The following is a 72,089-nucleotide window of genomic DNA, read 5'->3' as shown; positions in this document are numbered from 1 at the left end:
TCTCAATCCCTCCATGGATTCTTGCTAGTTTTTGAGGGAAAAGAGAGAGGAGATCTAGATCCACATTTCTACCAATCACTTTCTCCTCTATGTGAGGAGAACCCCTTGGATCTAGATCTTGGAGTTCTTGGTGTTATCTTTCTTGTTCTTCCCCTCATTTTCCTCCCTAGAATTAGTTGCTTCGGTGGGATTTGAGAGAGAAGGACTTGGGCACTCCGTGTGCCCTGGCCATTGCATTTGGTGCATCGGTTTGAGTTCTCCACGTGATATGTGGAAGTTACAAGTTGAGAAGCTTATTACTCTTGGGTGCTTGGTACCCTTGAGCTTGTTCCTCTTGGATGCTTGAGCGCCCTAGACGGTTGTTGGTGTTCGGAGCTCAATCATTATGGTGCAAAGCTCCGGGCAAGCGTCGGGGTCTCCAATTAGGTTGTGGAGATCGCCCCGAGCAATTTGACGGGTACCGGTGATAGCCCCAAGGGTTGCCAAAGTGTACGGGTTCGGTGACCGCCCCCAAGGGTTGCCATTTGGAAACAACGAAACACGCAGGTGTTTGGTCGCATCGGGCAGCAAAGGACACCTCAACTCTTGGTGGGCCAAATCATGGATGAGCTGAAGGAGTGGAAGAGTCGCATCGGGCAGCAAAGGACACCTCAACTCTTGGTGGGCCAAATCATGGATGAGCTGAAGGAGTGGAAGACCACGGGAGTTGGACGCTTAGAACCTTTCGTGAGAGAGTAGTATAGTTTGTACCGTGTGGTGTGGGTGTCGCTAGCTGGGTGTTCGCATCCGTGTCTAGTCTCTTGTAAATATGTTGCTCTCTTCTATAAAAATATGGTACGGCTTTGGCGTATACTCTAAAAAAAAGAGATCCCAACGACATTAAAAATATGCACATGTCTCGACGGTATTGTAAACTTCATCTCGCCACTCAAGGAAACACATGGCATGATAAAAATGAAAGAAAAAAGCATTGTAGTAAATGAATATTAACTGGGACAAAGGAGATGTAGAGAATTATTTTTATTTTACACACTACAAACACAAGATTTTTTTTGGCATATTCAATTATTCCTCAACTCAAAGTACAAGAATAATATTCTTCCAATGTGCATCAATCATGATTTAGAATAGTTTTACTGACACCAAATCCTATTCATCTAAGTTTTACTGAAACAAATAGTGGCTAGTCATTAAAGAGGAAATATGTATTGCTACGAAATTTATCTCTGATATATGCATCTTTTTTACATCGTAGCTCGTGGCGAGAGGCCTTATTTGATGCTCTGTGCATCAAACGGTCGACCAAACGCTCCAGCCAAAAAACTAAAACAATCAACCAAATGCAGCAGCGTTCGCTCTGGGCCGGCCCACTTTGGTGCTATTCTAACAATATCATTTCTTGTTTCTGGCTCTTCGATTTCTAATCAGGTGTCCTTTATAAAATACCGGTTGTTAGATTGACAGACTTTTTTATTAGAATATTTTTGCAAGATCTTAACATATTCATAATTTTTTAAATATTCACAAACTTATTTTTTAGGCATGATTTTTTTGTTCATGAGTTTTAAAAAGTCTGATTTTTAAAATAATATTCATCAGTTTTTAAAATTCCAAAATTTTAAAATGTTTATGAATTTAGAAAAAATAAATATTAAATTTAAAAGGTAAATGAAAGGAAAAAGAAGACATAAATACAAAATAAAAATGAGAAATGATAAAGGAGAAAAACCAGAAGAAAGCCACTCAACCAGTACTGTTTCCTCAACTTGGGCCAGACCAGCCCTGATCTTGCTTGAGCGTTTGCTCCACAATTATTCACACGAAGCGACATATAGGAAACTACAATCATTGTGGGACCTCCTATCTATCGCATTATGCGGCAGGCTAGCGGGGGCTTCGCATAGATCAGTCTTCGCCTGGGCCGGCCCAAGCAGGAGCAGCCAGTGGTGTAAAAAACACCACAAAAAAGAATTGATTCCGCCAGGATTCAAACTCACGATTCGGCACTAGTAGAGATAGCTACCTAACCACTGTAGCTGATTAGCGCTAGTGTTGAACATGCAGCGCGAAAACTTTTAGAACTAACTAGAACAGCTGATCCAAATATTTTCCCTTTTTTCTCAAACATTTAAGGAAAATTGCAAAAAAAAAAAATCAAAAACAAGAAGAAGTTTTAAAAATTGCACAACTTTTGTATTTGTAACCAAATTTCAAAATGTAGATAATGTATGACTTTTTGAACAAAATTTAAAAAATGGGAACATTTTTTCAATTCAAAATATTTTGACGATCACGAAATTTTTTGAATTTTCGAAAAATTTAAAGAAGGGTATTGTGTTAGAATTTATTAACAAATGTTGGAAAAAGGAACATTTTTTGACAATATGAACATTTTCGAAAAAGGGAAGATTTTTTGCATATGTGAACAAAATTTGAAACTCTAAACAAAGTTTATAAAAAGTGAATATTACGAACATTTATTGAATTTGTGAACAAAATTTGAAAACAGGAACATCTTTTGATCTTATGAACATATTTTGAAATGCGAACATTTTCTCAGATATGTGAACATTTTTTAAAAAACAAGAATTTTCTCAATTTCTAAAGAAAATTTGAAACATGAACATTTTTTGAAAGGTGAACATTTTATCAAAGATGCAAACATTTTTTGAAAAATCACAATTTATTTGGAATATGAACAATTTTTTATTTTTTTTGAACTTTTGAGCATTTTTTTTTCAAATTTTGAACTAATTTTGAAATTCTGAAATAGAAAAATAGAAAGGAAAAGCGAGTAGAAAATGAATTGCAAAAGAAATAGAAAGAAAGAAAATAGATAAGAAACAAGAAAAAGGAAAGTAAAACATAAAATGAAAAAGGAAGAAAAGAAAAAGAAAAAATCACAAATAAAAAACCAAAAACCATAGAAAGCCAGTTTAGAAATCTTCTAGAAGCTTGCCAAATCCGATCAGGAACCTTCTAGGAGGATCCCAAAACCGGAACTGTAGCAAGTGTGTTACCTCGTAATTGGACTGGGCCACCTTGGTCGCTAATCGCTAGCTTTGTGCGAATCAGCGACAATTTGTCGCAGAGGGGGCAAATATAATTTTCCAATCAGTGTGGCAATAATAAAATTAGACAAAACTTTTTACGAACCTACATGTCATATATTTGGTACAATCACCAAGTCCACTAAAATCCCAGAGTCAACTATAGTACTCCCTCTGTAACTTAATACTACCTCTGTCTGGAATTAACTGTCGCTGAATGAGTGTATCTAGACGCGTTTTAATGTGTAGACTCACTCATTTCAGTGATAATTAATTACTTCCCGACGTAGGGAGTATAAGACCTTTTTTGATACTATTATGCACTCTAAAAGGACCCTCTTAAAAGTTACAGAGAAAGTACCATATAAAGCTATAAACATCCAAAACCCTAAACTCTACTTCTGTCTCTCTTCTCTTGTTGTCTCTACCCCCAACAAGTTGCCCATATCTCCTAGCTCGGCCTATCCTCTCTCTTTTGACCACAGTGTTGGATTCGACGGACCATCATTGTAGATTCCATACATCTCCCGGAGCACGAGGTTAGGGTTTCCCAACTGGCGTTCACGAGGACTGTGGCTTATGACACTAGTCCTTAGGGGCACGTGTATGAAGACTTTCCGGCTTTCATCGACAAGGTCATGCCCGCTTCGATAGGTGAGCGGTGACAATGGCTCGTCATCGGTTCGTTCAGGTGGCGGTAGTGGTCGTTCGGAGGTCCAGAGACCTGCAATTTTTGTTATGTTGTGGATGCTTTGTACTTCTACTGAACTTTTATAATGGACCGGGACCGTTTTGAAAAAAAAAGTAGCCATGCCCAGTCCCAACAGCCACATACGAGATCAATTCCGTCGGCCAGTGATTAGCAACACATATTTAAACGCTTTTGCTTTAAAGGATTTCATCTTCTCCTTTTGTTTTCAATATATTTCTGGATAACTTTGTTGGTAAGGCAGGCAAACAAGCATGCATGGCTTGGCTAGCTTGAGCTGAACGAGCGGTGGTACCCTCGTGCCTCCACGCTTTCAGTGAATTGGATATGTGCGTAAAACTTGCAATGGGAACCATCAAAGTGGAGGGAGTTTGGGATGGTCGTGGCGACAATGTTGGGAGGAAGACGCGCAGTGGGCATCTAGAGTTAGGTAAGGTTAGAGAAAAAAAATAGACTCATTAATAAAGCCAGTAAATAAAGTACACCCAATATAATATGTATTAAATCTCACCAGCATATCACAAAAGAGATGTCACGTCTGCTGTTTTCACTTTATCATCCCCCACAATGATGATGTCTAAATAAACAGAAATAGGATCTTGGGCTAACCTTTGAGAGGCAAGGATTTAGTTTGGTACTGCCTAGTCTAACTGCTATGTATACATGTATGTAAGCATCTTTGTAAACTTTATACATTGAGTTAAAGCAATTACTTCTATAAAAAATGTTGGAGTATCCGCCTTCCTAGTGGCTTCGTGGGCTGAGAGCGCCTCTGAGCCATCCATTTCCGGCTGCCGTGCTGCAAGAGCCTTTCACGGGCGCTCTGGGCCGTCCAATCTAACCGGATGGCTCGGATCAAGGCAACTCGCCTCCACAGTGTCCGCAGGCAGTGCGCCGAGCTGGTCGGGTCGCGATAGACTGTGCATGTGTCGCGTTCGCGTGTACTGGCTTGTACGTGGGGCCGCCCTATGGCTTCCTCGTGGGGCGAGCATCGCGCCCGCGGGACCCGGCTGGCCCGTTGGGCCAGTCAGTCATGTTTGGTTGGCAGTGCACCGCATCCGGTTGTGCCGGCTCGCGCGTTGAGTCCTGCGTCGCTCCCGTGTGAGCAGCGACTTGGACGACAACCTAGACTGTCTCCAACTCCTGCAAACATCCATTCAAAAATACCATTAATCAAGAAAAAAAACCACGCCCCACAAACACGTATGAGCTGGCAAGGCCAATCAACCCGCTGGTGCCCGCTCTCACGCCCAACAATCTTTATCTGAAATTCAACAACCAATTAGATCGTCAATTAGTGAAGGTGTACGTTCTAGTTTCTGCCGTGGAATCCTTCAAACAAGTTTGTTGCAGTAAGAATTGTCGAAGCCACTTCCACAATCAGAATGCCACTTGATGCCATACCTAGACAAATTTAATCTTCCAACACCACCATTGACGTCGGAAAAAAAATCTCGTTGTCGAACAAAGGGACGAAGATTATTTATTGTAGACGATGCCATCACCAATGAAGAAGACGACTACCAAAACCCTAAATCAATCTAATGAAAACACTACTATTATTAAGAACATCACTCCTAGATCGGGTTTCCCATCCCTCCCGACACCGGCAAGGCCGGACGAAGGAGGGGGGACTGATACATGGTGGAGGCGGAGGTGGCTAGGTCTTTTTCAAAAGGAAGTGGCTGCGGCCCATATTATACTATTATTATTGCACATCAATCAGTAGAGCAATTATTATATTAGTTGAGTTCCTTGACAATATGTAAGGGCACATTGTAAAGTTTACAATCATAAAACCGTTGAAGAGAATCACACACATATATAAAGCTATATATAGAAAAAGTATTACATGGATCTTCTTTCTTGCATTTATTTATAGGGTTTTTATTATTTATGCCACCGGTTGTATCCCACTACTCAGTTTTGCCACTAGGACATTCAAGCGCTCAAAATGCCATAGCTTCGTTAGACACATGCTCAAAAATGCCACTGGACATCATTATTGTGACCTCAAATATCATTTGCCATGTTATAATGACATAAATACCTATGAACCAACATGCCGGCTCTCCCTCTATCTCACTACAGTAAAGTGTGGGGCCTACTTGATCCTAACAGCGTTTTTATTTTCCTGTAAAATTATTCGCTTGGTTACTCCTGGCAAGTGGGGACACACTTATTATTGTGAGATAGAGAGAACCGACATGTGGGTCTAGGCTTATTTTTGTCATGTAACATGGTCAACAAATTTGACATGAAAATAACAATGTTTAATGGCATTTTTGAGCAAACATTTAACGGAACAATGACATTTTTGAGATATCTAATGGCATGTTTGAGCAAGCATCTCATGGATCGATGACATTTTTGAGTAGTTGTAACTTCTAATGGCAAAACTGAGCAAGCTAGCTTGTAGACCGTTGGTAGTGCGCCGCCTCATGAACATGTTGGTAGTGCGCCGCCTCATATCATGTTTGTTTTGTGTGAACTCAATTGGCATCATGCTCTCAGGCATTTCATCGAACACCTCATGTGCATAGGAAGGGAGAAGAAAGTAGCACACACCTTCCATCTTCTGTGAGGAAAAAACTGAGAAGAGGGCGGGCATGGCGGGGGTATATACTCCCTCCGGTCCTTTTTAGTCCGCACATTAGCTTTGACTGAAGTCAAAGTTTGCTAAGTTTGACCAAATTTATATTAGAAAATATTAACATCTATAACATCTAATAAATATAATATGAAAATATATTTTGAGATGGATCTAATAATAAATGTGTTGTTATGTGAATGTTAATAATTTTTTGTATAAACTTGGTCAAAGTTGGATGAGATTGACTTCAGACAAATCTAATATGCAGAGTAAAAAGGACCGGAGGGAGTATATGCAAATTTGTAGTCCCAGTTGGTGTCTAAAACCGGGACTGAAGACAGACCTTCAGTCCCGGTTGGAGACACCAACCGGGACTAAAGGGGTTGCGCCCCTCCCATTCGAGTCGGGACTGGTGCCTGCTGAGCCTCGTCCGCCGTTCTAGCCGTTCGAATCTGGACTAATGCTCACATTAGTCCCGGTTCGTAACACGACCGAGACTATTGCTCCGATCCTACTAGAACCAAAGCCCTGTTTTCTACTAGTGTAAGCATATCCTACCAATCCCCATATTCATTCTCAAGTCTCCAAATCCACTTGCACAAAATACTAATGTTCTTGTCATCCAAAATTCCAAATTAGTAATCCCCAACTACTCTTGGTCTCTAGTTTGGCATACATCAAGCCATTTAACAAAATAATACATCCTAACCCCCTCTTTACCTTGCCAAAGCACACGAGCACACAAGAAATCGATTCTTTTGCCCACTCCCTCCGGTATGCAGAAAAAATAATAAGTAAATGACTAGTGACGTTACTCAAACATTGATGTTGATCTTGTTCTCCCTGTTTTCTCTTTCCATGATAACCAAGAACCACCCACTACTTCATCCCCAATGGAACATCTCCTTCGTTTGCCCTCATGATGCGAGGACATGTCAGTGCCTTTCTACTACTATCCCAACCTACATGGCGTATTAGGACAAAAAATGCAGTAAAAATTAAGATCTCGACTATACTAAATAACGCTGAAAACCTGCAAACTAAGCCAGAAATAAGTGCCGAAAACAAAGCAAACATGAAGATACATAATTTAATCGAACTTGATAGATGAAATTCATGTTATAACTTGTATAATATCCTGAGCTACCACAAATAGCTTGTACAGTATCCTGAGCTGCCACACCGCCAACCCACTCCTCAATGCATGAGAGTCAACCCTTCCCCTCAAATCAAATGTGCCCCGTTCAAACTCCAATGCTCACCGTCTGAATATTTCGATGCCGAGACACATGAAAACACCAAGTGTATAGATGACAATAAGAGAATCAGGGACAAATCCTACATCTAGGATACAAAAATCAAGAAAGAAGTACCTTTTACTTTGTCTAAATGACGGTAATGTTCGTTGGGTTGCATCAGGACCATAAAAGTTAGATCACTGTTAATATTTTTAGATAGGAGATGTATAATCTTAAAAGGTACAAATAATAAATTAGCCTTAATAAAAACTATAGTAAATACATCTGCATCATATATGTAAGATTAAAGTGCTTAGACAAGACATGCATATGCGGGAGATGAGGTATTGCGTAGAAGTAACAATGTCAAAGGTGGACAACGACTTAGAACGACAACCTAGTTTGCGTCCTCCAACTCTTGCAAGCATCCATACACAAATACTATTAATCAAGAAAAAAAACCATGCACCATGGACAAGTATGAGCTGGCAAGGCCAATAAACCCGCTGGTTACCACTCTCGCGCTAAACAATCTTTATCTGAAATTCAAGAACCAATTAGCTCGTCAATTATTGAAGGAGTCCTTTTTGAATTATTTTTTACAGATGGTGTACGTTCTAGTTCTGCCGACGAATCCTTCAAACACCTTTGTTGCAGTAAGAAGTGTCGAAACCACTTCCACAACCAGGATGCCACTTGATAGTCGTATGCAAACAAGCATGCATGGCTAGCTTGAGCTGAACCAGCGGTGGATTGGATATGCTGCTGCCTCCACTCCTCCACGCGTTGAGTGAATTGGATATGTGCGTTCAACTTGCAATGAGAACCATCAAAGCAGAGGAGGTTTGGGATGGTCGTGGCGACAATGTTGGAAGGAAGACGCGTAGTGGGCATCTAGAGTTAGGTAAGGTTAGAGAAGAGAAAAAAAATATGCATCAATAAAGCCATTAAATGGTCCCGAAAAAAGGCATTAAATGGAGTAATATGTATTAAATCTCATCAGCATATCATAAAAGAGATGGCACCACTACAAAAAAGACACATCTGTGACATTTTGGGCCGAACAATTTTTTTTTCTGTCATACATATGACACTTCTATGACGATAATTGTAACAAAACCCGGTATCATCATAGATGTGGTGGGCTCCTACTTCTATGACAAAAAATCATGACAGAAAATGGGCTTTTCGTCCTGGGCGGGCCGGAGACGCAGCTGCATGACATTCTTTGGGCCGTCCATGACGGAAAAAACCGTAGTAGAAGCGAGGGGAGGAAAATTTTGGAGAGTTCCCGGTTACGGTGGGAGGTCGGGGGCCGAGCGATGCGCGTTTCTCTCGTACACGTACGCGTGTGTGTGCGAGACGTTGGCTCTAACTGAACCCGAGCGAGGCGTTGGGCTCTAACTGAACCCGAGCGATTGCACTGCAGACTACGCGTTACTGAATCCGAGCGATCGATCGACGGCTGTTAACTGAACCCGATCGAGTGATTCCTTCGCTACTGCTGCTAACTGAAGCCGATCGATTGGATGAACAGTGAGCGTTGCGCGCGGGGGGGGGGGGGGGGGGGTGGATGAACAGTGAGCGGTGGCGTTGCCTTTGGATGAACATGACCCCGTGGTGTGGAGGGCTGGCTGAACAGTAGACGGTGGAGGGGTACCCGTGGAGGGGTGGATGAACAGGACTCCGTGGTGTGGAGGGCAGGATGAACAGTAGATGGTGGAGGGGTGCCCGTGGAGGGGTGGTTGAACAGGACCCCGTGATGTGGAGGGTTGGATGAACAGTAGACGGTGGAGGGGTGGTTGAACAGTAGCCGGTGGAGTAGCACGCGGTGGAGCCTGGATGAACAGGAGCCCGTGGAGACTGGAGGAGGTCGACGGTGGATGAACAGTAGCTCGTGGAGGCTGGAGGGGGTCGACGGTGGAGATGAACAGTATCCCGTGGAATCCCGTTTTGTGGTACGCCACACCCCTCCCGATGAACAGGACCCCCGTTTCGACCGTAGCGCTTCAACACAAGTCCGTTTCCTCCGTTTTGCGGTACGCCACACCCCTCCCGATCAACAGTACCCCCATTTCGACCGTAGGAGGTCCGTTTCCTCCGTTTTGCGGTACGCCAGGCCTCGTTTCCATCGCCTCTTCCGTCCAAGCCCTCCCGATGAACACGACCGCGCATTCCGTTCCGACCCATGAACACGACGATGACGCTGTTTCTTCGTTCCGACCCAGCCATGTACACGAGCCCTCGCCGTACGTATGCGCGAGTAGGCGTTCGAGACCCCGCCCGTATGTACACATACGTGGCCGTATTTTCTTTCCTGCATCCTGGCCGCCTCTACTATGACACGTGCGCGCCTCTACATCCACCAGTATATATGTACGTACACGTTCGCGACCAGAATGACAACGCTACGTACGCTTCGACCAGGTGGGTCCCGACTGTCAGGCACTTCCTTGCCTGCGAAGATGTAGCTGGTGGCTCCCAGCAGTCAGGGGGGCGAATCGTTTTTTTTGCCCGGACACACTTCCTTGCGTGCGAAGGTGTAGCTAGTGGGTCCCAGCACTCAGGGGGAAAACGTTTTTTCGCGAAATACGGTGGCCCGTCCGGTGGGTCCCTGCTGTCAGGTGGAGGAATCATTATTTTCCGTGTAATAAGGAGGCAGTTCCTTGCTGCCGCCGTAGACCCAGCTGTTAGCCTCTCCACGTACAGTCCACGTCCGATGGAAGTCGTTCCTTGACCACGTTGACCACGCCGCGCCGAGAGCACCAGGGCGGTGGACGACGGCGAGGCCTAGGAAGGGGACGATGCGGAGCCGGTGAAGACACGACAGTGGATACCCACGCGGAGAGGAGTATGAAGGTTCACTCGTTCGGCTGCGGTGTGAGGCTGCCGTCGCCGCAGGGCCTGGCCAGCGGTGGGAATAGTAGGGGGCGGTGAGGCCTTCGCGGCAGCACAACCGGCCACGGGAGGCAGGAGCAGGCGACACGACCAGCGCTGCTTTGGGCGGCTGGAGCAAGAAGACCAGAGGTTGAAGAAGCACTACGGCCGTTGGATGGACATCGTACGGTCACTGGAGCTAGAATCGTTCATATTGACTAAGTTGACAAAGCCCTTCGTCCCCGTCAACTTAGTAGGCCCACAAGTCAGCCTCCCACCAAGGTGGGTCCCAGCTAGTCGGGGGAGTATTTATTTTTTTGTGCATAATAAGGAGGCACTTTCGGTGGGTCCGAGCTGATAGCGGGGGGAACGTTTCGACTGTACGAGGCCTCGCCGTCGCCGGAGAATAACAGCAGGTGTGGGTGAGTAGAGGGATGGCTAGGCCAGCGATGGGAGTACAGTGGGGCGGTGAGGCCTGCGCGGCAGCAGAGCCGGCCGCGTTGAGGAGGGAGCAGGCAGTCCCGCTGGCGCCTGTTTGAGCGGCTGGAGCAGGAAGAGCAGAGATAGAGGAAGCACGACGGCCGCTGGATGGCCATCCAACAGTCACTGCTTGTGCGTCAACCTTTTTTTAGGAAAGCCTCAAATATGTGGGAAACAGCATACAACCCATCTGCCATTATTTCTAATAATTTACAGTCCATTTTCTAATTATTAAGGTTTTTTTGGAGCCCATATTCTTTTTGTTAGCATTACAGCCCATATTGTGGCCACGGTTAAAAAACTATACGAAATTTTGCATATTTCGGTGCGGTCCGAACTATTTTTAATCCTGAAATTTCGACTCACATTCAAACTGATTTAAAAAATAAATGTATATCAATATAAAATCCAACAAATTCTCAATGCATAAAAATTAATGTAATTTCAAATCTCGAAATGAAAAAAAAGATATTTGAAACTAATTGCCGGTTTGATGTGTTTAAAAAATGTATAACCCATTTCTCATTACTGATGGGCCATTTTCTCGGCCAGCCGAATGAAAGCTCTCCTCCTCGTCTTGAAAGATTTGCAGCCCAATAGGCCTGACAAAGCGACTTACTTGGTAAATCACAAAAAAACTGGGCTGTGGCCGTGGACCCAGCTGTCAGCCTCTCCACGTACAGTACTCTTCCGATGGAATGTTGTTGACCATGTTGACCACGCCGCGCCGAGAGCACCAAGGCTGTGGACGACGGCGAGGCCTAGGAAGAGGACGGCGTGGAGCCGGGGAAGATGCGGCAGTGGATGCCCACGCGGAGAGGAGTACGAGGGTTCACTGGTTTGGTTGCGGTGTGAGGCTGCCATCGCCGCAGGGCCTGGCTAGCGGTGGGAGTAGTAGGGGCGATGAGGCCTCATCGGCAACACAATCGGCCACTGGAGGCAGGAGCAGGCGGTCTCCCCGGCATTGCTTTGGGCGGCTGGTGCAAGAAGAGCAGCGATTGAAGAAGCAGCAGGACCATTCGATTCAAATCCAACGGTTACTGCTGCTAGAATCGTTTGTTGACTAAGTTGACAAGCCCTGCGTACGCGTCAACTTAGTAGGCCCACAGGTTAGCCTCCCAACCGGTGCGCCCCAGATGTCAGTGGGAGGAATCATTTTTTCACGTAATAAGGAGGCAGTTGATTGTGTGCGGCCAGGCCAGCGGAGGAAGTAGGGTGGGCCGGGGAAGCCTGCGTGGCATCACAGCGGGCCACAAGAGGAGGGAGCAGGCAGTCCCTCCGGTGCTAGTTTAGGCGGCTGGAGCAGGAAGATCAGAGATTAAAGAAGCACGTCGGCCGTTGGATGGACATCCAACACTAACTGCTGCTAGAATAGTGTGTTCACTGACAAAGCCTTTCGTAAACAAGTCAGCCTCGAAATCCATGGCGTGTACAGCCCATTTGCTATTATTTTTATATTTTTTACTCATTTTCTAATTCATATGGAATTTATTGCAGCCCATTTTCCATTTTTAGAATTGCGAGCCATTTTCTGGTCAGTACCAGGGTCAAAAAATTAACTAAATATGTGGGAATTTTTGAAAATTCGCAAATTTTTGCTGAGGAACGAAATATTCTTAATCCAAAAATTAATAGCCATAGTAAAACAAATTTAAAAATAAATTAGTACTATGTCATGTTAAATCTAATGAAATACATATAAGATATCAGTGAAGAACAAAAACAAAAAAAGAAACTTATATCCCATTTGCTATAATTTTTTTGGAATTTTCAACCCTTTTGATATTACTTTTAACAGACATTGACCATATTATTAAGCCAGGCCGGAATGCATCCCTCCTCGTCTTGAAAGATTTGCAGCCCAGTAATTCGGGGAAAACAAGTAGGCCTAGCTTGGGTATTCTTCAAAAAGAAATACTGGGCTAGCTATTTTCCCAAAGAACTGGTGCATGAGCATTTAGTTTTATTTATTTATTTACTTATTTATGTTTAGGGGACCATGAGCATGTACCTGGGCCGGATTCATGTGAGAGCCTCCCTTCCAGTTAATTATGGGCTTCTCTATTGGGCCTTCATCAGTGGGCTGCATGTTATCAACAAGTGGAAAATGTGTTCCGAGTTTCAAAAAAAATGTGTTCCGTACGATAAATAGTATGCGCTACGTATGGTACGGGGCACTAAAGGATCGAACCGTGCAACGACTTCCAAAATATTGTGTTTGTCGTTCTAACAACACATTTATTCAACCAACAGACAAAATATACTACTGATTGTACATTGAAAACAGCAACGGCAGCAACCAGGGCTGGGGGTGCAACAGAAGCAGTAAGCAGGCCAGAAGAATGAAGACGCAGCTCTCTCTTTCAAACCAAACATCAGCCATCATTACAAAAGGGCTACCAAAAAAGAACAAGTGTATGCATCAAACTAAATAAAGTTCCTACTACACCAAGTGTACGCATCTAACTAACTAGCTCAGTTAGACGTTACTATTTATTAAGCTGTGGAGATTGGCTGACGGCTTGAACCAGATGGGTGCCTGACAGGGGAAACTCCAGCCAGCAGGTCAAAGTCTGATACTTGCGACCCTCTCTCCTACTTTGGGCTGCAGAGTGTGGCGGCACATATCAGGGTATGGTGCATGCAGAGACGCATGGTACGCTGTGTACACACAGTTTTGCCTGATGAACGAAACCGCACTACCATCATGATCCTTGCCATCGGTTATCTCCTGGTTAATCGGATAATTCAGTCCGACAAACATAGAGCGTGTACCAAGGCTACTTACCAGCCTCCAGTCAAAAATTCCTGAAGGCCCAGAGAAGCTGGGATCCTGCTCAAAGACCTTGCACTGACTATGATTGTATTCCGCGAAACAACACGTCCGGTACGTGCGAACGATCATCAATCTTTCACCGTCGTCTGATCGAGCCAGGAACCACCTGCAACTGCCATGCCGCTTTTTTTTGAAAGGTTCTGAGATTAGGAAGGGTAGGGACACCAGGCGGCCTACAACATCATATCAAGTTGCAGTCAAATAAAAAAAGGGCTCTTGGTTTAGTTAATCTTTTTTTTGAAAGCTTGGGACAGTGGGGGCAGCCCCCATTGACTTTTGTATTACTATTCAAGACACAAGATTACATAGAATAGAGATTACATGGGGGCAGAAGGAGTTAAGATATCCCTATACATCAATGGTACAAGGCTATGCTGCTATAACTGATCAACTACCTGATCAACAAAAGGCACCAAGGCCTGTTTGATTCTGTGTCTCATCATACCGAAATCCAGTTTGAATCTCTGGGTCCATCCCTCGACGGTCGGCGCCATATTTCTGAACAGTTTATTATTGCGTTCTTTCCAGATGCTCCATGAGGCTATAATAAAGACTTCCATGAACATTGGTCTCCCCCACGTGGTTTTAGCTGCATGCAAAAGTTGCACCTAGTTGCCATGCAGAGGCCATGTGATCCCCAGCTTTCCCCAATATGCGCTACTAAAGTCACAGTGAAAGAACAAGTGTTCCATCGTTTCTTCGGGTGGGCGATCACACAGCAAGCAGGCATAGTTGTCATCTCTCAACTTCATATGTTTCCTCTTGAGCAAACCTCGAGTGTTCAGCCTATCCGCAAGGAGCAGCCATACAAAAACCTTCCACTTGTTGGTGCACTTTGATTTCCAGATCCATTTGAATGCCTCATCCGCTTCCATGTCCCGAAAACAATGAATAGAATTTGCTGGAGTTGAACTCCTCCGATCCCCAAATCAGGCGCCAGGCATCGTGCACCTCCGCGAGCTCCATTGAGGCCGGGGGGGCTTGAAGATCATCCAGCTCTTCTCTAGCTTGGACCGAGAGTGGGAGATGGAAGTTTTGGCCGAGCGTAGGCGACGTCAGGAGCACTTTGATAGATACATCCTCATGCCTGGTGAAGGAGAATAGTCGGGGGTGGCTATCAGCCAGAATGTCACCGTGCCAGGCATCTTTCCAGAACAAAGATGAGCTCCCATTCCCCACCTCAACCGAGGTAATTGCCCTGTAGGTTGGCGCCAGATTCATGACGTCCTTCCACCAGAACGATCCACACGGACCAGAAGCATGCGGGACCAGGCCTTCATAGTACGTGTTCCACATGAGATCAACCCATGGGATGTCCATGCGGTTATAGAACTTGTGTAGCTGTTTGAGCAGCAGGCCCTGATTTTGGATCTTTAGGTCGAGCACCCCGAGCCCACCCTTGTTCTTGGGCCTGCAAACTAGTTCCCAGGCTGCTAGAGAGACGGACTTCAGACCATCATCCGTGTTCTTTGCCCAAAGACAGTAACGCCGAAGTTTATCCAAATGCTCAAGTATTTTCGGGGGGATCCTGATGGAGCACATCGCATAGATTGCCAGGGAGGTGACCACCGAGTTCACTAGTGTAAGCTTCGAGCCAAGGTCAAGCAGAGAGGCTGCCGTAGAGAGTTTGCGCTCAACCGACGACACCAGCGGCATGAGGTCTGTGACAGTCGGCCTGGCTGTTCCCATGGGCAACCCTAGGTAAGAAAACGGCATGGATCCAACGGCGCAGCCAAAGACCTGCGCTAAGCGCGCGGTGGTGGCCGCTGCGGTGTTGACTGTAATGAGAGTTGATTTCTGAAAGTTTATGTGCAGCCCCACCGACGACGCATAATCTTGCAGGATGGACTTGATGGTTTTGGCTTGGATTTCCTCAGCAGGCAACACAAGGATTGTGTTGTCGGCGTACTGTATCACCGGATAATTCTCATCCCGAGTTGGGATTGGCAGATGGAGATTACCCACTCTATAAGAGTCATTGATGGCAGCTTGCAGCAGATCTGCAGCTAGCACAAAAATAAGTGGAGAGAGCGGGTCTCCTTGGCGCACCCCACGCAAGCAAAAAAATTGTCTGCCCGGCGTCCCGTTGAGTAAAACAGAGGATTTAGCCGTCCCGAATAAACATTTGATCCACCCAAGCCATCGATCGTCAAAACCCATGCACTTCATAATTTCCATCATCGGATCTTGTTCAATCGTGTCGAACGCTTTAGCGAAATCCAGTTTTAAGATCGCAATCTCACGCCCCGAGGCTTGACACTGATGAACGAATTCGTACGCCCACGCAACACAGTCTTGAATCGAGCGGCCTTTCAAAAAGCCATACTGATTTCTATGTACAATTTTGAGAACAACTCGTTGCAAACGGTTAGCGAGGAGCTTGGTCAGGATTTTAAGGCAGCAGTTCAGCAAGGTGATTGGTCGATAGTCGTTAGTAGTTTCTGGCGACTGAATTTTAGGGATGAGAGTTATAAAACCTGTATTCAGGCTCTCAAGGTCCAGTGTACCTGCATGAAACTCCGAGCACAGTCGATAGAAATCACCTCTAATGATGTGCCAGCACGATTTGATGAAGCTACCACTGAAACCGTCCGGGCCTGGAGCATGATCGGCCGGCATCTCTTTGATCACCTCGTCAATTTCCTTATGGGTGAAAGGGACAAATAGAGCTTGGAGGCCATCTACCTTCTTGATGATCCGAGCCAAATCAAATTTCATGTGGGTCTGGTGGGAGCACCCAAGTCTTTCCTTAAATGCCTGGAAAAGCACAGCCTCCTTGCCTACGTGATCATGTATGACTGAATCGTCCGACAGTTTGAGAGATGCAATGCTGTTTCTACGGCACCGTTCAGTGGCGGCCCTGTGAAAAAATTTCGTGTTACCGTCTCCAAATTTGAAATTTCGGACTGTGCAACGCTTCATCCAGTAAGCTTTCTTGCAGTCCAACAAGTGGAGAAGATGTTGTCTTAGGATCACTCTGAAATTGGTCTCAGGAGTGGACAATCACCTTTTCTCCTCTAAGCCATCAATCTCTAGGAGGGTTTTCTTGCAATTATCAATGAGCATCGAGAGTCTGGAGTTTTGCTTGCTCCACTGCTTGAGGTCGTACCGAAGTGTTTTGAGTTTCTTGCATAGCACTGCAGCTGCATTTGGGGCATAGCAACATTTGCCCCATGATCGTTTGACAACATCAAAAAACCCCGGTAGCTTGATCCAAAAGTCTTCAAAGCGGAAAAGTTTCGACTTGGGTATTTTGGATTGGATGCTGACATAGCAGGGCACGTGTTCGGACGTGGGTTTACCCAAGGGCATAACGACAGTGTTTGGATATTTCGTGGCCCAATTCACAGAGGTAAAATTCCAGTCAAGTTGTTCTAGCAACGGATCTATTTGCATATTACTCCAGGTGAAAGAACGGCCCTTGATCGGCAACTCAACTAATGACTGCCTTCTGATGAACTCATTAAAGAGTAACATATCGTTGGCATCACCCCCTCCCCTGTTTCGGTTATCTGGCGCACGGATAAAATTAAAATCACCGAGAATGAGCCAATCTTCACAGTTGGGGATATCAAGGTCAAACAGCCAGTTGGTGAAAATCGTCCGAGTCGGATCTACACATGGTCCATATATATTAACTAACGTCCATGAATCGTTAGATTGCGTCGAGGTGAGCCTAACGCCGAGCACAAAAGTTTTAGAGAAAATAGGAGTAGCAGTGAAAACCGAACTCATCCAGATAGTAATAAGACCACCTAAATTCCCAACAGAGGGCACAAATTCAAACATATCAAATTTTTTCGGACAGAACTTCTTAACAAAAGAAGCATCAAAAGAGTCGCGCTTAGTTTCTTGTAGACAGACTACTGAACACCCACTAATTTCTATAGCATTGCGGATCGCCAACTGTTTCTTTTCAGAGTTGATTCCGTGAACGTTCCAACAAAGTACATTCCACTCCTTATTCTGCGGCATCTTCCTAGTGTAGCGTCAGATCAGCCTCCCCTTGATCTCCCTCAAGGAGTTTCTGAGAACTCAGATCATCAGGTGGAATCCCACAGAGAGTAGTGCCAACAAATTGCAGCTGTGGAATAGGAATCGGGGGAGGTACCTGGTCACCTGTCGCGGGTGTGGCACTTGTCAGCAGATTGGCACAGGGAGCCATTGCCTTGGAAGAGCAGATGACAGAGGGCGCGCTCCGCTGCTTGAACCTAGAATGCCCCTTCTTCATGTCAGTGCACTGTGGAATTCTGAAGCCATCATATTTTGTGGAGCGAGAGCTGCGGCGCAGGGAAGTAGTATCAATAGGGGCCTTTTCCGCCGCGACCATCCTTCGAAGATACTTATTAGTGGACTCAACAACAGGCAGGGCAGGCACTGAAGTAGCAGGAGCTTCCACAAAAGTTTCAGACACCACCTCATCCCCCATCGAAGCAGAGGGGGGTTGTGGAGCATACCTATCCCAGATCTCCAGCGGGATGAAGACGGGCAGATCAAAGCAAACATTCAAAGGACGGCCAAAGCCAATGCTCACAGCATATCTACCTCTGGTAACTGCCTGAGTAACAGCTATATAAAATGTGAGAGGGTTGATCGGCAGGCACCCATGGCACAGAGTAGAAACAGAGGAGACTACAGGTCCCTCAATGCAGCGAGTGAACCGGCCCAGAGAAATCACCCAGAGAAATTGCAGGAAAGAGAAATCTTCCTCAACTCCCACCCTCATCATGTGAGATGTGCCGATAGCTCGAACGAAATGTGCTCCAGGCACTTCCCTGCCATGGATCAGAGCATCTGCAGCTTCCTCAACTTCAGAATATACAGACCATTCACTCTGCGGATCATCAGAGATGTTACTTTCCTGCTCCACTCCGTCCATGAGCGAGGGGCGAGTATATTGGAACAAAGTGCGAAAGCTGAATCCTCTGTATGGCGGGGGTGCTACCGGCCAAACACCCCACCCATCATTCTGCTGCTATTGGGGAGGAGCTTGTTGTTCCCAGGCCGCATCTATTTGCTGTTGCAGCATCTGCTGGTGATCAAGCAACCACTGCTGCGCTGCTGTCAGATAGGGTAACTCATAGGGATGTGGAGAAGCATTCATGGGAGGTGCCTCGTCCTCATTACCAACCAGTTCAGGAAGAACGTTTCTGTCATTGAGAACATACACCAGAACGGACCAGGATCTTCCCATGCCCGACAAGGTGCCAATGCGTTTGATCACCAAGCTGTGTGGAACTTGTGCAATGTTGCTGATAAGAACTCTAACAAGGACCCTCTCCTTATTCTGACCCGGCCTGTGCCAAAGATCTAACTTGCCAAAACAAGAAACAGCCTTGTTGATGTAATGGTCTGTCTGATAATCCATTGGGAATGCTAGAAACAGAACCCAAGCTACGTACTAAAAAGGGCATTGACGCATATTTTTTCAGCAAATGTTTAGTTAATCTTAAGAACAGCATGTTATGAGCATGAATATTTTTTAGCAAATGTTGACAGTAATATAAGCAAGCCATCATGATATCATAGGAAAGTAACATACTGCTATAACAGCCGTTTGTAGCGATGACTGGAGTAGGCCAGCAATATGTCCAGCCATAGAAGGAGTCGATAGCGTAAATGAAGCCCTTGTGCTCAATTGCATCAGAGAACCATGGAGGACGTATGATCCTGCGATGGACGTGCAGATTTATCCACTTACCGCAGTGACCTGTCAGATAGGCGAGACCGCGGTTGAAGAACACAATTAGCCTGAAGTCTTTATAATTCGCAGATCTTGTGGGCGCTTGGCAAATTACAACCTTGAGCAAATCAAACTTGGTATCATGTTGGCTACTGTAAGATTCCGAGTATTCTGGGCGGCGGTGCCAAAGCAGTGCAGTGTTAATCAAAGGAAGGGGGATCAATCACTGGGTGTAGACCTCCACGAGCATCCAGCTGCCGCGACCGTCGACGAGCACCATCCAAGACGTGTTCATGCCGACCCAGTACATACCGTTAATGTAGTTGAGGCTGACGGGGATCGGATCGCAGTCAAGGGGGTTGATGCTCGCCACCCTACGATCATTATGCTACGTGAAACGCCATTTCTGAAGATCAGGCGGCATCAGCAAGCAAGGAGCTGGCTTAAAAAGCTCCGGCCTGAGGGCTTTGAGTAAACGGTACAGCCCCGACGAGCACGCGGCGAGCGGCATGGTACTGAGATTGTCCACACGCAAAACAATGAGCTTGATTACCTCTATGGGGAGCGAATTCCAGCCACTGTTTCGGCGGACGCTGCTCGGTTCTGCCATTGTTGTTGCTTGGGTTTCGGACGTGGGGGGAGGCATCTTAGCGGGGATGGAACATTGGACGAGATTATGTGCGGACAAAGATGGAGAAGCGAATATGTGCTGCGGGAAGTGGACAGGTGATGATGACTACAGCACGCCGTTTGACTTATGAGACACATACCAGTAGCGTAGGGTCATGTCAATGCTAGACAACCTGCTTGAGTGATCACAGTACTGGTACTCCCTGCAGTGCTATGCCCTAACTTGCTTGAGTAGAGTAGTAGAGTAGGACTCTGCTCTACTACTAGCACCGGAGGAGTAGTATATTCTAATCTAAAATAGTTACAAACTTCAATGCCCGAGCGTGGAACGACTACGAACCATGCTCAAAGACCGTGTCTACGTGGTGTTTGGACATGGGCGACAACCTCAACGCCAACGATGCTGATCCCGTTGCACCGTATGTGTTTCTGTCCTTCCTGTTTGAAATCATGGTAGAATTCATGTTTCTACTTTGTATCCTACTACTATGCTAGTCCACATTATTAGTTTCATCTCTGTTATAGCCGTCATGATTTATTTTGTGCTTATTCGGATTAAATCTCGTAGTAACTTGCTCATATATTCAACTGGCGCAACGTCCCCTACAGCCACTCCCGTTTCATGGACGGCCTGGTCGATGTTGGAATTTTGCTAGTAGGCCTTTATAAGGTGAGCTCTTCTACCACTTGTATGAGCATGAGAAGAGGAGACCTACACGTGTGGGCGGCGACACTGGCTACGCCGAGCATACTTGGACTCTGCGGAGCTGGGACTTTCCCGCCGATGTGGACATGGAAAACCCATGGTGTTATTTGGACTCCAATAATGTGCACGGGGACTCCAAGGAGGTTCACCTGGACATCTGCATTTTCAAGTTAAATGTTGATCATTAGTCTTCGCTCAATGTAATCTGCTGTCTAAGCATGTGGAGACTTCCATGCATGATCTTGCTCTATTGGAGTATCACGCATGAATAAAAGTGTATCCATTTATGGTTTAGTCTAGAATCTTCCATGTATGAATTTTTACTACAGTACTAGTGAAAGACTTATGATGAACCATTTCTTACATATCCTCTGCCACCTCCCAAGTCATCCTGATTTAATCCCTCCGTCTAGGTGTATAAGGGCATGGTTAATACTTAAATAGTATAGCCAACTGTTGGCTACAAGAAAGTGCCATGTCATCTGTAGCCAACATGTATAACAATGGATACTCAAAAACTAATTCTTGAAGATCATTTCCTGCAAAGCACAATAAGAGTTATTTCTTCACAAGTTTTGGATGCGGGTTGAACAGTTGAACGCTTTTGTTTGCAAAAGATACTTTTTATCTATTTCACCCGGATGTTTGTGAGCTCTAGAGATGAAATAATATCTGAACAAACCTATCCAAATGAACTAACCGAGGCATCTCCATCTTAATTTTCTCTTGCAAGTCGTGCGTGGTCCCTTCATCGTGAAAATGCTCTGGCCGTCACATTGATTTGCATGCATGGATAGCACCACCATATTTTCAAAGGAGGAGCGAGCTCTATATTTCAGCCAAGGCATGCATGATTTGAGGAATTATGGTTGGGCATGCATGTAGAAAAGGGAGGAGAGTAATTTGCATGCGAGGGATTAAAGGAAGAGAGGCCAGCGGCTAGGCATTCAAAGGAGGCTGCATGCAAGATTACACAGGATCCAGATACTAGTCCCAAAACTAGTTCCTCTTTTTGTGGACATGCCTTGGTACGAAAGATTGACAAGTTAGGCCCTGTAAAAATGGATGGAGGGAGTAGTAGTATGTGTAGAGGGCGGCGCTGCACGGGAGTCTCACCTCTCACCCCGCTCGTGGCACGGCAGTAAAGACGTCATATCACAAAACCCAACCACTCCCAATAATAAGTGGCCTGGTAAAATAAACGGACAAGCAACCATCACATCCCTCCGTCTTTTTTGCATTTCATCTCTCTGCATTTACTTTCTCCGGTTCATCCTGCACACTCGATCCCTAGCTACTACTCCTAGGCCAGTTCTTTTGGCGGCTTCCCCAGCTTTTCCCACAAGACTAGTCATAGTGGAGAGTAACAATAAGGCGCCTCACTCATTTATTTGGACTTCTAAACTACTATTCCGTCCTGGTTTATTCCTCACCATTGTAATTTGTGCTAAATTTTGACCAAAGATTTAACTGGTTTTTCCTCACCATTGTAATTTGTGCTAAATTTTGACCAAAAATTTGACACAGATTACAATGGGGACCAATAAACCAGGACGGAGGTAGTAGTTATGGGATTATTAATCTAGAAGCCTAAAAGAATGGCCCCTGGTACTCCTACTAGTAGTAGTACTCAAGTTGGAATTCCAATTGCACGGCACAACCTGTTAGGCAAAAAATTCGATACAGGGTGTAGGAAGCGGTTTGGGAATTTGCATGCCTTTCCAACCAGTGAGATACTCCGTACAAAGTATGACAGAGAAATAACCACAGAGAAGGAAGCTAAAAGTAAACAATCAAACGAGCATTTTTGCATTTGTTTTGCATTGAATCGTTTCACAAGCTTGACTAGTGCTGTTTTTCCACTTTTACAAAAAACGCATCGTAATGTTAAAACGTGCATTTGCACGTATATAAGTAATAGTAGTACTCCCTCCGTCTAGGTGTATAAGTTTTCCCTCCTTCTTGGTCATGGTGCACAACCGAAGATGACTTATTGACCTGGACGGAGGGAGTAGCATAGTCTGCAAGCATATATCGAGAGAGACGTGTAGTGTGATAGTATATAGTAAAGTTTGTGCTATATGCACGTACTTGCAAAATGCGTAAGAATACACAAGGTTTCCAAACTTTCCGTTTTACATACTTAATTAAGGACGCTAAAAATTCCTGAACGTTCGAGATTTATCATTTGCATCACAAAACTAATGAGATCGCCTTACGAAACAAAAATTATACTCCTCCTAAAAGCCACGACGCTCGCAGGAGCGCTTGCGGTGCACCACGAGTGCCCTGGTGTGGCCGTTTCCCGGCGCGCCGACACAACGCCTCTTCCTCAGCCTCGCAACTCGCGAGGTGCTGATTGGCAGCTTGCCGGCGGGCGAGCACGATCTCACCGGTGTGGTGATCCGGCGCCAACAGGTACTCCTCCTCGCTGGAAGCGTGCACCCGATCCACGTACCGCCAAGCGTAGATGAGGCGCTTGGGCCCGACTGCACTCAGGGCGTCGGCACGGGCGTCCTCCGCCACCCTCACGGCCCTCGCACGAGCCTTCTGCCAAAGAGCCAATTGCCTGACTCTCTCGGACGCGACATAGGCCTCCCAGGCAGCTTGTTCCGCGGTGCGCTTCTCTTCCTCGGCCTTCTTCTCCACCTCTATTTTGGCGTGCTCTGCCGGAGGCAAAGTCTCCCACAAGGCGACATCCATTTCTTTCCAAAGCTCCTCAAGGCTGGGGGCTCGGCGGGCGGCGCGGCGTTCTCCTCGTAGCGGGGAGCAGACGCGTCCTCCGGTGCGCATGCTGGCGAGATTGGGAACGCCGACGCGTCCACCTCGACGTGTCGCGGCAAGGAGCGGAACGCCGACGCGTCCTCCTTGACTAGTGGCAGCGAGGAACGGAACGGCGATGCGTCGCGTAGTGGTGAGGAGCGGAACACCGACGCGTCATCCTCGACTAGTGGCGGCGAGGAACGAAACGGCGACGCGTGACCGTCCGCGCGGTGCTGCGAGGGGCTCCTAGGGCTTGGGAGGGGCGATGCCATGGTGGTCGACGTGAGAGGGAGGGGGAGGAGATAGCGATGAACGTGAACGTGAGGGGTAGGAGATAGCGATGTCGTGGGAGGCACAGTATTTATAGCGAGCAATGGCACACCTACGTAAGATATGGACTGAGCTGCACTGACTTAACTGCAGGTCCAGTTGCGTCACTGACATGTGGGCCAGACCCATGTTGGGCCCATATGTCAGTGACCGAATGTACCTGCAGTTAAGTAACAGCTACCTGGGCATATTTGTTGGAGTAAATTACGGGGGAGCGAAGGGGTGGAAATATTGCTGGTCACAACGGATTGGACGAGCGTGGGGGGAGGAGAGTCATGCATGCAGATTTTTTCACACGGGGTGGAGTGGTGGGACCGCCGAAGGGAGAAGGAGAGTTTGGCAGGCATATTATTTCCACACATGGAGAGGAAAATATTTGGAGACGAACGAGCTTCCTGCAGGTATGGGGAACGGTGCATAATAAGTCATCTTGCATGCCGGGCTAGGTATAGTCTCAAGTCATTAAAAACAAGCATGCCCCACACATGTTCATATTTCAAGGTGCACTAAATTATTGCATGTGATGATTAAGGCTGGCCATAATGGTGGTATCTTAGCACACGGGAATAGCAAACATGCTGATGTGGCAAAGAATTAAAGAAGAGAGGGGGGTTAGAATAACTAGTGTTCATGCATGCATTGGTAAACACATTTTTTTGTGGAGAACGACAACACTAGTTGAGTACTTTTGCAGACTTCAAAAACTATTCCACAATGTGTCAACATTCACAATGTCAAATCAATATTTTTACACTCATTATAAAACGTAGTTCTTATACTCATTATAATCAGTACTCCCTCCGTCTAGGTGAGCAAGTCATCTTAGATTGTGCACTGTGACCAAGGAGGAGGGGAAAACGAGAGATCTTAATGTTTATTTGCTAATTAATAGCATTGCATGCAATGAACTAACCACTGCATGTCGTGTTTGGTAGTCTCAAGTCATTAAAAGCATGCACACCCACATCTCCTATTGGTTGATATGTCAAGAAACAAGAAACGAGGTAGAAGTTAATGCACCGCGCCTAAGTGTTTTGGGAATATTGTATCGAATGAGTGTACTGGTGTGGCTGGTTAATTAATATAAGGTGGTGTTAAAAAAAGTATAAATTTGGCCAAACACTTTGCAAACGGTTGACGGGAGTAAAATGGACGAGAGGGAGTATCATGCATGCGGAGTAGGCAAAAAAATTGCTTGTCTAAAAAAAGGCAAAAACATTGCTCATTTATAGCCGGTCGAAGTCTCCAAGGGCGCGACCGCGCGAGGGAGGCGAAGGTCGTGGGAGGCGCGACATTTGACGGAATTAAGTGAAGTTATATCCACGCGCCGGCATGGCGTGCGAACAGGCAGAAGCTATACCGTCAGGCCTACGATATGGGTCTAGTAGACATGACATCTAGTGGGTCCCGCATAGTTCTCGAGAACTCTTTGGGGGCTTGCAGCCATTTATCCATCGGGCAAGCCAGCAACCACACGCCGTTCGCACGCCCTACTCGTCCCCGTCTTCTACCTTACAACAGTTCGCTCCTAGTCGTCCCGTCCTTTCACATTAGTTCGCTCCCAGTTTTTTTTGCGGGGTACAACAGTTCAACTTCTCCTAACCCTCCTCCAAAATCCACCCTCATCCGGCCCCTGCCCAGCTCAAGGCCCGCACAATCTCTTTGTGAATACCCATTTCTCTCCTTAGGTTTGTTTTCTCTCAATATCTGACACACACACAAACACACAGACACACACACACACACACTCCCCCGAGCACACAATTCATCCCCCCGCCCTCTCTCTCTCTCTTGCACAAAATTACCAATCCCTCTCTCCCCCGCACAAAATTGTCAATCCCTCAACCCACGAGATCCTTCCCCTCTCGTCCATGTTTTTCCTGCTCTCTCATCAAACATGTTGTCTCTTCTCCTTCCACGTATACAGAATCCAGATGCACACGCATCTCATGTATATTACATGTATGCATCTTTCTCACAGACCTAACTTCTTCCTCTCTCTTTCTCTCTCTCTCTCTGCCTGTCTCGTTAGGTTTGATTCCTACTCTCTCGTCCACATACATACAATCTTTCCCGCCCTATCTGCTCCATCTTCAAAAGCTCTCTCTGCATGTTTCATTCACACATTGGGATATGTCAAAATGTTGCTTCTATAATGGCTGATGTAGAGTTATGGTTGTTCTTGTTGCATCCTACAAAGTAATAACTATGAAATGCATTTAGATTCTCGTTTGACTGGGATTATGTGAGTTTGAGCATGTTGTGAAGTACTATAGACCTTGTATACATCTTGGGATTCGACAATGATTGTAACTATTGAATTGTATAGACCATTACATTCGAAGTCAATAGCCTAATATATTTATTTCACAATTTCAACAAATGATTAGTTCACTACAAACTAAGAAAACAAATGTGTACTTCCTCCGTTTTTATTTAAGTCCGTGTATTAGCATTGGTCAAAGTCAAGTTTTGTAAACTCTCAGAAAGCTTATAACAAAAAATATTAACATATACAATAACAAATAAATACCATTAGATTCATTATTGAATGTACTTTCAAATCATACATATTTGTTATGGTAAATGTTTATATTTTTCTATAAACTTGGTCAAACTTTAGGAAGTTTGACTTCGGTCAAACCTAATATGCAGAGTTTACTACTACTACTCGCTAGTTGCTTAGCCGAATCACTCAACATGCCACACGGGGAGTCCAGTGTCACAAAATTTTGAGGTCGGCGGGAAAATCTCTCGCGACCCTGATTCGAGCAGTGGGAAGTTACCATCATAGCCTTCGAAACAGGCCTACAGATGACGCTTGGTAGGGGGCTGTTTTCGTAACTTCAGGTTCACCCTACCCAGCCAACCCCACCCCGACACCCAGAGTAGTACACCTGAATACTCCCTATTTTCTATCCCCACCGCAAAATAGACTTCTCCACGGCACCACAGCCTTCGTGCTCCTCCCCTTTACATCAGCGCACTCGTCCACCGCAGCGCATCTGCCTCATCGACGACCTCGTACGCCACACTGGAGCCGGTCCACCATCGTCGTCGTACACAGAGCCTCTTCCCCGACATCGTCTTCCACGGTCTCGGATCTGCTTCCCGGAAGCCGACGCCAAGCGCAGAAGTACCACCGCCATGGACAATGAACTGACTCCCGTTGCCGACCATGACTCACAGAGGCCGCCGCGACCATCGTTCTCCTCCTCGATTGGTAATGTGTGTATTGAATCACTTAGCAGTACATGTGCAGTTTCATACCTACCCTTCAAATTTCCTGGGTGCTATTGTTCCCGTAAAAGTAATTGGTTATAGCCTCCATTGTCCAACAGAATATCAGCTTGTAATTGTGCGTCGCTCCTATATCGCGCTGTGCTTGGGTAGGTTTTTCATCTGCAACCAGTAGTGTGGCAAATGATGGAAATGTTTTTAGAACTAGCAAAATGCCCATGCATTGCACGCATCAAGATGCATTTGTATGAGTAGCTTATCTTGTTGGAGATGCTCTAACATGGCAGACGAGTGCTTTAATGTTGCCCACAAGATGCACGAGTATTACTAGTAGTATATTTTTCTTGCCATGTTGAGATTTTAAAACCACGAGTGCGAACATGCAGAGGAGCAATGAAGACCAAACACTGGATATTCGGGACATCTTCAAGGAGCGTGGCAAGTTAAAGAGGAGCTGCACCGAACCTGTAAAATGAGCTTTGGTAAGTAACACCCTTTCAATTACTTTCGTGTAGCCTCGTGTTCTTCGATGTGTATATGTTGTAGTTTCTGTTTCTCTTAAGCGTGGTATTCTTCGATGTGTAATAAGAAGAGTCTTAATCGTCCTAATGCTTTCGTTTTAGCTTGATGTAGGAAGTGGGTGTTCTCACCTTGTAGTCTATTTTTATTTATTTTTTCCTTTTGAATTTACTTCTCTGAGTTCTGTTTATCTGGCTTCTACTAAATGGATCTAGGTTGCTCTGAGTATTGATCTAAAAAAGAAGTAACTTCATGTCAGGATGCAGTTCCTGCGAGGAGGGAAGTATGGTCGACCTCGAGATCATGTTTCCAAAATGAGGCTAGATTAGACACAAGGTGCCAGTTCCCTAATGATGCTGGATTAGACACAAGGTGCAAATTCCCAGATGATGCTGGATTACACACAAGCCAGGTGGAGTCGTCAGCTGTTCGTGTCCTCGTGGCATTAGTAAAGGCTGAAAGAAAGTGTGCAGCAGCACTTGAGAATGTAGCTGAGTTCCTGAAGAAGCGAAAAGAGCAATCAGATGCTCTCTTCACCCAAGCCAAAGAAGAGATGGAAGAAGCCAGAAATAAGCTAGCAGAGGCAGAGCAGGCTAGGCGTCTCCTGCTATCTAAAACTGTTGTCAATACAAAATTTCCTTCATAATAGCTAGGTTCAAATGTTTATCCAGTTAGCATGCCTGTTGTGATGTCCGTGCATCTACTGATGTGGCACAAAATGTTTTTTTCGGGTCATGTAATAACAACAATTACTTTCCAAACAATAACAGACGAAGCATTGGACATGGTATAGTTCACACGCAAGCCCGACATTCCAAGTTCAACTTCCACATCAAACTCATGTTCACAGATATCTGCACATTCATACATAATGTCCACAACCATGTTTCACTTCAAAGCCAAAAAAATGTGAGGAGAGTTATAAATAAAGAAAATCCTCTACTAGTTTCTGCTACCAGTGCGAGCACAAAAAGTCAAGACCATGCGTAAATTAATTATATTTTAGTCATTTTTTGTGTTCTAAAATGCTTGCCGGCTCGCGGAAGGACGTGTTGCCGGCACACGCGCGGATTCAATGAAGGCAGGCGGGGCAGTCTTAAGCTGGTTGCACGCGGCGAGGAGGCGTGCTCAGACGGGCCTACAGCGAGTGCGGCCCTCTTGGCTGGCGCGCCGGTTCAATGCCTGCGCTATGAGAGGTCGCGTCCGTGTCAGAGCAATCACTCCCTCCAGTCGTTTTTTGTTTGGGTATATCAAAATCTCGTTTTCCATTCACATTTTACAAGTAAAGTTCGTGGACAAACTTTGACTCAAAGTACGATGGGAACTAGTAAACCAGAATGGAGGTAGTAGTTTTTTTAATTGAAGAAGGGTTTCCCCTTCCGATTTTCATTAAAGAAAACCAGCATCTAAATCTAAACCATAGTATTTGCCCTAGAACTACCATGTTCAACATCTCGCAACATAAACCCATACAACCTCCATCGAAAAAAACAAACCATACAACCATACGCCAAGGAGGTACGTAGTACTATGAATTCCATTTTTCGCTCCATACCAATCGTTCTAAAAACTACTTACTACTTATAACGCGCCATTGAAAATTGGAACTCTTAACCCCGCTAAAAAACGATATTTTAAACGTGGCTACTCGATCTGTGGCAACTGGCGAGCCACCGCGCTCCAAGTCGTTCACCTGTGGTCCCGACCATCAACTCCTACAGATCAAATTATCACACGAGCTGACTATTCCTACAAAGGTGCTCCACCACGTACCTGGTACCCGCGAATGTAGCAATCGTGCCCCTAGGGTTTTAGAGTTTATTTGTTAACATCGCCTTTACGTAACACTCATGTGTGCGAGATAGCGAGAGGCCGACTGCGTGCGTGCGCCTCTTCTCTTCGTATATGTACTCCACCATTTGTCTGGTGTCCAAAAAATTATAATAACTACTAGCAATGTGCCAATGCATTGCCACACGATCAAAGTAGATTAATACAGTGGCGGAGCTAGATGCAGATTACGCCTAGGGCTGTGCTATGTTGAGTGATAAACTTCTATGATTTTCTATGCTTTGCATGAAGGAATTACAAAGGAAGTTGTTTCTAGGCCTGGGGCTATAGCCCTAGCTGCCCCAGGCCTGTCTCTGCCACTAGATTAATACATATTCACCTATTTGATAGAAAAAAGTCTAGCTTTGAAATACGTATATCACTAAAAATATGTTATGTTTCACTCAAAATATATTCCTTTGGCGGTTTTGATGAGATAAGGGAGGAATGTTGTTGGTTTCAAGATTCGAGAAGTGGTATATGTCTAATTTCTACTCTTACTAGCAAGATGCCCGTGCGTTGCACGGAACATCAGGATCTTGTGGGAGAAAAGGATGAACGAGGGAAGGCCTTATCTGCAAATGTGGTGAAGAGTGCAGGTAAATTGCCATATTTTCCTTCCTATCCGGCAGAGATAAATTAGACGACCTACATTGCAGGATGGCAGGCCCACCATCATCACCAACTCTATTTTTATCCCTACTCTTATAATAAGCATTGTCGGTGATGATCGTGTGCCTGCCATCCTGCAATATAGGTCGTCCGATCTATATCTGACGGATAGGAAGGAAACTATGGCAATTTTGCAAAAAGATACCCACACCCCTCTCCACATTTGCAAATAAGGCCTTCCCTCGTTCATCCTTTCCCCCCACAAGATAAACTACTCATACAAATGCATCTTGATGTTCCGTTCAACTCATGGGCATCTTGCTAGTTGTTGCAAAAAGCCCATGTGTGTGTGAGAGAGGGCGAGTGGAGGAGGACGGAGTGCATGTGTGACAAAGACACAAGGAGTGTGTGTGCGATAGGTATCAGCTTAAAATGAGGCGATAGTGTGTGTGTGCACGATCGAGAGGGCGTGTCTCAAGAAGGGAAGAAAAATCTACATAGATACAAGGAGCGGGAGAGAGACATGTATGCGATGGTGGAAGCACGAGTGTGCGGGTGTATAAACCTATCTAGAGGCTAGGTAGTCGATAAATGTTTGTGAGAGAAATACGAGTCGGGGTGCGAAAGCGAGAGTTTTGTGTGTGTGTGAGAGAGAGATGGTAGTCGGGAAGGGGAGTGGAAGCAGGAGTTGTGTGTGTGTGTGTCTGTGAGAGAGAGAGAGGAGATGGTAGTCGGGGTTGTCTGATCGGTAAACAAATGAATAATGTCAGTCTGGGATGGAGAAGAAAAGGAGACCACAACAAATGTTGTGTCTACAGGAGAGATAGAGAGAGTAATTTTAGTGGTATGAGTCATATATAAAGACATATAGGGTGTGTGAGAGAATCCCATAGAGAGAAAGACAAAGTGAAAGACGAGTGGAGACTGTGTGTTTGGCGGTGAAAAAGAAAGCTTAGGTACCGAGTGATACCAGAGAACAGTAGAGATGTGAGAGATAATGAAAACCGTGTAATGTATAATGATAGGGAGAGTGTGACACTTCTCAAGGGAGACCTCGAGAGACCATGTTTGCGAGGATAGGAGCAACATGAAGTGAGCGTGCGGGTGAGCTGGAGAAAAGAGAGTGATAGCTACCTGAAGGAGCATGCATGCGAGAGAGATGGGCGTGAAAGGAGTGAACAAAAAAGGGATTCAAATATTTGAATTCGAGATGATGATACATGTAATCCATACTCGAACCAAAATTGATCTATCAAACATGCATACTCATATGAATTCACGCACATCTATGTTATTTAATATGTAGATATTACTGATCCATACATTTTAGTAGAACATAATTAGGTTAAATTTTTTCGAATTCAACCTTAAGATTTCGAGATCGTTGTATTTGTAAATCATATTATACATATAAAGGAGCAGAATTCTTTGTTGTGCTTTTGAAAGTATATATAAAAAAATGATGTATATAGAATGTAATTCCAATTGAAAATGGATCCCGCCCGAAAAAAAAGAATACAAACGGGATTCGAATTGAGTTGGCATGGTAAACGTGCACTCTACAAAATTTGAACGAAGCGGGGAAAGTCGCAGTAACTGCCCGAAACCAGAATCTGCGAGATGGAAATCACTACTGCCTATCCCTGCCACGCAAAGCCTATATGCTGGATTTCTATAGGTTTCGATAGGGGTAGGTTTGTAATTTCACCCAAACGTGACGTAACCGCCTCTCACCCGGATTCATACACGGTGGGCGCCAAAACACAGTGTGTCCTCGGCCGAAATCGACTCCCTCCCCGATTCATATTCGTACACGGTGGGCGCCAAAAACAAACTCTCGTCGGCAAATATTCAGTGTATGCGAGATTACCGTCCTATCCCCAACCGACTAGTGTTGCTGTGATGTAGTAGAAATTTGAAATGGGGGCTAAGTTTGTAAATTTCCTCGCATTTGAGACAAGCGCGCCCTGAATACATGGTTCCCCTCTTCCTCTCTACCTCCCTTTCCCCCATTCGTACTCCGTGGGTGCCAAAACACCCTCTCCACCCCACCCTCCTCCGTCCGCCACCCCATCCACCGCCGTCCTCCTCCACCATGCCGGAGCTGATACCCCGACGCCGCCGTCCATTACAAGAGATCGACCTCTCTCATCCACGGCTTCGGACCGGGATTCTTGCATCCCGTCCTCTCGCTTCATTCCCGCCGTCGTCCACCTTGCCGGCGCCGCTCCTACGACCGTCTCGTCCATCGCGCCCCGCCGCCACCGTCTACCCTCCTAGATCTGCTTCCACGCCATCGACAGCCATCGCTACCGCAGCACCGTCAAATTCTCAGCAGATGCGTACACGGCGCCGCACCAGAGGCGGTACTCTTTCGTATCTGCTCAACTTATTTATCGCAGCAAGAAAATAGATCGCCACTGCTTTACTCCGATTTCTTTTCTTGGTTGCGAAGTTGCCTTTGTCCGGTTTGCACCTTCAGATCCGCCATGGCACGCTCAACACCATACTCGCAATGCTCATGGTTTTCCCCTTTTATATTCCACACTAGTTAAATCACAGTAGACTAAATTTCAAAATTGGGTCAGTCGATTTTTCAGAGCTCGCCGGAGTTCGCCGGTGCGATCGAAGGGGCTGGGGTGGGGACGATGGTTGTGGGGGGCGGTGGTGGGGCCTCGTCGAACGAAGAAAACTCGACGCGGGTGGGGGTGGGGGTGGCGGAGGAACACAGGCGGTGGGGCCGGTGGTTCGGCCGGCGGCCGGTGCGGTGTTCTGTATGGGAAGCACAGTATGTTCCTTGTCAGGAAGGGGAGCAGGGACATCTACAGTCTAACAGCTGATAGAGCTGGCCTGTACGTGATCAATAGGCTTTCAATTACTAGCGGCAATACAACACCGTAATTTCCAGCCAGTTCCACTTTCCCGATTTATATATCCTGGTTATGGTGTACCATTGTTATGTACACTATGATCTGCCTAGTTGCTGTGTGCTCTTGTTATCATGGTTTGGCAATAAACTCTCTATACATTATATTATGAACCTATCATCTCCCAGCTGTCCTTACTTCTGGAGCCTATTTTTTTGTGTACTTGTGCCAGATTATATAAATGCACGCACCATATTACAACACACATGAGCTCTCTCATCAGAATCCAGTGATAGCACACAAGTGTTACAGGGGCGCCCCTATATTAGAATATCATCTGCATTACAAAGATAATCTCACAACTATTTATGTTTTCATGGTTCTCAGATATCATACGCAATTACAGTGAATATCAGAATCCGTGCGTCAGAAGAATATTGTGGAACATTGCAATGACTTACAAAATTGGCACCAAGGCATTGAGTGCCATTCTGGAAGCAATGAAACTCGTACGCTCCCCACCTGTTGATTCTTGTTCAGAATATCATCCTAATTACTATTCTAACCTCGAGAAGTCAAAGGCAGATGGCCTGTCTTGTTCACCCATCAAGGTTCCTGTTCTAATTTGGCAAGGTTTTATTGATTGCGCGTATCTTGCATATGTTGTCTTGCATTTCTTCTACTTTGTTGCACCGCCATCTGCTTAGTTTACTCATCATATATGTCGAGATGCCATGCCCATCCATTATCAATACATATTCCATCTGTCATCGTACCATGTTTTTCCACTCAAATGCTGTTCTGGTGCATCAGACATCAAAAAGGAAGAAGGTGATTGCCGAACCTGAAGGAGCACCAGCAAAGTCCTTGAAAAACGTGGTGGTGCCGGAGAAATCAGACAGCACCCCACTTATATTGGTTGTACAACCAGTGACACAAAACATAGGACCGACTCCAGCAGACTGTACCCATAATTCACTGGCCACACCACTAGCCCCACCACACAAGACCTGCACTCCAGCAAAAGGTATACCGATTTCATTTGCCATAGCACCAGCTGTACCACAGAAAAATCCCACTCCAGCAAAAAGTACAGCAAGTCCACCGGCCGAAGACCTATCCCAACTGCAGAGACGGCCAATTCCTGCAGATTGGAACCCCATTCCATTTATTCCCAGTTTAAAGAGACAATGCTTTCAATGTTGTTAGGGACTACGTGCATATATTCCCATCATGGGAAGATTATTGTGAAGACAAACACCATTTTCACATCTTCCTGTCCAACTTACGTGTAAGTGCTATTATTCATGGTTATTATTTTCCTGTTTTCTGCTGATTAAACACATCAATGATTTACATTACATTGTTGTAACTAGGCGAGGGTCAATCTAGATAGTCATGACGAGCAAAGCTTGCTTGTGCTTTTCAAGAAAGCATTGCATCAGTATCGGTGTTACCTGAGGAAATCACACTTTGATGGCAAGTCTATAAACGAATTTCCGGTGAAGTCTCCTGTGCTAAATTTAGAAGACATTGAATGGAAAAACCTTGTTATGCACTGGTCTCGTTCCCAGGATGAGGTACTGTCTATGAATCACATGACAATTTGAACTTCTACTTTTCTGCATGTGCCTTACGGATCTTTTTTGCAGGAAATCTGCTCGAAGAAGAACTCCGGTTTGACAAGAACGACAGGATATCGCAAATATGCTGCCCGCTGCTTTGCTCTTGTTAGTACCTGTTGTCCTGTATCACTGTACTTGCATACATACCTGGTTCATTATGTGACAGTAGTATGCATGATAGCTTGCTTATCAATTGTTCGCTCCAAATTATCTGATCTGTATGAATGGTTACATTAGTGTAGAATATATCCAATGCCAATGTTTTTTAGCTCTGCATTGCTCTTGTAAGTACATGCTATCCTTTATCAGTGTACTTATAATGACAGGTAGTTGTTCATGTACCATCACTCTGCAGCTTATTTTCCTTTGCCCTCCATTTTCTACACATCAGATCTATATTTACTCTTACCATAAGGTTGGTACTAAAGAAGTTTAGCTGCACATTTCTCTTGGCTGTACCTTTTGCATGTATCGCTGCACTGACATTTATAGCTACTTGGTTATGTAGCATCACTCTTCATCTTATCTTAAATATTCTCCATTTTTTCGTATATTATCACATCTATATTTACTCTTAACAAAATGTAGAATAAAGGCAATGATTTTGAAGAAGATTCTGTGGTAAACTTCTTGAATTGCCCCCCCCCCATCAGCATGGACAAGGCCTTTATAGAGCCTGTCTTCACCAATAATGTAAGTTTGTCCATCTCAAGCCTTCAAACTTTGTTGTATATATTTGGTTAGGCATGACTGCAAAAGCTGTTTATTTTTGGTGTTTGCATCAAATTGCTTGTTTAAAGTTTATTATATGTAGTTCATAAACAAAAGTTCGTCCTTTCTCAATTTAAGTTTTTAGTTGTACAACCAAGTTCCTTCTTCATACCATGTAAATTAAACTATACAGAGCAAGTGATCTTCTTTTGCACTGCATGTATGCTTCTGTTCTTCATCTGTAATCCAGTGGTGTGGTGAACCTACCCACTACAGCACAATGTCATATTCTGCAATGTCTTAACTATGAACAATGTCATATCATTCTACTATTATTTAAACCGTCTCTTTGTTTGCCAATCTGAAATGGTATAAATTGACAGCACACTAACCATTGATACTTACGAGTTCTTGATCTGTAATCCAGTGGTGTCGTGAAGCTGTCAACTCCTTCACAATGCCATTTCCTGCCATGTCTTGACCTGAACAATACCATATTGTGTTAATGCAAATTTAAACTGTGTCACTTTATTCATCAGTAAGAAATGTGATGAATCGTCAGCACTGATACTTTTATGTGCAAAACCTGTCATCTGTCTGCTTGTTTATCTTTCAGAGTGAGGAAGATACAAGTGTTGAACAAGCACAGTCTCATCATCTTGCTCAGCTGCTTGCCTTGCAGCTCCCCAGCAGGGCTAACATTTCTTGAACTCTATTGAAGTGCTGTCGGTTTTGTATATTATTTTGTCGCCGTGTTTATTTGCACTGGTGGCGATCTTTGATGCCCAGTGTATGTAATATTCTATCTGCTTGTGCTTTGTTATCATAGTGGCGAACTTTGATGCCCAGTGGATGTAATATGCTGTAATTTCTTTATTGTATAGTCTAGGTTTTTTCTTATTCACGATGCTGCAGTTATTTTACTGTATATATATCCCGTATTCGCAGTAAACCGGCCAAACCGTAAAATTACGGTACATAATCGGGCCGTCATGCAATCACGATGTAGGTTGGGCCTGAAATGTGCCGATCAGCTCAAGAGTCGACAGCAGCCCGAAATGAACCCCAGCCCATGATTGTGCGAATCAAATCACGGGCTTTTAACAGGCCGAAAAATTGTCTCAGTCCTTATTTGTCCCAATCAGATATCGGCTGCGAGCAGGCCGGATGCAAACCGGGCCGTAGTTAGGCCCAACTATATGACGGGCTTTTAACAGGCTGAAATTAATATAGGGCCGAAATGTTAAACGGGCCCTTAACAGGCCAAAACTAATATCAAGCCGAATTACTAAGTGGGCCTTTAGCAAGTGGGCCCAAAAGCATAGTGTCTAGTTGACGGGCCAAATCTTATATGGGCCATATTTGATCCCAAAGCGTCTTAAAGGGCCGGACCTGATCTGGGCCGTAATTTGGCCCAGAACGTGGTAGGCCTTTAACGGGCCGGATCTCATATGGGCCACTATTATGCCCGGAGCGTGGCAGGCCACTAATGGACCGGATCAAATATGGGCCGGCATTTGGCCCAAAACATGGCAGGCAGTTAATGGGCCGGCCTACTAGGGTACTCAAAATATTGTGGGCCTACAGCTGGGCCGGCCCATTAATGTCGGCGAAATCTCGTGGGCCTTTAGCTGGGCCGGCCCATTATGATCCGCAAGAATCTTGTGGGCCTTTACCTGGGCCAGCCCATTATGGCACACAAAAATCTTATGGGCCTTTACCTAGGCCGACCCATTATGGCCCGCAAAATCTTGCGGGCCTTTAGTTGGGCCAGCCCATTATTGTCCGCAAAATCTCGTGGGCCTTTAGCTGGGCTGGCCCATTATGGTCCGCAAAATCTTGTGGGCCTTCAGTTGGGCCGACCCATTTAAACTTGATGGGCCGGTGCACGTGTCAACATATCATAGACGCGTCTCGCCCATTGGATGAGTTGACACGTGTCTCCTCCAGCCAATGATGATTTTACACATGGAAAATCCCCATTGGTCGTGGCTGTTAACGGGTTATCGGATCCAAAACCCGACCCGATAGCTTAACGGCGTTCCATTACGGTGGATGCCATGTGTCGGTCACCCTTGACGAAAGCACTTCTGTGACGCGTGATTTATTGTCATGGAAGTGGACACTTCCGTAATGATAATTTTGGTAATGTCATGGAAAACTTCTACGACAACACAGGTATGACTATCTTGATTCTGTCATAAATTTGTCATGGATGTACAGGCATGACAAAAAAAGTGACCTACTGTGACAAACACGTATCATCACGGAAGTGTATTTTTTTTGTAGTGCACGTATGCTGTTTTCACTTTATCATCCCATAGGATGATGATGTCTAAATAAACATAAATCTGATCTTGGGCTAACCTTTGAGGGCAAGGATATTGGACTTAAACACAGACTTGCATAAGGGAGTAGGATTACTACTAGTCATCGATTTAGTTTGGTACTGCCAAGTCTAGCAGCTATATATACTGTATATAATATACATGTAAGCACCTTTGTAAACTTTGTACTGTGAGTTGAGGCATTTGCTCCTATAAAGAATGTTGGAGTACACGCTTCCTGGTGGCTTCCCGGGCTGCCTCTGAGCAATCCATTTCCGGCTGCCGTGCTACGATAGCCTTTTGGAGGCAGTCTGGGCTGTCCAATCTAACCTGATGGCTCGGATCCGGGTGACCAGCCTCCGTGGTTCATGACGGGTGGACGATGGGGGCGCATGGGGCCACCGTCATGTGGCTTCCTATGTCGTTCCCATTCCCATGTGCGTTGGCCTAGTAGGATCCGTCCGTCGGCGGCTAAATTTCGTGTTTTGACCCTTTTCCCAAACCTATTCGAGATCTGATCCTAGTTTGAATTTTTTTTGAGATCTGACCCTTTTGCTACCCTTAGGGACCATGGCGGTAGGGTATAACAGCCTACCGCCAAGGACCCTGGCGGTAGGGTTGCATGCCCTACCGCCAAAATCCTCATAAGTATTGAACACAGTTCGTGCTCGTGCCTACCGCCAAGCACCTTGACGGTAGGGTTGTGCAGGCTACCGCCGGCACGTTTGGCGGTAGAGATGTTTCCTACCGCCAAAGCCCCTGGCGGTAGGCTGTTAGACCCTACCGCCATGGACTCTGCCGATAGCAAAAGGGTCAGACCTCGAAATTTTTTCAACCTAGGGTCAGATCTTGAATAGGTTTCAGAAAAGGGTCAAAACACGAAATTTTGCCGTCGGCATCCGCTGGCAACGCACCGAGCTAGTCCGGTTGCAACAGATAGTGCATGCGTCATGTACACCTATGTCGGCTCGTGCGTAGGGCCGCCCTCTGGCTTGCAAGTGGGGGCATGCATCGCACCCGTGGGAACCGGCTGGCATGTGGGGCCAGTTAATTTGTCAGGTTTCGTTGGTAGTGCGCCGCCTCCGGCTACGCTGGCTCACGCATGGGGGCGGGCGTCACGCATTTGTGAGCAGCGACTTGGACAACAACCTAGTAGGTCTCTTCCAATACCTGCAAGTATCCAAAAACAAATACTACTCCCTCCATCCTATAATGTAAGACGTTTTTTGACTCTAGTGTAATGTCAAAAAACGTCTTATATTATGGGACGGAGGGAGTATTAATCAAGAAAAGAAAAAACCGTTTCGATGTGATGGACAAGACCCATCCGTTAGCTTAGCACTATGATCATTTAGTTTATTGCTATTGTTTTTTTCATGACTTATACATAATCCTCAGACTATGAGATTATGCAACTCCTGAATACCAGAGGAACACCTTGTGTGCTATCAAACATCACAACGTAACTGGGTGATTATAAAGATGCTCTACAGGTGTCTCCTATGGTGTTTGTTGAGTTGGCATAGATCGAGATTAGCATTTGTCACTCTGTGTATCAGAGAGGTATATCTGGGCCCTCTCGGTAATGCACATCACTATGAGCCTTGCAAGCAATGTGACTAATGAGTTAGTCACGGGATGATGCATTACATAACGAGTAAAGCGACTTGCCGGTAACGAGATTGAACTAGGTATGATGATACCGACAATCGAATCTTGGGCAAGTAACATACCGATGAGAAAGGCAACGACGTATGTTGTTATGCGGTTTGACTGATAAAGATCTTCGTAGAATATGTAGGAACCAATATGAGCATCTAGGTTCCGCTATTGGTTAGGTCTACATAGTTCTCGAACCCATAGGGTCCGTACGCTTAACGTTCGATGACGATATGTATTACGAGTTATGTGATTTGATGTACCGAAGGTTTTTCGGAGGCCCGGATGAGATCACGGACATGACGAGGAGTCTCGAAATGGTCGAGACATAAAGATTAATATATTGGAAGGTTACATTTGGACACTTGAATGGTTCGGGTCGTTTCGGATAAGTTTCGGAGTACCGGGGGTTACCGAAACCCCCGCCGGGAAGTTATTGGGCCTTATGGGCCTAGTGGTGGAAGAGAGGAGGCAGGCCAAGAGGTGGCGCACACCTCCCGTAGCCCAAACCGAATTGGACTAGGGCTAAGGGGGCCGGCCCCCCTTTCCTTCTCTTCTTCCTCTCCTTCCTTCTTCTCCTACTTGGACTAGGAAAGGGGAAACCTACTCCTACTACGAGTAGGAATCCCCCCTTGGGCGCACCCCTTGAGGCCGGTCCTCCTCCTCCTCCCCTCCTTTATATACGGGGGATGGGGGCACCTCATAGACACACAAGTTGATCTTTAGCCGTTGTGGTGCCCCCCTCCACAGTTTTCCACCTCGGTCATATTGTCGTAGTGCTTAGGCGAAGCCCTGCGTTGGTAACTTCATCATCACCGTCAACACGCCATCGTGCTGACGCAACTCACCCTCGGCCTCAACTGGATCAAGAGTACGAGGGACGTCAATGAGCTGAACGTGTGCAGATCGCGGAGGTGCCGTGCGTTCGGTACTTGATCGGTTGGATCGCGAAGACGTTCGACTACATCAACCGCGTTACTAAACGCCTCCGCTTTCGGTCTACGAGGATACATAGACACACTCTCCCCTCTCGTTGCTATGCATCTCCTAGATAGATCTTGCGTGACCGTAGGATTTTTTTTAAAATACTGCGTTCCCCAACACGGTGGGTGTTTCAAAATTGATAACCCTGCTTAGCAACATATTAATGAGATGTGTAGCAGTGATGAATGCTTCATCCCAAAACTTTAGTGGCATGGATGCATTAGCAAGGAGAAAGACCAACTTTGACAATATATCTATGCTTGCGTTCTGCAGAACCATTCTGTTGGTGCGCATGGGGACAAGAGACATGATGGGAAATTCCCAGTTTTTGAAAGAACGAGTTTAATTTTTCATACTCGCCACCCCAGTCCGATTGGACAGAGATTATTTTGCTAGAGAATTTTCGTTCAACAAGTGCTTGGAAATTTTGGAATACTTGAAACACATCAGATTTATGCTTGATAAGGTAGATCCAAGTATGCTTACTATAATCATCAATAAAGCTTACATAATAGTTGTGTCTCCCAACAGAAAGAGCTGCTTGCCCCATACATCAGAAAAAATAGTACTAATGGTTTGTAAGAAAACTAGTTGACACATGGTAAGGGAGTTGATGACTTTTTGCTCGTTGGCATGAATCACAATTGTTTTTCACTACTAGGCTCACCAGCAAAAGGGAGCTTATTTTTCCTAAGCACTCGTTGAACTATAGCAAAAGAAGGATGCCCTAATCGATCATGCCACCTTGCTGAAGATAATTTGGTGACACCAAGAACTTGTTTATTTGAACTCCTAAAGCGAGGAATCAATGGATAGAGCCCACCAACGCATCTACCTATGTAGAGGATTCTCCTTGTTGCCTGGTCCTTGATCAAAAAGTAGAAGGGGTGAAATTCAAGAAATACATGATTGGTTCGGGCATGAGGAGAATGTAAAATTCTTTTAAGATGGATGGGATGGCTAGGGGTTTGAAAAACTGAATGACCAACATGATCTATCCTCATACCTGATCCGTTTGCGCCATGGATTTCACCCTGCCCACGATACTCATCGCGGACTGTCAACTTCTCTAGTTCGCCGATGAGATGATCGGTTGCACCGCTGTCAACATACCAGTTTGTATCCACCCCATACTGGGTGGCAGCAACAACTTTTTCTTCAAGGGCATCATCATCAAAATGATACCAGCAGTCCTTGGCGCTGTGCCCGAACTTGCTGCATATCTGGCACTGGATGGGGTCGTCCCCCCTGTGGTTGTTGGCGGGTGGAGGACCACCGGGGCCTCCTAGACCTCCTGGCCCTCCAGGGGCACCAGAGCGAGCTCCCTTGGTGTTGGTGTAGTAGGGATGCCCGCCGCCGCCTTGTTTCTTCTTGTAGCCGCCGCCACCACCTTGCTTCTTCTAATCCCTCGGCTTTCCAAAGCCTCAAGATGGAGGTGGCCCACCATGCTGGGCAGAGTTTGCAGAGGACCTGAAGCCCACGCCTCCCGTGAGTATAGGTCATCAATGGTGATAGGCTCCGTCCGGGCGTCGAGGGCTGAGACTAGGGGGTTGTAGTCGAGGTCCAGCCCAGCCATGAGGAAGGAGATGAGCTCATCCTCTTGTAGAGGTCTCCCGGCAGCAGCAAGTTCATCAGCATATCCGCGCATCTGAGCAAAGTATGCCGACGCAGATTGATTGCCCTTTTGGGCACTGGACAGGGAAATCCGGAGATTATTAATGCGGGAACGAGATTGTGAAGCAAACATGTTACGGAGCTGAAAGAACATGCGGTGCCCCCATGTTTGGTTTTGGTAATTGATGACAATCTCTATGGACTAATGGTTGCCTTGAGTTATATTTGAAGGTTTTGTCCATAGGCTTTTCTTGGAGTACATGTGTTGGTTTCAAGGAGAGTTTGTGTCGACCAAGGTGCTATTCAAGGAATTACCTAAAGATTGGTCTTGTGAGAGGTTGATCAAGACTAAGTTAAAGAGTGAATCAAGATGATCAACCCACAAAGCGTAGAAGATGTACCGAGAGGGATCAAGTGATCCCATGGTATGGTAAGCATTGTCAATTACGCTTTGTGTACTAACCCATGGTCTTCGTGAGGGTTCTTTGTGGGGTTAGGTTGCGGTGTGCAAGTTCAAGTGGAGCACCACGAAGAGATCAAATGCTTGAAGCTTGTTGTCCTTTGTGGTGACAATGGACCTGTGAAGATGTGCGGAAGAGTAGCTCGCCCATAGTAGAGTATGGGGGAGCAATCAACTAGTCTTCATCGACTCAACACAATCAAGAAAGGTTGCGGTGCAAGTTCAAGTGGAGCATCACAAAGAGATCAAATGCTTGAAGCTTGCCGTCCATTGTGGTGACAATGGACTTGTGAAGATGTGCGGAAGAAAGGCTCACCCATAGTGGAGTATGGGGGAGCAATCAACTAGTCTTCATCGAGCCAACACAATCAAGAAGGGTGGTCCAACTTGAGGGAGTCTAGATCGTCATCATCTAGCTCAAGTGGACCATGTGCAAGGCAAAGGTTTGCCCTTGATAGGTTTTCTATTTTACCGGTCTCGTGATGGTAGTTGGGAGACCGGGTTATAGGATCGATTGCCATACTATCAAGGTGGGCTCTTAATGAGTAGCTTGATTGTATCGTTTGTTGAGAGCTCAAACCACTGCATCCTTGCATCATCTTTCTTGGTTCTTGTTTGGTTCTCTTTGTGAGTCTTAGAGCTTACGGTCATCTTGTTGACAAGCTTGAGTTCATCGAAAACGGAGTTCGCTTGCATCTTCTATGATGTTTTCGATGTTGGAGGTTTTGCCGGTTCTTCTCGGTTGAAGGTTTCACTCCTCTTTTTGTTAGGCATACCTCCCCTGCCTCTTCTTACTATAACCAGTCGCTGTTTTGATGCTACTCGTCGTCTTGTTTCCAACAAGCTTGAGTTTGCTCAATTCGGAGCTCATATGCAGAAGTTATGGCAGTTTTGGTTTTCTTGAGTGTGGTTTTTGTCAGGGTCCCAGCGGTAGTACCGTGGTACCCAGCGGTAGTACTGCTGAGGAGTCACAAGCGGCAGTACCGCTCCGCAGTGGTAGTACCGGTGGTGACTCCGCAACAGTACTACCGTTGGCTTACCAGGTCCCTACTGCGTCGATTCGAGGGGTCTTTTTCTGTGTCGGATTGTGCGGTACCTCGCTGCGGCAGTAGTGCGGCAGTATCGCTCCTTAGCGGCAGTACCGCCCTTCCTCCGCGGTAGTACCGCCCGGTTCCCTCTTTCCCTTTCTCCTTCGTTCTACGCGGCAGTACCGCCGAAGGGAGCGGTAGTACCGCTTAACCCAGCGGTAGTACCGCTGTCTCCTGCGGTACTACCGCCCCAAGGTTCATGTTTTGTTGCTCCTTTTCCCTGTTTCTTCTGCCTAAGCGGTAGTACCGCTCATGTGCGGGCTGAGCACATAACGGTTGGATTTTCCCCCTCCTTTATAAGGGGGTCTTCTTCCCCAATGAACCTTATCCTTTGAGCTCGTGTTCTTCCCCCATTGTTGACATTCTTCGAGCTTGCTAACTCTCAATCCCTCCATGGATTCTTGCTAGTTTTTGAGGGAAAAGAGAGAGGAGATCTAGATCCACATTTCTACCAATCACTTTCTCCTCTATGTGAGGAGAACCCCTTGGATCTAGATCTTGGAGTTCTTGGTGTTATCTTTCTTGTTCTTCCCCTCATTTTCCTCCCTAGAATTAGTTGCTTCGGTGGGATTTGAGAGAGAAGGACTTGGGCACTCCGTGTGCCCTGGCCATTGCATTTGGTGCATCGGTTTGAGTTCTCCACGTGATATGTGGAAGTTACAAGTTGAGAAGCTTATTACTCTTGGGTGCTTGGTACCCTTGAGCTTGTTCCTCTTGGATGCTTGAGCGCCCTAGACGGTTGTTGGTGTTCGGAGCTCAATCATTATGGTGCAAAGCTCCGGGCAAGCGTCGGGGTCTCCAATTAGGTTGTGGAGATCGCCCCGAGCAATTTGACGGGTACCGGTGATAGCCCCAAGGGTTGCCAAAGTGTACGGGTTCGGTGACCGCCCCCAAGGGTTGCCATTTGGAAACAACGAAACACGCAGGTGTTTGGTCGCATCGGGCAGCAAAGGACACCTCAACTCTTGGTGGGCCAAATCATGGATGAGCTGAAGGAGTGGAAGAGTCGCATCGGGCAGCAAAGGACACCTCAACTCTTGGTGGGCCAAATCATGGATGAGCTGAAGGAGTGGAAGACCACGGGAGTTGGACGCTTAGAACCTTTCGTGAGAGAGTAGTATAGTTTGTACCGTGTGGTGTGGGTGTCGCTAGCTGGGTGTTCGCATCCGTGTCTAGTCTCTTGTAAATATGTTGCTCTCTTCTATAAAAATATGGTACGGCTTTGGCGTATACTCTAAAAAAAAGAGATCCCAACGACATTAAAAATATGCACATGTCTCGACGGTATTGTAAACTTCATCTCGCCACTCAAGGAAACACATGGCATGATAAAAATGAAAGAAAAAAGCATTGTAGTAAATGAATATTAACTGGGACAAAGGAGATGTAGAGAATTATTTTTATTTTACACACTACAAACACAAGATTTTTTTTGGCATATTCAATTATTCCTCAACTCAAAGTACAAGAATAATATTCTTCCAATGTGCATCAATCATGATTTAGAATAGTTTTACTGACACCAAATCCTATTCATCTAAGTTTTACTGAAACAAATAGTGGCTAGTCATTAAAGAGGAAATATGTATTGCTACGAAATTTATCTCTGATATATGCATCTTTTTTACATCGTAGCTCGTGGCGAGAGGCCTTATTTGATGCTCTGTGCATCAAACGGTCGACCAAACGCTCCAGCCAAAAAACTAAAACAATCAACCAAATGCAGCAGCGTTCGCTCTGGGCCGGCCCACTTTGGTGCTATTCTAACAATATCATTTCTTGTTTCTGGCTCTTCGATTTCTAATCAGGTGTCCTTTATAAAATACCGGTTGTTAGATTGACAGACTTTTTTATTAGAATATTTTTGCAAGATCTTAACATATTCATAATTTTTTAAATATTCACAAACTTATTTTTTAGGCATGATTTTTTTGTTCATGAGTTTTAAAAAGTCTGATTTTTAAAATAATATTCATCAGTTTTTAAAATTCCAAAATTTTAAAATGTTTATGAATTTAGAAAAAATAAATATTAAATTTAAAAGGTAAATGAAAGGAAAAAGAAGACATAAATACAAAATAAAAATGAGAAATGATAAAGGAGAAAAACCAGAAGAAAGCCACTCAACCAGTACTGTTTCCTCAACTTGGGCCAGACCAGCCCTGATCTTGCTTGAGCGTTTGCTCCACAATTATTCACACGAAGCGACATATAGGAAACTACAATCATTGTGGGACCTCCTATCTATCGCATTATGCGGCAGGCTAGCGGGGGCTTCGCATAGATCAGTCTTCGCCTGGGCCGGCCCAAGCAGGAGCAGCCAGTGGTGTAAAAAACACCACAAAAAAGAATTGATTCCGCCAGGATTCAAACTCACGATTCGGCACTAGTAGAGATAGCTACCTAACCACTGTAGCTGATTAGCGCTAGTGTTGAACATGCAGCGCGAAAACTTTTAGAACTAACTAGAACAGCTGATCCAAATATTTTCCCTTTTTTCTCAAACATTTAAGGAAAATTGCAAAAAAAAAAAAATCAAAAACAAGAAGAAGTTTTAAAAATTGCACAACTTTTGTATTTGTAACCAAATTTCAAAATGTAGATAATGTATGACTTTTTGAACAAAATTTAAAAAATGGGAACATTTTTTCAATTCAAAATATTTTGACGATCACGAAATTTTTTGAATTTTCGAAAAATTTAAAGAAGGGTATTGTGTTAGAATTTATTAACAAATGTTGGAAAAAGGAACATTTTTTGACAATATGAACATTTTCGAAAAAGGGAAGATTTTTTGCATATGTGAACAAAATTTGAAACTCTAAACAAAGTTTATAAAAAGTGAATATTACGAACATTTATTGAATTTGTGAACAAAATTTGAAAACAGGAACATCTTTTGATCTTATGAACATATTTTGAAATGCGAACATTTTCTCAGATATGTGAACATTTTTTAAAAAACAAGAATTTTCTCAATTTCTAAAGAAAATTTGAAACATGAACATTTTTTGAAAGGTGAACATTTTATCAAAGATGCAAACATTTTTTGAAAAATCACAATTTATTTGGAATATGAACAATTTTTTATTTTTTTTGAACTTTTGAGCATTTTTTTTTCAAATTTTGAACTAATTTTGAAATTCTGAAATAGAAAAATAGAAAGGAAAAGCGAGTAGAAAATGAATTGCAAAAGAAATAGAAAGAAAGAAAATAGATAAGAAACAAGAAAAAGGAAAGTAAAACATAAAATGAAAAAGGAAGAAAAGAAAAAGAAAAAATCACAAATAAAAAACCAAAAACCATAGAAAGCCAGTTTAGAAATCTTCTAGAAGCTTGCCAAATCCGATCAGGAACCTTCTAGGAGGATCCCAAAACCGGAACTGTAGCAAGTGTGTTACCTCGTAATTGGACTGGGCCACCTTGGTCGCTAATCGCTAGCTTTGTGCGAATCAGCGACAATTTGTCGCAGAGGGGGCAAATATAATTTTCCAATCAGTGTGGCAATAATAAAATTAGACAAAACTTTTTACGAACCTACATGTCATATATTTGGTACAATCACCAAGTCCACTAAAATCCCAGAGTCAACTATAGTACTCCCTCTGTAACTTAATACTACCTCTGTCTGGAATTAACTGTCGCTGAATGAGTGTATCTAGACGCGTTTTAATGTGTAGACTCACTCATTTCAGTGATAATTAATTACTTCCCGACGTAGGGAGTATAAGACCTTTTTTGATACTATTATGCACTCTAAAAGGACCCTCTTAAAAGTTACAGAGAAAGTACCATATAAAGCTATAAACATCCAAAACCCTAAACTCTACTTCTGTCTCTCTTCTCTTGTTGTCTCTACCCCCAACAAGTTGCCCATATCTCCTAGCTCGGCCTATCCTCTCTCTTTTGACCACAGTGTTGGATTCGACGGACCATCATTGTAGATTCCATACATCTCCCGGAGCACGAGGTTAGGGTTTCCCAACTGGCGTTCACGAGGACTGTGGCTTATGACACTAGTCCTTAGGGGCACGTGTATGAAGACTTTCCGGCTTTCATCGACAAGGTCATGCCCGCTTCGATAGGTGAGCGGTGACAATGGCTCGTCATCGGTTCGTTCAGGTGGCGGTAGTGGTCGTTCGGAGGTCCAGAGACCTGCAATTTTTGTTATGTTGTGGATGCTTTGTACTTCTACTGAACTTTTATAATGGACCGGGACCGTTTTGAAAAAAAAAGTAGCCATGCCCAGTCCCAACAGCCACATACGAGATCAATTCCGTCGGCCAGTGATTAGCAACACATATTTAAACGCTTTTGCTTTAAAGGATTTCATCTTCTCCTTTTGTTTTCAATATATTTCTGGATAACTTTGTTGGTAAGGCAGGCAAACAAGCATGCATGGCTTGGCTAGCTTGAGCTGAACGAGCGGTGGTACCCTCGTGCCTCCACGCTTTCAGTGAATTGGATATGTGCGTAAAACTTGCAATGGGAACCATCAAAGTGGAGGGAGTTTGGGATGGTCGTGGCGACAATGTTGGGAGGAAGACGCGCAGTGGGCATCTAGAGTTAGGTAAGGTTAGAGAAAAAAAATAGACTCATTAATAAAGCCAGTAAATAAAGTACACCCAATATAATATGTATTAAATCTCACCAGCATATCACAAAAGAGATGTCACGTCTGCTGTTTTCACTTTATCATCCCCCACAATGATGATGTCTAAATAAACAGAAATAGGATCTTGGGCTAACCTTTGAGAGGCAAGGATTTAGTTTGGTACTGCCTAGTCTAACTGCTATGTATACATGTATGTAAGCATCTTTGTAAACTTTATACATTGAGTTAAAGCAATTACTTCTATAAAAAATGTTGGAGTATCCGCCTTCCTAGTGGCTTCGTGGGCTGAGAGCGCCTCTGAGCCATCCATTTCCGGCTGCCGTGCTGCAAGAGCCTTTCACGGGCGCTCTGGGCCGTCCAATCTAACCGGATGGCTCGGATCAAGGCAACTCGCCTCCACAGTGTCCGCAGGCAGTGCGCCGAGCTGGTCGGGTCGCGATAGACTGTGCATGTGTCGCGTTCGCGTGTACTGGCTTGTACGTGGGGCCGCCCTATGGCTTCCTCGTGGGGCGAGCATCGCGCCCGCGGGACCCGGCTGGCCCGTTGGGCCAGTCAGTCATGTTTGGTTGGCAGTGCACCGCATCCGGTTGTGCCGGCTCGCGCGTTGAGTCCTGCGTCGCTCCCGTGTGAGCAGCGACTTGGACGACAACCTAGACTGTCTCCAACTCCTGCAAACATCCATTCAAAAATACCATTAATCAAGAAAAAAAACCACGCCCCACAAACACGTATGAGCTGGCAAGGCCAATCAACCCGCTGGTGCCCGCTCTCACGCCCAACAATCTTTATCTGAAATTCAACAACCAATTAGATCGTCAATTAGTGAAGGTGTACGTTCTAGTTTCTGCCGTGGAATCCTTCAAACAAGTTTGTTGCAGTAAGAATTGTCGAAGCCACTTCCACAATCAGAATGCCACTTGATGCCATACCTAGACAAATTTAATCTTCCAACACCACCATTGACGTCGGAAAAAAAATCTCGTTGTCGAACAAAGGGACGAAGATTATTTATTGTAGACGATGCCATCACCAATGAAGAAGACGACTACCAAAACCCTAAATCAATCTAATGAAAACACTACTATTATTAAGAACATCACTCCTAGATCGGGTTTCCCATCCCTCCCGACACCGGCAAGGCCGGACGAAGGAGGGGGGACTGATACATGGTGGAGGCGGAGGTGGCTAGGTCTTTTTCAAAAGGAAGTGGCTGCGGCCCATATTATACTATTATTATTGCACATCAATCAGTAGAGCAATTATTATATTAGTTGAGTTCCTTGACAATATGTAAGGGCACATTGTAAAGTTTACAATCATAAAACCGTTGAAGAGAATCACACACATATATAAAGCTATATATAGAAAAAGTATTACATGGATCTTCTTTCTTGCATTTATTTATAGGGTTTTTATTATTTATGCCACCGGTTGTATCCCACTACTCAGTTTTGCCACTAGGACATTCAAGCGCTCAAAATGCCATAGCTTCGTTAGACACATGCTCAAAAATGCCACTGGACATCATTATTGTGACCTCAAATATCATTTGCCATGTTATAATGACATAAATACCTATGAACCAACATGCCGGCTCTCCCTCTATCTCACTACAGTAAAGTGTGGGGCCTACTTGATCCTAACAGCGTTTTTATTTTCCTGTAAAATTATTCGCTTGGTTACTCCTGGCAAGTGGGGACACACTTATTATTGTGAGATAGAGAGAACCGACATGTGGGTCTAGGCTTATTTTTGTCATGTAACATGGTCAACAAATTTGACATGAAAATAACAATGTTTAATGGCATTTTTGAGCAAACATTTAACGGAACAATGACATTTTTGAGATATCTAATGGCATGTTTGAGCAAGCATCTCATGGATCGATGACATTTTTGAGTAGTTGTAACTTCTAATGGCAAAACTGAGCAAGCTAGCTTGTAGACCGTTGGTAGTGCGCCGCCTCATGAACATGTTGGTAGTGCGCCGCCTCATATCATGTTTGTTTTGTGTGAACTCAATTGGCATCATGCTCTCAGGCATTTCATCGAACACCTCATGTGCATAGGAAGGGAGAAGAAAGTAGCACACACCTTCCATCTTCTGTGAGGAAAAAACTGAGAAGAGGGCGGGCATGGCGGGGGTATATACTCCCTCCGGTCCTTTTTAGTCCGCACATTAGCTTTGACTGAAGTCAAAGTTTGCTAAGTTTGACCAAATTTATATTAGAAAATATTAACATCTATAACATCTAATAAATATAATATGAAAATATATTTTGAGATGGATCTAATAATAAATGTGTTGTTATGTGAATGTTAATAATTTTTTGTATAAACTTGGTCAAAGTTGGATGAGATTGACTTCAGACAAATCTAATATGCAGAGTAAAAAGGACCGGAGGGAGTATATGCAAATTTGTAGTCCCAGTTGGTGTCTAAAACCGGGACTGAAGACAGACCTTCAGTCCCGGTTGGAGACACCAACCGGGACTAAAGGGGTTGCGCCCCTCCCATTCGAGTCGGGACTGGTGCCTGCTGAGCCTCGTCCGCCGTTCTAGCCGTTCGAATCTGGACTAATGCTCACATTAGTCCCGGTTCGTAACACGACCGAGACTATTGCTCCGATCCTACTAGAACCAAAGCCCTGTTTTCTACTAGTGTAAGCATATCCTACCAATCCCCATATTCATTCTCAAGTCTCCAAATCCACTTGCACAAAATACTAATGTTCTTGTCATCCAAAATTCCAAATTAGTAATCCCCAACTACTCTTGGTCTCTAGTTTGGCATACATCAAGCCATTTAACAAAATAATACATCCTAACCCCCTCTTTACCTTGCCAAAGCACACGAGCACACAAGAAATCGATTCTTTTGCCCACTCCCTCCGGTATGCAGAAAAAATAATAAGTAAATGACTAGTGACGTTACTCAAACATTGATGTTGATCTTGTTCTCCCTGTTTTCTCTTTCCATGATAACCAAGAACCACCCACTACTTCATCCCCAATGGAACATCTCCTTCGTTTGCCCTCATGATGCGAGGACATGTCAGTGCCTTTCTACTACTATCCCAACCTACATGGCGTATTAGGACAAAAAATGCAGTAAAAATTAAGATCTCGACTATACTAAATAACGCTGAAAACCTGCAAACTAAGCCAGAAATAAGTGCCGAAAACAAAGCAAACATGAAGATACATAATTTAATCGAACTTGATAGATGAAATTCATGTTATAACTTGTATAATATCCTGAGCTACCACAAATAGCTTGTACAGTATCCTGAGCTGCCACACCGCCAACCCACTCCTCAATGCATGAGAGTCAACCCTTCCCCTCAAATCAAATGTGCCCCGTTCAAACTCCAATGCTCACCGTCTGAATATTTCGATGCCGAGACACATGAAAACACCAAGTGTATAGATGACAATAAGAGAATCAGGGACAAATCCTACATCTAGGATACAAAAATCAAGAAAGAAGTACCTTTTACTTTGTCTAAATGACGGTAATGTTCGTTGGGTTGCATCAGGACCATAAAAGTTAGATCACTGTTAATATTTTTAGATAGGAGATGTATAATCTTAAAAGGTACAAATAATAAATTAGCCTTAATAAAAACTATAGTAAATACATCTGCATCATATATGTAAGATTAAAGTGCTTAGACAAGACATGCATATGCGGGAGATGAGGTATTGCGTAGAAGTAACAATGTCAAAGGTGGACAACGACTTAGAACGACAACCTAGTTTGCGTCCTCCAACTCTTGCAAGCATCCATACACAAATACTATTAATCAAGAAAAAAAACCATGCACCATGGACAAGTATGAGCTGGCAAGGCCAATAAACCCGCTGGTTACCACTCTCGCGCTAAACAATCTTTATCTGAAATTCAAGAACCAATTAGCTCGTCAATTATTGAAGGAGTCCTTTTTGAATTATTTTTTACAGATGGTGTACGTTCTAGTTCTGCCGACGAATCCTTCAAACACCTTTGTTGCAGTAAGAAGTGTCGAAACCACTTCCACAACCAGGATGCCACTTGATAGTCGTATGCAAACAAGCATGCATGGCTAGCTTGAGCTGAACCAGCGGTGGATTGGATATGCTGCTGCCTCCACTCCTCCACGCGTTGAGTGAATTGGATATGTGCGTTCAACTTGCAATGAGAACCATCAAAGCAGAGGAGGTTTGGGATGGTCGTGGCGACAATGTTGGAAGGAAGACGCGTAGTGGGCATCTAGAGTTAGGTAAGGTTAGAGAAGAGAAAAAAAATATGCATCAATAAAGCCATTAAATGGTCCCGAAAAAAGGCATTAAATGGAGTAATATGTATTAAATCTCATCAGCATATCATAAAAGAGATGGCACCACTACAAAAAAGACACATCTGTGACATTTTGGGCCGAACAATTTTTTTTTCTGTCATACATATGACACTTCTATGACGATAATTGTAACAAAACCCGGTATCATCATAGATGTGGTGGGCTCCTACTTCTATGACAAAAAATCATGACAGAAAATGGGCTTTTCGTCCTGGGCGGGCCGGAGACGCAGCTGCATGACATTCTTTGGGCCGTCCATGACGGAAAAAACCGTAGTAGAAGCGAGGGGAGGAAAATTTTGGAGAGTTCCCGGTTACGGTGGGAGGTCGGGGGCCGAGCGATGCGCGTTTCTCTCGTACACGTACGCGTGTGTGTGCGAGACGTTGGCTCTAACTGAACCCGAGCGAGGCGTTGGGCTCTAACTGAACCCGAGCGATTGCACTGCAGACTACGCGTTACTGAATCCGAGCGATCGATCGACGGCTGTTAACTGAACCCGATCGAGTGATTCCTTCGCTACTGCTGCTAACTGAAGCCGATCGATTGGATGAACAGTGAGCGTTGCGCGCGGGGGGGGGGGGGGGGGGTGGATGAACAGTGAGCGGTGGCGTTGCCTTTGGATGAACATGACCCCGTGGTGTGGAGGGCTGGCTGAACAGTAGACGGTGGAGGGGTACCCGTGGAGGGGTGGATGAACAGGACTCCGTGGTGTGGAGGGCAGGATGAACAGTAGATGGTGGAGGGGTGCCCGTGGAGGGGTGGTTGAACAGGACCCCGTGATGTGGAGGGTTGGATGAACAGTAGACGGTGGAGGGGTGGTTGAACAGTAGCCGGTGGAGTAGCACGCGGTGGAGCCTGGATGAACAGGAGCCCGTGGAGACTGGAGGAGGTCGACGGTGGATGAACAGTAGCTCGTGGAGGCTGGAGGGGGTCGACGGTGGAGATGAACAGTATCCCGTGGAATCCCGTTTTGTGGTACGCCACACCCCTCCCGATGAACAGGACCCCCGTTTCGACCGTAGCGCTTCAACACAAGTCCGTTTCCTCCGTTTTGCGGTACGCCACACCCCTCCCGATCAACAGTACCCCCATTTCGACCGTAGGAGGTCCGTTTCCTCCGTTTTGCGGTACGCCAGGCCTCGTTTCCATCGCCTCTTCCGTCCAAGCCCTCCCGATGAACACGACCGCGCATTCCGTTCCGACCCATGAACACGACGATGACGCTGTTTCTTCGTTCCGACCCAGCCATGTACACGAGCCCTCGCCGTACGTATGCGCGAGTAGGCGTTCGAGACCCCGCCCGTATGTACACATACGTGGCCGTATTTTCTTTCCTGCATCCTGGCCGCCTCTACTATGACACGTGCGCGCCTCTACATCCACCAGTATATATGTACGTACACGTTCGCGACCAGAATGACAACGCTACGTACGCTTCGACCAGGTGGGTCCCGACTGTCAGGCACTTCCTTGCCTGCGAAGATGTAGCTGGTGGCTCCCAGCAGTCAGGGGGGCGAATCGTTTTTTTTGCCCGGACACACTTCCTTGCGTGCGAAGGTGTAGCTAGTGGGTCCCAGCACTCAGGGGGAAAACGTTTTTTCGCGAAATACGGTGGCCCGTCCGGTGGGTCCCTGCTGTCAGGTGGAGGAATCATTATTTTCCGTGTAATAAGGAGGCAGTTCCTTGCTGCCGCCGTAGACCCAGCTGTTAGCCTCTCCACGTACAGTCCACGTCCGATGGAAGTCGTTCCTTGACCACGTTGACCACGCCGCGCCGAGAGCACCAGGGCGGTGGACGACGGCGAGGCCTAGGAAGGGGACGATGCGGAGCCGGTGAAGACACGACAGTGGATACCCACGCGGAGAGGAGTATGAAGGTTCACTCGTTCGGCTGCGGTGTGAGGCTGCCGTCGCCGCAGGGCCTGGCCAGCGGTGGGAATAGTAGGGGGCGGTGAGGCCTTCGCGGCAGCACAACCGGCCACGGGAGGCAGGAGCAGGCGACACGACCAGCGCTGCTTTGGGCGGCTGGAGCAAGAAGACCAGAGGTTGAAGAAGCACTACGGCCGTTGGATGGACATCGTACGGTCACTGGAGCTAGAATCGTTCATATTGACTAAGTTGACAAAGCCCTTCGTCCCCGTCAACTTAGTAGGCCCACAAGTCAGCCTCCCACCAAGGTGGGTCCCAGCTAGTCGGGGGAGTATTTATTTTTTTGTGCATAATAAGGAGGCACTTTCGGTGGGTCCGAGCTGATAGCGGGGGGAACGTTTCGACTGTACGAGGCCTCGCCGTCGCCGGAGAATAACAGCAGGTGTGGGTGAGTAGAGGGATGGCTAGGCCAGCGATGGGAGTACAGTGGGGCGGTGAGGCCTGCGCGGCAGCAGAGCCGGCCGCGTTGAGGAGGGAGCAGGCAGTCCCGCTGGCGCCTGTTTGAGCGGCTGGAGCAGGAAGAGCAGAGATAGAGGAAGCACGACGGCCGCTGGATGGCCATCCAACAGTCACTGCTTGTGCGTCAACCTTTTTTTAGGAAAGCCTCAAATATGTGGGAAACAGCATACAACCCATCTGCCATTATTTCTAATAATTTACAGTCCATTTTCTAATTATTAAGGTTTTTTTGGAGCCCATATTCTTTTTGTTAGCATTACAGCCCATATTGTGGCCACGGTTAAAAAACTATACGAAATTTTGCATATTTCGGTGCGGTCCGAACTATTTTTAATCCTGAAATTTCGACTCACATTCAAACTGATTTAAAAAATAAATGTATATCAATATAAAATCCAACAAATTCTCAATGCATAAAAATTAATGTAATTTCAAATCTCGAAATGAAAAAAAAGATATTTGAAACTAATTGCCGGTTTGATGTGTTTAAAAAATGTATAACCCATTTCTCATTACTGATGGGCCATTTTCTCGGCCAGCCGAATGAAAGCTCTCCTCCTCGTCTTGAAAGATTTGCAGCCCAATAGGCCTGACAAAGCGACTTACTTGGTAAATCACAAAAAAACTGGGCTGTGGCCGTGGACCCAGCTGTCAGCCTCTCCACGTACAGTACTCTTCCGATGGAATGTTGTTGACCATGTTGACCACGCCGCGCCGAGAGCACCAAGGCTGTGGACGACGGCGAGGCCTAGGAAGAGGACGGCGTGGAGCCGGGGAAGATGCGGCAGTGGATGCCCACGCGGAGAGGAGTACGAGGGTTCACTGGTTTGGTTGCGGTGTGAGGCTGCCATCGCCGCAGGGCCTGGCTAGCGGTGGGAGTAGTAGGGGCGATGAGGCCTCATCGGCAACACAATCGGCCACTGGAGGCAGGAGCAGGCGGTCTCCCCGGCATTGCTTTGGGCGGCTGGTGCAAGAAGAGCAGCGATTGAAGAAGCAGCAGGACCATTCGATTCAAATCCAACGGTTACTGCTGCTAGAATCGTTTGTTGACTAAGTTGACAAGCCCTGCGTACGCGTCAACTTAGTAGGCCCACAGGTTAGCCTCCCAACCGGTGCGCCCCAGATGTCAGTGGGAGGAATCATTTTTTCACGTAATAAGGAGGCAGTTGATTGTGTGCGGCCAGGCCAGCGGAGGAAGTAGGGTGGGCCGGGGAAGCCTGCGTGGCATCACAGCGGGCCACAAGAGGAGGGAGCAGGCAGTCCCTCCGGTGCTAGTTTAGGCGGCTGGAGCAGGAAGATCAGAGATTAAAGAAGCACGTCGGCCGTTGGATGGACATCCAACACTAACTGCTGCTAGAATAGTGTGTTCACTGACAAAGCCTTTCGTAAACAAGTCAGCCTCGAAATCCATGGCGTGTACAGCCCATTTGCTATTATTTTTATATTTTTTACTCATTTTCTAATTCATATGGAATTTATTGCAGCCCATTTTCCATTTTTAGAATTGCGAGCCATTTTCTGGTCAGTACCAGGGTCAAAAAATTAACTAAATATGTGGGAATTTTTGAAAATTCGCAAATTTTTGCTGAGGAACGAAATATTCTTAATCCAAAAATTAATAGCCATAGTAAAACAAATTTAAAAATAAATTAGTACTATGTCATGTTAAATCTAATGAAATACATATAAGATATCAGTGAAGAACAAAAACAAAAAAAGAAACTTATATCCCATTTGCTATAATTTTTTTGGAATTTTCAACCCTTTTGATATTACTTTTAACAGACATTGACCATATTATTAAGCCAGGCCGGAATGCATCCCTCCTCGTCTTGAAAGATTTGCAGCCCAGTAATTCGGGGAAAACAAGTAGGCCTAGCTTGGGTATTCTTCAAAAAGAAATACTGGGCTAGCTATTTTCCCAAAGAACTGGTGCATGAGCATTTAGTTTTATTTATTTATTTACTTATTTATGTTTAGGGGACCATGAGCATGTACCTGGGCCGGATTCATGTGAGAGCCTCCCTTCCAGTTAATTATGGGCTTCTCTATTGGGCCTTCATCAGTGGGCTGCATGTTATCAACAAGTGGAAAATGTGTTCCGAGTTTCAAAAAAAATGTGTTCCGTACGATAAATAGTATGCGCTACGTATGGTACGGGGCACTAAAGGATCGAACCGTGCAACGACTTCCAAAATATTGTGTTTGTCGTTCTAACAACACATTTATTCAACCAACAGACAAAATATACTACTGATTGTACATTGAAAACAGCAACGGCAGCAACCAGGGCTGGGGGTGCAACAGAAGCAGTAAGCAGGCCAGAAGAATGAAGACGCAGCTCTCTCTTTCAAACCAAACATCAGCCATCATTACAAAAGGGCTACCAAAAAAGAACAAGTGTATGCATCAAACTAAATAAAGTTCCTACTACACCAAGTGTACGCATCTAACTAACTAGCTCAGTTAGACGTTACTATTTATTAAGCTGTGGAGATTGGCTGACGGCTTGAACCAGATGGGTGCCTGACAGGGGAAACTCCAGCCAGCAGGTCAAAGTCTGATACTTGCGACCCTCTCTCCTACTTTGGGCTGCAGAGTGTGGCGGCACATATCAGGGTATGGTGCATGCAGAGACGCATGGTACGCTGTGTACACACAGTTTTGCCTGATGAACGAAACCGCACTACCATCATGATCCTTGCCATCGGTTATCTCCTGGTTAATCGGATAATTCAGTCCGACAAACATAGAGCGTGTACCAAGGCTACTTACCAGCCTCCAGTCAAAAATTCCTGAAGGCCCAGAGAAGCTGGGATCCTGCTCAAAGACCTTGCACTGACTATGATTGTATTCCGCGAAACAACACGTCCGGTACGTGCGAACGATCATCAATCTTTCACCGTCGTCTGATCGAGCCAGGAACCACCTGCAACTGCCATGCCGCTTTTTTTTGAAAGGTTCTGAGATTAGGAAGGGTAGGGACACCAGGCGGCCTACAACATCATATCAAGTTGCAGTCAAATAAAAAAAGGGCTCTTGGTTTAGTTAATCTTTTTTTTGAAAGCTTGGGACAGTGGGGGCAGCCCCCATTGACTTTTGTATTACTATTCAAGACACAAGATTACATAGAATAGAGATTACATGGGGGCAGAAGGAGTTAAGATATCCCTATACATCAATGGTACAAGGCTATGCTGCTATAACTGATCAACTACCTGATCAACAAAAGGCACCAAGGCCTGTTTGATTCTGTGTCTCATCATACCGAAATCCAGTTTGAATCTCTGGGTCCATCCCTCGACGGTCGGCGCCATATTTCTGAACAGTTTATTATTGCGTTCTTTCCAGATGCTCCATGAGGCTATAATAAAGACTTCCATGAACATTGGTCTCCCCCACGTGGTTTTAGCTGCATGCAAAAGTTGCACCTAGTTGCCATGCAGAGGCCATGTGATCCCCAGCTTTCCCCAATATGCGCTACTAAAGTCACAGTGAAAGAACAAGTGTTCCATCGTTTCTTCGGGTGGGCGATCACACAGCAAGCAGGCATAGTTGTCATCTCTCAACTTCATATGTTTCCTCTTGAGCAAACCTCGAGTGTTCAGCCTATCCGCAAGGAGCAGCCATACAAAAACCTTCCACTTGTTGGTGCACTTTGATTTCCAGATCCATTTGAATGCCTCATCCGCTTCCATGTCCCGAAAACAATGAATAGAATTTGCTGGAGTTGAACTCCTCCGATCCCCAAATCAGGCGCCAGGCATCGTGCACCTCCGCGAGCTCCATTGAGGCCGGGGGGGCTTGAAGATCATCCAGCTCTTCTCTAGCTTGGACCGAGAGTGGGAGATGGAAGTTTTGGCCGAGCGTAGGCGACGTCAGGAGCACTTTGATAGATACATCCTCATGCCTGGTGAAGGAGAATAGTCGGGGGTGGCTATCAGCCAGAATGTCACCGTGCCAGGCATCTTTCCAGAACAAAGATGAGCTCCCATTCCCCACCTCAACCGAGGTAATTGCCCTGTAGGTTGGCGCCAGATTCATGACGTCCTTCCACCAGAACGATCCACACGGACCAGAAGCATGCGGGACCAGGCCTTCATAGTACGTGTTCCACATGAGATCAACCCATGGGATGTCCATGCGGTTATAGAACTTGTGTAGCTGTTTGAGCAGCAGGCCCTGATTTTGGATCTTTAGGTCGAGCACCCCGAGCCCACCCTTGTTCTTGGGCCTGCAAACTAGTTCCCAGGCTGCTAGAGAGACGGACTTCAGACCATCATCCGTGTTCTTTGCCCAAAGACAGTAACGCCGAAGTTTATCCAAATGCTCAAGTATTTTCGGGGGGATCCTGATGGAGCACATCGCATAGATTGCCAGGGAGGTGACCACCGAGTTCACTAGTGTAAGCTTCGAGCCAAGGTCAAGCAGAGAGGCTGCCGTAGAGAGTTTGCGCTCAACCGACGACACCAGCGGCATGAGGTCTGTGACAGTCGGCCTGGCTGTTCCCATGGGCAACCCTAGGTAAGAAAACGGCATGGATCCAACGGCGCAGCCAAAGACCTGCGCTAAGCGCGCGGTGGTGGCCGCTGCGGTGTTGACTGTAATGAGAGTTGATTTCTGAAAGTTTATGTGCAGCCCCACCGACGACGCATAATCTTGCAGGATGGACTTGATGGTTTTGGCTTGGATTTCCTCAGCAGGCAACACAAGGATTGTGTTGTCGGCGTACTGTATCACCGGATAATTCTCATCCCGAGTTGGGATTGGCAGATGGAGATTACCCACTCTATAAGAGTCATTGATGGCAGCTTGCAGCAGATCTGCAGCTAGCACAAAAATAAGTGGAGAGAGCGGGTCTCCTTGGCGCACCCCACGCAAGCAAAAAAATTGTCTGCCCGGCGTCCCGTTGAGTAAAACAGAGGATTTAGCCGTCCCGAATAAACATTTGATCCACCCAAGCCATCGATCGTCAAAACCCATGCACTTCATAATTTCCATCATCGGATCTTGTTCAATCGTGTCGAACGCTTTAGCGAAATCCAGTTTTAAGATCGCAATCTCACGCCCCGAGGCTTGACACTGATGAACGAATTCGTACGCCCACGCAACACAGTCTTGAATCGAGCGGCCTTTCAAAAAGCCATACTGATTTCTATGTACAATTTTGAGAACAACTCGTTGCAAACGGTTAGCGAGGAGCTTGGTCAGGATTTTAAGGCAGCAGTTCAGCAAGGTGATTGGTCGATAGTCGTTAGTAGTTTCTGGCGACTGAATTTTAGGGATGAGAGTTATAAAACCTGTATTCAGGCTCTCAAGGTCCAGTGTACCTGCATGAAACTCCGAGCACAGTCGATAGAAATCACCTCTAATGATGTGCCAGCACGATTTGATGAAGCTACCACTGAAACCGTCCGGGCCTGGAGCATGATCGGCCGGCATCTCTTTGATCACCTCGTCAATTTCCTTATGGGTGAAAGGGACAAATAGAGCTTGGAGGCCATCTACCTTCTTGATGATCCGAGCCAAATCAAATTTCATGTGGGTCTGGTGGGAGCACCCAAGTCTTTCCTTAAATGCCTGGAAAAGCACAGCCTCCTTGCCTACGTGATCATGTATGACTGAATCGTCCGACAGTTTGAGAGATGCAATGCTGTTTCTACGGCACCGTTCAGTGGCGGCCCTGTGAAAAAATTTCGTGTTACCGTCTCCAAATTTGAAATTTCGGACTGTGCAACGCTTCATCCAGTAAGCTTTCTTGCAGTCCAACAAGTGGAGAAGATGTTGTCTTAGGATCACTCTGAAATTGGTCTCAGGAGTGGACAATCACCTTTTCTCCTCTAAGCCATCAATCTCTAGGAGGGTTTTCTTGCAATTATCAATGAGCATCGAGAGTCTGGAGTTTTGCTTGCTCCACTGCTTGAGGTCGTACCGAAGTGTTTTGAGTTTCTTGCATAGCACTGCAGCTGCATTTGGGGCATAGCAACATTTGCCCCATGATCGTTTGACAACATCAAAAAACCCCGGTAGCTTGATCCAAAAGTCTTCAAAGCGGAAAAGTTTCGACTTGGGTATTTTGGATTGGATGCTGACATAGCAGGGCACGTGTTCGGACGTGGGTTTACCCAAGGGCATAACGACAGTGTTTGGATATTTCGTGGCCCAATTCACAGAGGTAAAATTCCAGTCAAGTTGTTCTAGCAACGGATCTATTTGCATATTACTCCAGGTGAAAGAACGGCCCTTGATCGGCAACTCAACTAATGACTGCCTTCTGATGAACTCATTAAAGAGTAACATATCGTTGGCATCACCCCCTCCCCTGTTTCGGTTATCTGGCGCACGGATAAAATTAAAATCACCGAGAATGAGCCAATCTTCACAGTTGGGGATATCAAGGTCAAACAGCCAGTTGGTGAAAATCGTCCGAGTCGGATCTACACATGGTCCATATATATTAACTAACGTCCATGAATCGTTAGATTGCGTCGAGGTGAGCCTAACGCCGAGCACAAAAGTTTTAGAGAAAATAGGAGTAGCAGTGAAAACCGAACTCATCCAGATAGTAATAAGACCACCTAAATTCCCAACAGAGGGCACAAATTCAAACATATCAAATTTTTTCGGACAGAACTTCTTAACAAAAGAAGCATCAAAAGAGTCGCGCTTAGTTTCTTGTAGACAGACTACTGAACACCCACTAATTTCTATAGCATTGCGGATCGCCAACTGTTTCTTTTCAGAGTTGATTCCGTGAACGTTCCAACAAAGTACATTCCACTCCTTATTCTGCGGCATCTTCCTAGTGTAGCGTCAGATCAGCCTCCCCTTGATCTCCCTCAAGGAGTTTCTGAGAACTCAGATCATCAGGTGGAATCCCACAGAGAGTAGTGCCAACAAATTGCAGCTGTGGAATAGGAATCGGGGGAGGTACCTGGTCACCTGTCGCGGGTGTGGCACTTGTCAGCAGATTGGCACAGGGAGCCATTGCCTTGGAAGAGCAGATGACAGAGGGCGCGCTCCGCTGCTTGAACCTAGAATGCCCCTTCTTCATGTCAGTGCACTGTGGAATTCTGAAGCCATCATATTTTGTGGAGCGAGAGCTGCGGCGCAGGGAAGTAGTATCAATAGGGGCCTTTTCCGCCGCGACCATCCTTCGAAGATACTTATTAGTGGACTCAACAACAGGCAGGGCAGGCACTGAAGTAGCAGGAGCTTCCACAAAAGTTTCAGACACCACCTCATCCCCCATCGAAGCAGAGGGGGGTTGTGGAGCATACCTATCCCAGATCTCCAGCGGGATGAAGACGGGCAGATCAAAGCAAACATTCAAAGGACGGCCAAAGCCAATGCTCACAGCATATCTACCTCTGGTAACTGCCTGAGTAACAGCTATATAAAATGTGAGAGGGTTGATCGGCAGGCACCCATGGCACAGAGTAGAAACAGAGGAGACTACAGGTCCCTCAATGCAGCGAGTGAACCGGCCCAGAGAAATCACCCAGAGAAATTGCAGGAAAGAGAAATCTTCCTCAACTCCCACCCTCATCATGTGAGATGTGCCGATAGCTCGAACGAAATGTGCTCCAGGCACTTCCCTGCCATGGATCAGAGCATCTGCAGCTTCCTCAACTTCAGAATATACAGACCATTCACTCTGCGGATCATCAGAGATGTTACTTTCCTGCTCCACTCCGTCCATGAGCGAGGGGCGAGTATATTGGAACAAAGTGCGAAAGCTGAATCCTCTGTATGGCGGGGGTGCTACCGGCCAAACACCCCACCCATCATTCTGCTGCTATTGGGGAGGAGCTTGTTGTTCCCAGGCCGCATCTATTTGCTGTTGCAGCATCTGCTGGTGATCAAGCAACCACTGCTGCGCTGCTGTCAGATAGGGTAACTCATAGGGATGTGGAGAAGCATTCATGGGAGGTGCCTCGTCCTCATTACCAACCAGTTCAGGAAGAACGTTTCTGTCATTGAGAACATACACCAGAACGGACCAGGATCTTCCCATGCCCGACAAGGTGCCAATGCGTTTGATCACCAAGCTGTGTGGAACTTGTGCAATGTTGCTGATAAGAACTCTAACAAGGACCCTCTCCTTATTCTGACCCGGCCTGTGCCAAAGATCTAACTTGCCAAAACAAGAAACAGCCTTGTTGATGTAATGGTCTGTCTGATAATCCATTGGGAATGCTAGAAACAGAACCCAAGCTACGTACTAAAAAGGGCATTGACGCATATTTTTTCAGCAAATGTTTAGTTAATCTTAAGAACAGCATGTTATGAGCATGAATATTTTTTAGCAAATGTTGACAGTAATATAAGCAAGCCATCATGATATCATAGGAAAGTAACATACTGCTATAACAGCCGTTTGTAGCGATGACTGGAGTAGGCCAGCAATATGTCCAGCCATAGAAGGAGTCGATAGCGTAAATGAAGCCCTTGTGCTCAATTGCATCAGAGAACCATGGAGGACGTATGATCCTGCGATGGACGTGCAGATTTATCCACTTACCGCAGTGACCTGTCAGATAGGCGAGACCGCGGTTGAAGAACACAATTAGCCTGAAGTCTTTATAATTCGCAGATCTTGTGGGCGCTTGGCAAATTACAACCTTGAGCAAATCAAACTTGGTATCATGTTGGCTACTGTAAGATTCCGAGTATTCTGGGCGGCGGTGCCAAAGCAGTGCAGTGTTAATCAAAGGAAGGGGGATCAATCACTGGGTGTAGACCTCCACGAGCATCCAGCTGCCGCGACCGTCGACGAGCACCATCCAAGACGTGTTCATGCCGACCCAGTACATACCGTTAATGTAGTTGAGGCTGACGGGGATCGGATCGCAGTCAAGGGGGTTGATGCTCGCCACCCTACGATCATTATGCTACGTGAAACGCCATTTCTGAAGATCAGGCGGCATCAGCAAGCAAGGAGCTGGCTTAAAAAGCTCCGGCCTGAGGGCTTTGAGTAAACGGTACAGCCCCGACGAGCACGCGGCGAGCGGCATGGTACTGAGATTGTCCACACGCAAAACAATGAGCTTGATTACCTCTATGGGGAGCGAATTCCAGCCACTGTTTCGGCGGACGCTGCTCGGTTCTGCCATTGTTGTTGCTTGGGTTTCGGACGTGGGGGGAGGCATCTTAGCGGGGATGGAACATTGGACGAGATTATGTGCGGACAAAGATGGAGAAGCGAATATGTGCTGCGGGAAGTGGACAGGTGATGATGACTACAGCACGCCGTTTGACTTATGAGACACATACCAGTAGCGTAGGGTCATGTCAATGCTAGACAACCTGCTTGAGTGATCACAGTACTGGTACTCCCTGCAGTGCTATGCCCTAACTTGCTTGAGTAGAGTAGTAGAGTAGGACTCTGCTCTACTACTAGCACCGGAGGAGTAGTATATTCTAATCTAAAATAGTTACAAACTTCAATGCCCGAGCGTGGAACGACTACGAACCATGCTCAAAGACCGTGTCTACGTGGTGTTTGGACATGGGCGACAACCTCAACGCCAACGATGCTGATCCCGTTGCACCGTATGTGTTTCTGTCCTTCCTGTTTGAAATCATGGTAGAATTCATGTTTCTACTTTGTATCCTACTACTATGCTAGTCCACATTATTAGTTTCATCTCTGTTATAGCCGTCATGATTTATTTTGTGCTTATTCGGATTAAATCTCGTAGTAACTTGCTCATATATTCAACTGGCGCAACGTCCCCTACAGCCACTCCCGTTTCATGGACGGCCTGGTCGATGTTGGAATTTTGCTAGTAGGCCTTTATAAGGTGAGCTCTTCTACCACTTGTATGAGCATGAGAAGAGGAGACCTACACGTGTGGGCGGCGACACTGGCTACGCCGAGCATACTTGGACTCTGCGGAGCTGGGACTTTCCCGCCGATGTGGACATGGAAAACCCATGGTGTTATTTGGACTCCAATAATGTGCACGGGGACTCCAAGGAGGTTCACCTGGACATCTGCATTTTCAAGTTAAATGTTGATCATTAGTCTTCGCTCAATGTAATCTGCTGTCTAAGCATGTGGAGACTTCCATGCATGATCTTGCTCTATTGGAGTATCACGCATGAATAAAAGTGTATCCATTTATGGTTTAGTCTAGAATCTTCCATGTATGAATTTTTACTACAGTACTAGTGAAAGACTTATGATGAACCATTTCTTACATATCCTCTGCCACCTCCCAAGTCATCCTGATTTAATCCCTCCGTCTAGGTGTATAAGGGCATGGTTAATACTTAAATAGTATAGCCAACTGTTGGCTACAAGAAAGTGCCATGTCATCTGTAGCCAACATGTATAACAATGGATACTCAAAAACTAATTCTTGAAGATCATTTCCTGCAAAGCACAATAAGAGTTATTTCTTCACAAGTTTTGGATGCGGGTTGAACAGTTGAACGCTTTTGTTTGCAAAAGATACTTTTTATCTATTTCACCCGGATGTTTGTGAGCTCTAGAGATGAAATAATATCTGAACAAACCTATCCAAATGAACTAACCGAGGCATCTCCATCTTAATTTTCTCTTGCAAGTCGTGCGTGGTCCCTTCATCGTGAAAATGCTCTGGCCGTCACATTGATTTGCATGCATGGATAGCACCACCATATTTTCAAAGGAGGAGCGAGCTCTATATTTCAGCCAAGGCATGCATGATTTGAGGAATTATGGTTGGGCATGCATGTAGAAAAGGGAGGAGAGTAATTTGCATGCGAGGGATTAAAGGAAGAGAGGCCAGCGGCTAGGCATTCAAAGGAGGCTGCATGCAAGATTACACAGGATCCAGATACTAGTCCCAAAACTAGTTCCTCTTTTTGTGGACATGCCTTGGTACGAAAGATTGACAAGTTAGGCCCTGTAAAAATGGATGGAGGGAGTAGTAGTATGTGTAGAGGGCGGCGCTGCACGGGAGTCTCACCTCTCACCCCGCTCGTGGCACGGCAGTAAAGACGTCATATCACAAAACCCAACCACTCCCAATAATAAGTGGCCTGGTAAAATAAACGGACAAGCAACCATCACATCCCTCCGTCTTTTTTGCATTTCATCTCTCTGCATTTACTTTCTCCGGTTCATCCTGCACACTCGATCCCTAGCTACTACTCCTAGGCCAGTTCTTTTGGCGGCTTCCCCAGCTTTTCCCACAAGACTAGTCATAGTGGAGAGTAACAATAAGGCGCCTCACTCATTTATTTGGACTTCTAAACTACTATTCCGTCCTGGTTTATTCCTCACCATTGTAATTTGTGCTAAATTTTGACCAAAGATTTAACTGGTTTTTCCTCACCATTGTAATTTGTGCTAAATTTTGACCAAAAATTTGACACAGATTACAATGGGGACCAATAAACCAGGACGGAGGTAGTAGTTATGGGATTATTAATCTAGAAGCCTAAAAGAATGGCCCCTGGTACTCCTACTAGTAGTAGTACTCAAGTTGGAATTCCAATTGCACGGCACAACCTGTTAGGCAAAAAATTCGATACAGGGTGTAGGAAGCGGTTTGGGAATTTGCATGCCTTTCCAACCAGTGAGATACTCCGTACAAAGTATGACAGAGAAATAACCACAGAGAAGGAAGCTAAAAGTAAACAATCAAACGAGCATTTTTGCATTTGTTTTGCATTGAATCGTTTCACAAGCTTGACTAGTGCTGTTTTTCCACTTTTACAAAAAACGCATCGTAATGTTAAAACGTGCATTTGCACGTATATAAGTAATAGTAGTACTCCCTCCGTCTAGGTGTATAAGTTTTCCCTCCTTCTTGGTCATGGTGCACAACCGAAGATGACTTATTGACCTGGACGGAGGGAGTAGCATAGTCTGCAAGCATATATCGAGAGAGACGTGTAGTGTGATAGTATATAGTAAAGTTTGTGCTATATGCACGTACTTGCAAAATGCGTAAGAATACACAAGGTTTCCAAACTTTCCGTTTTACATACTTAATTAAGGACGCTAAAAATTCCTGAACGTTCGAGATTTATCATTTGCATCACAAAACTAATGAGATCGCCTTACGAAACAAAAATTATACTCCTCCTAAAAGCCACGACGCTCGCAGGAGCGCTTGCGGTGCACCACGAGTGCCCTGGTGTGGCCGTTTCCCGGCGCGCCGACACAACGCCTCTTCCTCAGCCTCGCAACTCGCGAGGTGCTGATTGGCAGCTTGCCGGCGGGCGAGCACGATCTCACCGGTGTGGTGATCCGGCGCCAACAGGTACTCCTCCTCGCTGGAAGCGTGCACCCGATCCACGTACCGCCAAGCGTAGATGAGGCGCTTGGGCCCGACTGCACTCAGGGCGTCGGCACGGGCGTCCTCCGCCACCCTCACGGCCCTCGCACGAGCCTTCTGCCAAAGAGCCAATTGCCTGACTCTCTCGGACGCGACATAGGCCTCCCAGGCAGCTTGTTCCGCGGTGCGCTTCTCTTCCTCGGCCTTCTTCTCCACCTCTATTTTGGCGTGCTCTGCCGGAGGCAAAGTCTCCCACAAGGCGACATCCATTTCTTTCCAAAGCTCCTCAAGGCTGGGGGCTCGGCGGGCGGCGCGGCGTTCTCCTCGTAGCGGGGAGCAGACGCGTCCTCCGGTGCGCATGCTGGCGAGATTGGGAACGCCGACGCGTCCACCTCGACGTGTCGCGGCAAGGAGCGGAACGCCGACGCGTCCTCCTTGACTAGTGGCAGCGAGGAACGGAACGGCGATGCGTCGCGTAGTGGTGAGGAGCGGAACACCGACGCGTCATCCTCGACTAGTGGCGGCGAGGAACGAAACGGCGACGCGTGACCGTCCGCGCGGTGCTGCGAGGGGCTCCTAGGGCTTGGGAGGGGCGATGCCATGGTGGTCGACGTGAGAGGGAGGGGGAGGAGATAGCGATGAACGTGAACGTGAGGGGTAGGAGATAGCGATGTCGTGGGAGGCACAGTATTTATAGCGAGCAATGGCACACCTACGTAAGATATGGACTGAGCTGCACTGACTTAACTGCAGGTCCAGTTGCGTCACTGACATGTGGGCCAGACCCATGTTGGGCCCATATGTCAGTGACCGAATGTACCTGCAGTTAAGTAACAGCTACCTGGGCATATTTGTTGGAGTAAATTACGGGGGAGCGAAGGGGTGGAAATATTGCTGGTCACAACGGATTGGACGAGCGTGGGGGGAGGAGAGTCATGCATGCAGATTTTTTCACACGGGGTGGAGTGGTGGGACCGCCGAAGGGAGAAGGAGAGTTTGGCAGGCATATTATTTCCACACATGGAGAGGAAAATATTTGGAGACGAACGAGCTTCCTGCAGGTATGGGGAACGGTGCATAATAAGTCATCTTGCATGCCGGGCTAGGTATAGTCTCAAGTCATTAAAAACAAGCATGCCCCACACATGTTCATATTTCAAGGTGCACTAAATTATTGCATGTGATGATTAAGGCTGGCCATAATGGTGGTATCTTAGCACACGGGAATAGCAAACATGCTGATGTGGCAAAGAATTAAAGAAGAGAGGGGGGTTAGAATAACTAGTGTTCATGCATGCATTGGTAAACACATTTTTTTGTGGAGAACGACAACACTAGTTGAGTACTTTTGCAGACTTCAAAAACTATTCCACAATGTGTCAACATTCACAATGTCAAATCAATATTTTTACACTCATTATAAAACGTAGTTCTTATACTCATTATAATCAGTACTCCCTCCGTCTAGGTGAGCAAGTCATCTTAGATTGTGCACTGTGACCAAGGAGGAGGGGAAAACGAGAGATCTTAATGTTTATTTGCTAATTAATAGCATTGCATGCAATGAACTAACCACTGCATGTCGTGTTTGGTAGTCTCAAGTCATTAAAAGCATGCACACCCACATCTCCTATTGGTTGATATGTCAAGAAACAAGAAACGAGGTAGAAGTTAATGCACCGCGCCTAAGTGTTTTGGGAATATTGTATCGAATGAGTGTACTGGTGTGGCTGGTTAATTAATATAAGGTGGTGTTAAAAAAAGTATAAATTTGGCCAAACACTTTGCAAACGGTTGACGGGAGTAAAATGGACGAGAGGGAGTATCATGCATGCGGAGTAGGCAAAAAAATTGCTTGTCTAAAAAAAGGCAAAAACATTGCTCATTTATAGCCGGTCGAAGTCTCCAAGGGCGCGACCGCGCGAGGGAGGCGAAGGTCGTGGGAGGCGCGACATTTGACGGAATTAAGTGAAGTTATATCCACGCGCCGGCATGGCGTGCGAACAGGCAGAAGCTATACCGTCAGGCCTACGATATGGGTCTAGTAGACATGACATCTAGTGGGTCCCGCATAGTTCTCGAGAACTCTTTGGGGGCTTGCAGCCATTTATCCATCGGGCAAGCCAGCAACCACACGCCGTTCGCACGCCCTACTCGTCCCCGTCTTCTACCTTACAACAGTTCGCTCCTAGTCGTCCCGTCCTTTCACATTAGTTCGCTCCCAGTTTTTTTTGCGGGGTACAACAGTTCAACTTCTCCTAACCCTCCTCCAAAATCCACCCTCATCCGGCCCCTGCCCAGCTCAAGGCCCGCACAATCTCTTTGTGAATACCCATTTCTCTCCTTAGGTTTGTTTTCTCTCAATATCTGACACACACACAAACACACAGACACACACACACACACACTCCCCCGAGCACACAATTCATCCCCCCGCCCTCTCTCTCTCTCTTGCACAAAATTACCAATCCCTCTCTCCCCCGCACAAAATTGTCAATCCCTCAACCCACGAGATCCTTCCCCTCTCGTCCATGTTTTTCCTGCTCTCTCATCAAACATGTTGTCTCTTCTCCTTCCACGTATACAGAATCCAGATGCACACGCATCTCATGTATATTACATGTATGCATCTTTCTCACAGACCTAACTTCTTCCTCTCTCTTTCTCTCTCTCTCTCTGCCTGTCTCGTTAGGTTTGATTCCTACTCTCTCGTCCACATACATACAATCTTTCCCGCCCTATCTGCTCCATCTTCAAAAGCTCTCTCTGCATGTTTCATTCACACATTGGGATATGTCAAAATGTTGCTTCTATAATGGCTGATGTAGAGTTATGGTTGTTCTTGTTGCATCCTACAAAGTAATAACTATGAAATGCATTTAGATTCTCGTTTGACTGGGATTATGTGAGTTTGAGCATGTTGTGAAGTACTATAGACCTTGTATACATCTTGGGATTCGACAATGATTGTAACTATTGAATTGTATAGACCATTACATTCGAAGTCAATAGCCTAATATATTTATTTCACAATTTCAACAAATGATTAGTTCACTACAAACTAAGAAAACAAATGTGTACTTCCTCCGTTTTTATTTAAGTCCGTGTATTAGCATTGGTCAAAGTCAAGTTTTGTAAACTCTCAGAAAGCTTATAACAAAAAATATTAACATATACAATAACAAATAAATACCATTAGATTCATTATTGAATGTACTTTCAAATCATACATATTTGTTATGGTAAATGTTTATATTTTTCTATAAACTTGGTCAAACTTTAGGAAGTTTGACTTCGGTCAAACCTAATATGCAGAGTTTACTACTACTACTCGCTAGTTGCTTAGCCGAATCACTCAACATGCCACACGGGGAGTCCAGTGTCACAAAATTTTGAGGTCGGCGGGAAAATCTCTCGCGACCCTGATTCGAGCAGTGGGAAGTTACCATCATAGCCTTCGAAACAGGCCTACAGATGACGCTTGGTAGGGGGCTGTTTTCGTAACTTCAGGTTCACCCTACCCAGCCAACCCCACCCCGACACCCAGAGTAGTACACCTGAATACTCCCTATTTTCTATCCCCACCGCAAAATAGACTTCTCCACGGCACCACAGCCTTCGTGCTCCTCCCCTTTACATCAGCGCACTCGTCCACCGCAGCGCATCTGCCTCATCGACGACCTCGTACGCCACACTGGAGCCGGTCCACCATCGTCGTCGTACACAGAGCCTCTTCCCCGACATCGTCTTCCACGGTCTCGGATCTGCTTCCCGGAAGCCGACGCCAAGCGCAGAAGTACCACCGCCATGGACAATGAACTGACTCCCGTTGCCGACCATGACTCACAGAGGCCGCCGCGACCATCGTTCTCCTCCTCGATTGGTAATGTGTGTATTGAATCACTTAGCAGTACATGTGCAGTTTCATACCTACCCTTCAAATTTCCTGGGTGCTATTGTTCCCGTAAAAGTAATTGGTTATAGCCTCCATTGTCCAACAGAATATCAGCTTGTAATTGTGCGTCGCTCCTATATCGCGCTGTGCTTGGGTAGGTTTTTCATCTGCAACCAGTAGTGTGGCAAATGATGGAAATGTTTTTAGAACTAGCAAAATGCCCATGCATTGCACGCATCAAGATGCATTTGTATGAGTAGCTTATCTTGTTGGAGATGCTCTAACATGGCAGACGAGTGCTTTAATGTTGCCCACAAGATGCACGAGTATTACTAGTAGTATATTTTTCTTGCCATGTTGAGATTTTAAAACCACGAGTGCGAACATGCAGAGGAGCAATGAAGACCAAACACTGGATATTCGGGACATCTTCAAGGAGCGTGGCAAGTTAAAGAGGAGCTGCACCGAACCTGTAAAATGAGCTTTGGTAAGTAACACCCTTTCAATTACTTTCGTGTAGCCTCGTGTTCTTCGATGTGTATATGTTGTAGTTTCTGTTTCTCTTAAGCGTGGTATTCTTCGATGTGTAATAAGAAGAGTCTTAATCGTCCTAATGCTTTCGTTTTAGCTTGATGTAGGAAGTGGGTGTTCTCACCTTGTAGTCTATTTTTATTTATTTTTTCCTTTTGAATTTACTTCTCTGAGTTCTGTTTATCTGGCTTCTACTAAATGGATCTAGGTTGCTCTGAGTATTGATCTAAAAAAGAAGTAACTTCATGTCAGGATGCAGTTCCTGCGAGGAGGGAAGTATGGTCGACCTCGAGATCATGTTTCCAAAATGAGGCTAGATTAGACACAAGGTGCCAGTTCCCTAATGATGCTGGATTAGACACAAGGTGCAAATTCCCAGATGATGCTGGATTACACACAAGCCAGGTGGAGTCGTCAGCTGTTCGTGTCCTCGTGGCATTAGTAAAGGCTGAAAGAAAGTGTGCAGCAGCACTTGAGAATGTAGCTGAGTTCCTGAAGAAGCGAAAAGAGCAATCAGATGCTCTCTTCACCCAAGCCAAAGAAGAGATGGAAGAAGCCAGAAATAAGCTAGCAGAGGCAGAGCAGGCTAGGCGTCTCCTGCTATCTAAAACTGTTGT

The sequence above is a fragment of the Triticum urartu genome, chromosome 7A (genome assembly GCF_056163025.1).
Source record: "Triticum urartu cultivar PI428250 chromosome 7A, HENAU_Tu73, whole genome shotgun sequence".
In the NCBI taxonomy this organism is placed as follows: Eukaryota; Viridiplantae; Streptophyta; class Magnoliopsida; order Poales; family Poaceae; genus Triticum; species Triticum urartu.
Note: the sequence above shows the minus strand (reverse complement) of the source record.